This window comes from Centroberyx affinis, unplaced genomic scaffold (genome assembly GCF_046629955.1).
Source record: "Centroberyx affinis isolate AG114_WGS23_722 - 3 ecotype Tasmania unplaced genomic scaffold, CSIRO-AGI_Caff_v1 ptg006633l_1, whole genome shotgun sequence".
NCBI classification, from domain to species: domain Eukaryota; kingdom Metazoa; phylum Chordata; class Actinopteri; order Beryciformes; family Berycidae; genus Centroberyx; species Centroberyx affinis.
In genome coordinates, this window is record NW_027283362.1 from 21,984 (window position 1) to 94,072 (window position 72,089).

General features: G+C 44.4%; 1 protein-coding gene across 1 annotated transcript; it reads left to right on the forward strand.

Moving 5' to 3' along the window:
* The first annotated feature begins 9,671 nt into the window (after nt 1-9,671).
* On the forward strand, nt 9,672-53,132 carry efna3b (ephrin-A3b). The gene is made up of 5 exons (XM_071512931.1): nt 9,672-9,781; nt 45,199-45,491; nt 46,617-46,682; nt 47,765-47,842; nt 53,014-53,132. The coding sequence occupies exons 1-5, from the start codon at nt 9,672-9,674 to the stop codon at nt 53,130-53,132; spliced, it is 666 nt and encodes a 221-aa protein (XP_071369032.1).
* The last annotated feature ends 18,957 nt before the right edge of the window (nt 53,133-72,089 follow it).

Genomic DNA, 72,089 nt, shown 5'->3' on the forward strand with positions numbered 1-72,089 from the left:
AGTAGCTTGTTAGTAGGCTCCAGCTGTGAGCGTGCTGTGACCTTTGACCGGAGATCCGAGCTGCAAACAGCGGGGAGTCCTCTGCTCCGCCCGCTCCCGTCTGTGGCCCGGCGGAGAGCAGCTCATACAAAGTTCAGGACGGGGTCAAAGGTGTGGAAGCGGTAAGTAAATACTAAATATTCAGACGAGGTGTCCTGAAGAACAGAGAGAAGATTGCTGAATAACACTTATAATATTTATGCATCATCTTGCTTTCAATCACGATGCTTGCTGACCGCTATTAGCCTGCAACTGCTATTAGTTAAACAGAGAATGGTACACTCACTTCAGTCCACCACAAGGAAACACTGCTACATGTTGCATGCTCTCTCTCTCATATGGCATGAAAAGGGTATTTAATTCATTTGAGTACAGTACTTCAGTTAGTTGCATTGTGTCTCAGATATTATTATTTTTTGTTATGCTATGTGTGCATGGCTGTATATGTGAATGCATGCAGCATCAGGCAGGACCACCCCCTGCTCCAGCTAAATTTATCCCCCCCCATTATTCCATCCATCCCTGTGGTCTGATGAGGGAAAGCGGAGGGATGCAGATGACAGCGGTGTGAGGTAGATCTGCTCCTCTATTAGAGTAGAGAATGAGGGATGAGCTGGTGGAGGACAGTGAAACGATAAGAGGACAAGAGAAGTGCTGAGAGACTGTGTGTAAAAACGAGAGAAGAGGAGAGAGACATAGGGAGAAGGCACTGAAAGATAAGAAGAGGTAAGTGGTTTACAGTGCTATGATTACTGTATGTAGGAGGACGGGAACAGGAGCAGAGAGGCTAGAGGAGGCATTGACTGGCTTGGAGAGACAATAAAAATAGTGCTGACATGGCACAGTTAATGTGTGTGTGTTTGTCAGCACGTAACAGGGAAGTGGGAGACGGAGTGTGGAAATGAAATCCTTCCTGGAGCAGTGATAAAAAAAGAAGGGATGATGTGAAAAGGAAGGATAGCAATCAGAGCGAAGGCGGGGGAGAGGACAGGTTGCTTCGATTACGATTACGAATGTTAAATCGCACCTATTTAGTTAACTGCTGATCAGATCGATAGGGAAAATTGAGGAGAGGGGAAAACGGGAGGGAGGAAACGGGTGGAGTGAAAAGTGGCAGAGGAGGATTGGAGGAGGTGGGGGCCGTGGGGAGGATTGTGAGAGGAAATATGGTTGCCATGCAAAAGCAAGAGCAATGGAGAATAGAGGTAAAGAAGGAGGGAGTAAAGAGGGATGGAGGGTTGAGATGATGGATGTGCTGCTCTCGTTTCGTGCCCCCTAACGAAGACTCTAATTAGTGTTTGTGTAATTCCACACTGTCTCCTCCGCCTGCTCGTCTTAATTAACTACATTCATCTTCCCCTCCCTCCATCCATCCCTTTCTCTCTCCCTCCCTCCCTCTGCCCTCCTAAAATAACATACTGACTGTCTGAACCCCACCTGGACCAGACCTGCTTTTACTTACTCACTATCTCTCTCTCCCTCCCTTCCTTTCTGCCACCCTCTCTTGTTCCCCCCCTTTCTCTCCATCCTTTACTTTTATTATATGCATTCCTCTGCCATCTGATGTCTCTCTTTCTCTATTTTCTCTCCACCTTCCTCTCTCTCACTTTAAAAAAAAAACTATCTAGTCCTCTTTTTTTGCTCTGTCTCTCTTGCAGCTGACTGTGTTAGTGCTTGGCCGGCATAAAAGCCTGCCCACCCTGTGAGTCTCCAGAGCCATGTATTGTGACGGCCCATTTAGTCACTCTGGTCATTAATTTCATCAATAGGCTCAGAAGTAGCCCCGACACCATCCGAAATACATGGCTCCTCCAAGTGAGTCATACATTAAAGCCAAGTGACATTTCCCCCGCCAAAACAACGAGCCAATAAATTCAGCAGTAACTCCAAAACAAATTGAGGACGACAAAAGACAAACAAAACAAGGAAACAAGGGAACAGAAACCACACAAATGACTGCACAGAAACTGGCTGTACTTCAGTTATACAAGGTCCAATTGGGTTTAGGGGACAGTTACACAAGTGTTTGAATGGCAGTCAGCAGAGAGAGAGGGGGTGGGGGTGGGGGGGGCTTTGAGAAGTGCATTTACAGATGGAGATGACAGGGCTGTAGATGACTGGTCTGTATTGTGTTATTGTAGTGAGCTGCGGGTGGATCGGAGTACCTGCCATCATTTAGCCCCACAGTCTGAAATAGCTTTCCTGCTTTCAGCCTTTCAGCAGTCAGTCAGTGTGACAAAGGACTGCTGGGAGTCAGAGCCTGTGTTTCACAGCAGCCCATCTATATACACACATGAACACTCATGACGCACACACGCGCACTAGTGCATACACACGCGCTTGTACTAAATATTCTGCACACACAGGCAAACACATGGGTACCTGTGCACGCAAACACAATCAGACAAGCTGTTCAGGAGGACCCTCACCCCCCACCGATGTGCAAATCAGGTGTCATTAAAAAAATAAAATAAACGGATATCATTATAAGTTATTTATTTCTTGTGTTTGTACATGTGTATGTGTGTTTACATGTTTGTGTATAGGGATGCTCTGGACACAGCAGTAAGCTCCAGTTTGCTGAGAGCTGAGAGATGGTTTTTCATCCTCTTTGGTATGGACACCAAAGAGCCACTTACACCCATAATGCACCATCACAGCCCAGAATGCATTTCACCCTTTAATGTTGCTGGCTACCTGTGCTAGGCCAGATAGCCATCTCACTGTCCAAATGGAGAAAAGATACATGCACACACACACGCGTACACACACACACACACACACATACACACACACACTACATTGATAGCAATTACAAGCCAATCGGTTGCACCTCCTGCTGTGGGTCAGAGGGTAATCTGCTCACCGGGGTTTCACCTGACAGCACTTCCTCACAGCAGCCAAGCAGAGGAGAGAGAGGGAGGCCGGGGGCAGTAGGGGAATAGAGATAGAGGCAGGGAAGAGGAGGCCAGGAGCAAGAGGGCGATAGAGATAGCAGTAGAGACAGAAATGAGGGGATTGAGATAGAATGACAAAGAGGACGCTACAGGCAAGAGAGAGGGAGGGAGAGATGAGAAAAGAGAGAAAAGAGAGAAAGAAAGAAGAGAGTGAGCAAAGAAGGTAGAGGAGTAGAGGACACTGACAGTCTACCAATCACTTTGCTCCAAATGGGCAAAAATCACCCCACTATCCACTCAGCCTCCAGCGCCCAAGCTTGAAGACAGGCCCGCTAGATATGATGTCATCACCAAGAGCTCAAGGTGCAGGCCCTCTGGGTGGAAGGTGCCTTCAGGCATTGATCTAAGATCAGCTTAGCCACCCAAATACCTAACCTTTAACAATAAAAGGAAAATGCAAATCTGACCTTAGATGACAGTCTAAGTTAAACCTCTTCCCGCTCTCCTAATCTCGGCGCCCACTGGGCTCGGCGTCACCTGTGCCGCTGCTGTTGCTGATGAAATGTAGATGTTACAAAGAACGGGTGGCAGCTGGCTTTTTCAACCTGCACCTGTTCCTTTTCCTGCGTGTATGTGTGTGTGCGCATGTGTGTGTTCGTCTGTGCATGCGTGTGAGTATGCATACGGGGTGCGTGTGCGTTTGTTTGTGTGTGCGTTCGTCGGTACGTGTGTGTGTACCTGCTGTCTTCAGTATTTCTGTGCTGTCTGCAGAAGCACACTCACGGGGGATGATACAGTACTGAGACTTGTGATATATGAGGCGTCAGGAACATTTGTCTAAATAGCCCCAAAGCCCAACCACTCTTACACACAAGCTTGCAGGCATGCACATAGACACACACTCGCCTGCACACAAAAAGGCGCAGACACACACATACACACATTGCTATAACCAGCAATTTAAGTGGCAGAAACTTTTTTACTTTATCGCCAGGCCTGTGTATGTACGTATATGTGTAGCACATATGGTGTGATCTATCACAGACAGCTTCTCTGTCCTAAGAAGGCAGACTCACTGCTGAGATGACTCTTTGTTTTTCTGTAACAAATGTTATTACCAGTGATGTAGTGTCAAATTAAAAGGGTGAACAATGACCTGCAGTCAGTGATCTCCATTAGGCGAACAACCACCATTATAAACAAATATACCCACTATTCATTTAGGCTTTATTTTCTTGAAAAGACCCAATTTTCATGTAACTCTGATATTCTGCATTTATATATGATACATAAAGATCTGTATTATTTTTAAAAAGATTAGTAAACTCAATTGGACCATTTAAAAGGTGGATCAAGTGTGTTCAGGTGGGTTTATTCCTGGTTATTACTGCGGCCCTCCTTTCCTCCTCTCTTTCGTTCTTCATCTAGTACTGTAAACCCGCCTCCCCCTTCCCAGATGCTCTCTATCTGATTTATGTCAAGATCTTTGGTAAAAAAAAAAAAAAGTGCAGAGTAAGTGAATACAGGTCTTTGTGTGTGTCTAAGAAATAGAGAGAGAGAGAGAGAGAGAGAGAGAAGAGGAGAGAGAAGAGATATGCTGTTGTGCTTCGTTCTCTGTGTGGGATGTGTGATGCCAGTCAGATATTCTCTATCAATCCTGTTGTGAAAAAGATAGACCTCTCCAGCTCAGCTGGAGATTAACACTCCCTGCAGGGCGACACAGTCTGAATTAATTGAAGAATACCGTTACTTATCCCAAAAAATAACATAAAACTGAATCTCATAAAGATTACATGCTCTACAACACCATGCTAGAATACGACTGAGGTAGAGAATGTTAACTCATCGTCTCAAGTGGGTTTCTGTGTGTGCGGCTGCGTGTGTGTGTGTGTGTGTGCGGCTACGTGTGTGTGTGTGTGTGTGTGTGTGTGTGTGTGTGTGTGTGTGCGTGAGAATGTCTGGTGTAAGTAATGTCTTTTGAATCTGACTAAACTTTTCCATACTTTTTCAATTAACTCTGCTAAATGAATTGTTCATGTTCTGGCTTTGGTCTTTCCTCAGAAATCTATCGACAGAGATTCCCTGCAAAAAATAAAATTAAAAAAAAACTTCTCTGAAAGAGGAAGCTCAGCAGATTCCAGCTTCCTGGATCAGAGCCGGTCTGCCTCTCATTGAAATATGGGATCATCCTCCGGAGCTACTGACATTGACTTCTGATGTGGAGTTAAATAAATAAAATCATTTCTCCATGGTAATTTTCGTCAAACCTGCCGAATGCAGCCTAAATATTTGACGTGGAAGGAGAGAAGATCAGTGAGAAGAGAGATCAAAGTGGAGGGGGAGGGTGAAGGGGTGGAGGGGGGCAAGTAGTGATGAAACGTATTCTGCAGTGTGATATTTTCAACACCACCAAATTCCCCTCCATCTCCTCCACACATGGGAGTAATCTAAACTCAAAGCAACGTCAGTGTGTGCGTGTGTGTGTGTGTGTGTGTTTGTCTCCAGCCACCAGCAACTATTCTTCATATTCCTGTCACCTACTCTTCTTCTCTCTCATCTTCCTCTGTCTCCAAAACAATACACACTCACACACACACAGACACACACACAGACACACACACACACACTCGCACACACACATAAAACGATTGTATTTGTCTTTATCAGTCCCTCCATTTTCCTCGCCCCTCCTTGTGTTCAGTCTCCTTCGTTCAATATTTCATGCTGTTGAGAGCGTATCTATTCTGAGCTCTCTCTCTCTCTCTCTCTCCGCCCTCTCCTCCCTCTCTCCCACCATCCCTCCCGTCTTCTTAAAAAAATCCCTTCTCTCTACACATCACTCTTTCTGTCCTCTCCCTCTCTCTGTACCTCTATAAATCTCTCTCTCCCCCTCACTCTCTATATCTCATTGCACTCCTAATGTTCTGTGCCCCATCTAACTCTTTCTCCCAACCCTCCTTCTCTCTCTGTGGCTTGCTCTTATTCTCTCCCTCTCTTCCACCCTTTCCTTTCCTCCTCCTTCACCTTCCCCTCCCGTCTCCTCCGCCCCCTTTTGCTGGCTCAGTTTGCGTGACTGTTCAAAAGTATCAGCTCCTCTTCTCCTTCCCTTAACCCCTCTCTCCCTCTCTCTCCTCTCTCCCCCATGGATTCCTCTCCAACCAAAACACAGAGAAAGCCCTGTTCTCTCTTTTTGCACCTCTTTCGTTTTTGCATCCCACCCCCTCCTTCTCCCATCCGATCTTAGTGGCACCTCTCCTCCTCCTCCTCCTCCTCCTCCTCCCCCCTCCGTCACTCTGTCGTATTCAGCTCGATCTCTCCCTCCCTCTCTCTCTCTCTCTCTTTCTCCCCCGTCTCCTCCTTGCTCTTAGTCTGTACCAGTGTTGTTTTAGGCGCAGCAGTGAAAGGTAAACAGAGAGATTGAAAATTCGTGTCAGTCAGTCGGGTGAGAGAGGGACAGGGAGGGAGGGAGAGCAACAGAGGCGATGAGGGAGAGAGAGGAGGCGGGGGGAGTGTCAGTACAATTTACTAACACAACAGTGAACAGCGAAGCAGGCCAAGACACAGAGCGAGCGGGAGGCGGAGTGAGAAAGAGACTCCCAGTTCAAGAATGCCATTGAAATGCAGTGTACATATACAAGCCTAGGCAGACATATAAAGTATACTGTATACACACATGACGTCCATGCGTATGTATATGTGTACAAGCCAGTTTATGGTGAATTCATATGTGTATTGTTGACTTCCCGGGGCCGAGAGACGGATGTGAGCCATAGGGGCCTAATATCCAATTATCAGCGCTATGAGAAAACTCCGATTAGATTTCGGGGGTTGGAGGAAGGAGCAGTTGACAGATGTGATGTTGGCCGGCTCTGGGTTGGAAATGTCATAAGAGCCTTGGTGTCACCGCGTGCAGTCAGCCCCGAGGTCGTTTCTCATAATAACCCCAATACAAAAGTAATCCAATAGCACTGCAGCCCCCGCCTGGAAAATCCAACCTGGATGATTAAAATTGACAGGGGCGTTTGCTGAAACAGAACTTGTCAGCGTCTGTTTAAAAGAAACCAAATGGAAAAGGGGGGAAATGGCATCTGTGTTATTCAAAAATACCAAATCCCTACTTCTGGATGTTGGATTTTCAAGCTTGTGTCTGTGCAACTGATTTACAATCTCCTTTCAAATGTAGCCATATATCTACAATCCAACCCATACAGTAAATTGTCCACGCTCTATATCCTGGGATATAAGAGCAGAAAGAGGGAGTACAGATGTATCTCGCGTACACATGCAATATGTATGCATGTATATTTCATTTTATCAGGTGCTTCGCTGTGCAGGCTGCTGGGTTCATGGTGCCCTCTCACCGCTGTGATACTACACAGTGCAGCGTAGTGATAAACACAGAGAGACAAAGTAGGGAGACTGAGGAGAAATGATAGACAGAGGCACGTGGAGGAGAGGAGAGGAGGAGTGCTCATTAAAAAAGTTGCATGCCTGCTGTAACGGGGAGATGGAGAGAGAGGCAGAGGCAGAGGGAGAGAAGACAGGTAGACCACCAGAGACAAAGCTAACAAAAGACAGAGGCAAAATGGGAGAGCCAGGGAGCGGGAATCACAGAGTGGAAATAGGAGGTGGGGAGAGAAGGGGGTGGAGGAAAGAAAAAAAAAAGAGAATAAAAGTTTGTGTTGGAAATGGGAGAGTAAGGCGAGAAGGAGAAGAGAGAGGGAGAGGATTAAATGGACAGCTCATGAGAGAGGAGGAAGAAAGAGAAAAGACAGAGGGATTCCCCGATGACATCTCATCTCTCTCTCTTTCTTGCTCTCCTTCTCCCTATTTCCCTCCTTTTTTCTCCCAATAAATCATTTTGACTTCTCCTTAACCAACTCATTCCCAGCAGGCGAGAAGAAAACTGTAACAATCTTTCTCCCATCCACTATCGCTCTCTCTCTCTTTCTCCTCCTCCCTGTCTCTTTCCCCGTCTAGCCTCTCTCTCCTCTCTCTCTCTCTCTCACACACACACACACCCATACACTCACTCACACACACACACACACACACACACACTCACGTATACATGCACAGTTTGTGGCAGGGGAGGTGACAGAGGGGGGCAAATTACAGAGCATTTTACCATCTCTCTGCAGGACAGAGCAGCAACATTAATTTCTGACTCACAAGGATATTAGCCATGTCACATTTGTATGAAAAGAACTATAAATCACAAGCTATAATACATTTTAGAGGGATAACTTGTGGATATCACAGCAAGTCCCTATGGGGATGTTGTAGGAATAGAGAGAAATAAAAGTCACTTTGAACTCACTATTGAGTGTCACCGTCACACTGTAAGTCCCTATGGGGGTATTATATTTTATATGTATGGTGGATAAAGATGAGGGGAGAAGACATCGCGTGGCATGTATACGTGCGCGCATGTGTGTTCGTGTGTATGCGCTGCAGCTAAGAGAATTGTAGATGATGATAATGCTGCTGTATTAGACTGACTTACAGTGTCTGGGTCCACAATCCGGGAGATCGAGCAAGGAGGGGTGGAGGGGTGTGTGTGTGTGTGTGTGTGTGTGTGTATGTATGTATGTGCGTGTGTGTTTCTGTATGTAGTAAAAATGCAAAAGTGGGGGGACTGAATGTTGAAAAATAGGCTGCAGATGGTGGCTGCAGACGGATCTGGCAGGGGTTTCAAAGCGTGCTGCTTTACGGCGGCGTGGAGGTCGAATAGTTGACAAAAACTTGAAGTCGCAGTGATGCCTGATGTGCTGCGACTTGGGCACAATATTGGAGGAATGCGCTTTTGTCGCTCGCAGGGGGTGGAGTTAGAAAGTGAACGAGTGCTGCCTACCAAACAGAGAGAGGAGAAAGAGAGAGAGGGAGTGAGGGAGAGAGAGAGGGGAGAGAGAGACGGATGGGCAGGCTGTTCACCGTAACGATGGTTGTCGGATAGAGTCTTGAAGACCTAATGAAATTGGCTGGGTGAATTGTTTGCAACGATTACAGAGCTCAGTAGCCCATATCCTTCGCTACTTACGGATTCTGTGAAGAAGAAAAAAAACAGCAGCAGCTGAAGCAGTAGCAGCAGCACGCATATAATTTACAAATATTAAAAAGCGGGTTTTTTTTCAACGTTGAAGAAACAACGGGACTTCTTTTCTATTTAGTGTTTTTCCACCGTTTTCCTTCTCTTTCAGTAAGCCGTAGAGCAGGCGGCTTTTTCCCCCCACCAACACTCAACTCTTTCCCGAGCCAGCGGAGAGGAGCGTTTCATGCCCGGAGAAAGACCGTCCTCGCGCTTGGACCCGGTACCGGCCTCCCCCACTCCTCTGGCGGGCTCCGGAGCAGCTATCCCCGGCGTGAGAGGACCAGGCGCCGACCAGGACCCGCTCGCAAGGACTTGTGCCAGCAAGGCATCCACAAACCCCCCTGTTTGAAGCCCAGGATTTGTGTGGGGGGGGGACGCAGTATCTGGGTATGGGGGAGGGGGGACCTCAGTCACTTCACATCACAATAGACTTTGAGTTTTACAACACTTCCCCAGTGCATTATTAACCAAAGCAACTATATTCTTTGAACCTATCCGTTTGTATGAATGCATGAAGCTTTTTTCCCCCCTTTTTTCGTTTGTTAGGAAATTGCTGGGATGTTTGAGTCGCGTTGTTTCGTGGGGTGAAGGGACCGAGAGAGTGGCCAGAGAGACCGAGGGACGCAGGCCGAGAGAGGGAGAGCATGGCTCTGGTAGCGCTGTCTCTCTGGGTGCTAACAAGTCTCACCTGGGCGAACCTCCTCCAGGTGTCCGCCAACAGGCATGCCGTTCACTGGAACAGCTCCAACATACAGTAAGACCTTTCTCCTCCTCTGTGTGTGTGTGCGCGTGTGTGTGTGTGTGTGTGTGCCCTTTCCTTTGATCTCTCCATTCCACACCTGTTAAAGGGAAGGTAAATGTCCTGATTTGCACTCTCTCCTCCAGTATGGTCCTCACGTGTTTCAGGCTGTCAGGTCCATGTCCTTGAATATTCAGTTTGCTAGTGGTTTTTGCCATTTTGAGCTTTTGCTTGTGTGGCTCTCTCATGCTTCCTCGGGATTATAGCACTCACCTTTCTCGCCTATATCTTTGTCTCTCTAAGGTAGCACTCGTGATTTAGATGGCACGGATACTATTTGAACACGATGCTCCTGCCTGCGGTAAGGCCACCTCTGTAGGATAATCCTTATGTTAGGACATGGGGAGCGAGCATCAGACCGCTCTGTCAGACCAAGAGGGACTCCTACCACGATAACAAGGCTCCAAATCACCTTCGATTTGCACGATAGGCCCAAGACATTTCATTTCTGTTCCTCTCTCCAACACCAATTTGCGTTCGTTACAAATGGTCCCATCGCTCTCCTCCGATCTCTCTCTCTCCTCTCTCTTTCCACCCTCCACCATGCTCTCCTCCTCTCCTCCTCTCTCCGTCATGTGGTTCTCTCAGTCTTTCAGGGCCTCTCTGTCTTCTTCCTCTATCTGGTTCAATTAGGAGCACTTCTTCATCCTGACCCCATTGTGTTCCAGCAGTGTCACTATTCAATCTCTGCTTCTCGCTCCCTCTCCAACTTGCTCTCTCTTTCTATCCCTCTCTAACCCCCTTTCTTGTTTACACTCAGTCCGTTGGCTTTTTTGTTATCCTCCTAATCCCTCACTCCTCGCCCCTATCTCAATTCAAGTGAAAAGGCTTTTTTTTTTTTGAAAGCTGCCTTTTTAATACTGTCCTAGTGAGTCCACGGCTCTGCTGCTGGATCCTTAAGAATGTAGCGTCAGTCTGCAGCAACACTGTAGGCTTATCTTGCTTACTATTCACAGTAAAATCTTGTGAATTTTTCTTTTTATCAGTCATGTTTCAGTAAGTCCCAGTCTATACATCTACATACATGTATGTTCACACACACACACACACACACACACACACACACACAGGCACTTACACTTACCCAAAACAGGTAGACGAGGGTTTGTTAATCTGCAACCAAGGGCCAGATTTTTACATCAATCATTGGCTGACTTTGAAGTTTTCATTTTAGTGAGTGTCTCAGCCAGTTGTGATCTATTTTGCTCTTCCCGATAAGGTCACAGAAAAATGCAATGATCGACCTAGATTTTAGGACACAGACGTGCACACACACACACACACACTCACACCTAAGAGTGCACGTCACACACTGACACACACCTGCCTACTCATTCTCCATCTGGCAATGAATCCCAACTACGTGAAAACTTTGGCTCTCTGCGTTTCGGCTATCAAGCAGCCATTTCCGTCAGGACGTCTCAGTATTCAGTATTTACCTCCTCAGCAGTATTTACTAGGCTCTTAAGATGAGCAATCAGATACCCACTGACATGACTCACATTTTATGCCCACGCTTATTAAAGCCATAAACAATGCTGGAACTCAGAAAACACTCTATTGTTTTCGCAGGAGGGGAATGAAATATATTGGCCTCTGACAGTAACTGTAGGCCCGCAGTTTTAGTTTACAAGCTGAAATAAAACTATGAGAGGCAAGTGAATTTATGCCTCACAACAGAATTACAATACATGAAGTACTGCGTAAAGTAAGAGAAGAAAACATAAATTTATTGTTTGCGGTACGATGCTGTAAACAATATTAGTTTTCCTGAATTTGAGAAAGCAATATTTCCGCACATTTGAGAGAAACTAATATCGTGTGCACAGTTGCTAATCCATCTCAGTATTTTAGCTGATATATACGCATATTTTTTATGCGTTTCTCATTCAGGAGTGTGCTCATTTTAAGTCTGCGTTTTTGCTCTGTAATAGTTTGATAATAAATGCAAATGAAATTCCACCTTCGGGTTTCATATCAGAGACAGAAGTAGATTTAGGTAAAGTATGGAGAAATACATAAAGGCAAGAAGAAAGGGGAAGAAGTGAACTCAGGACCTGGGGACAATCAGCCCGACATAACATGTTAGACAAATGTTCGACATTGGTAACATTTGCAACAATACTCAATTACATGTTGGCTCTTTATGTTACATATTCAGGTGAAGTGTGTTGTAATTGTTACAGTGAAGTAAAAAAAAAAGCTGCAGTCAGTCATTCAGAGAAAGCAGAGGGAGGTCTAAAGCAGTCTGGATCAGTCTAACCTTTAACCTGGCTGTCCAAGATCTGAGCACTGCAGAGCCCCGCAGTCTCCCATAACATCTCTCTCTCTCTTTCTCTCTCTCTCTCTCTCTCTCTCTCTCTCTCTCTCCACACATTTACTGCCAATACTGTTTTATCCCAGCGGCAGAATATTCTTAGCCCCCGCAGTATAAGTCTTTGTGTGTGTGTCTTTTATAAAAGACTGTGGTTAATTAAAGAACACTGCATCTCAGTGGACCTGCCTCATCCCTGATCTCCCCATCTCTCTCTCTCCCTTTGTCTCTCTCTCTCTCTCTCCCCCTCTCAACACACACATGCACAGTGACAGTAGGACAACTTTGGCCTCTCAGCCTAGTTAGCGAAATAAGAGACAAAGGGGCCATGGTCAGTGGCACACAAAAGAAAGATAAACTTTGGGATTATCCATTTGTCTAATCTACTCTTTCATCTACCTCTCTTAGCCAGTTTTTAAACACCATAGATCACATTCCCAGCATTTGTTGCCCCCTGCTTTAATCTCTGTACTGAAATCTACAACATGCGAAATTTGTACGGTTGTCTTGTGTGACTCTAGCCGGTGGCAATCGGCCTCTCTGGAGTTTCTCTAACTCCTAGTGCTCTGTGGTGGTTTAGAAGGCCAATAATAAGCTGTAGTGTAGCTGTCAGTTTGAGTGGTAAACACATTGTAAAGCCCCAGGACCCTGCAGTTTCTCAACCAGCTTCTGACCCCCGGCCACTCATCAACCATAGGAGACAGGCCGAGACTGTTACCAAGGATTAACTACTCCACACACACATGCATGCACACCCACACGGGCATGCATACCTACATCTGTTTGCACACATGCATGCACACTCACATGCGTATATGTAAGTGTGCACGTACACACGTACACAAACACACACTCATTGCACATTTTCTTTTAACTTAAGCAAGATGGAGCATTTCCTGCCTCTGTGTCTTGCACAAAGGCTATTGCCACTGCATATCAGTCACTTGTCACAGATTTCCCTGGGCAAGAATGTGTGTATAATGGTGTGTGTATGTGTGTGCACGCGCGTGTGCGTGTGCGTGTGCTTGCGACAAGTGTATGTGTGTGTGTTCGTCCTGTTACAGATGTCTCTGTTCATTGACGGGTGACCGAAACAAAAACAAATGCACCAGTCCGTTAAATCACACATTATCTTCCACCACCTGGCAATTAACCACCGCTGTGAGTGTGTGTGTGTGTGTGTGTGTGTACGTATGTTTGTGTGTTTATGCACGTGTGTGTGTGTGTGTGTGTGTGTGTGTGTAATCTAATAACACAGCAGGTCCCCGCTTTGCATATTAGAAATCTGGCGATATCTCTTAATTTATCAGTTGTATAATTTAGGAAATGTGTAGGGTGTGAATGAATTCACACATAGGTATCTCTAGGCGGTGTGTGCATGTGTGTGTGTGTGCGTGTGTGTTTTTGCGTGTGTGTGTGTGTATGTGTGTGACACTGTCACCCCAAGACATACAGCTGGAATAAAGCCAGCTATCGCAAGCAGAATTTCTCCTCATATGAATGCATGTGTGTGTGGTAATCGATGCAGAGTAAGAAATTGTTTTATATTCAGCCAGCTTGTCAGAGTGCACACAGACACATCACACAGGGCGGGCGAGAGAGAATGCAAGAATATGAGGAGAGAGAGAGAGAGAGACACACACACACTATGGGTCTGGTAGAGGAGAGAGGAAGTCAGGAAGAATGAAGATTTTGTGTTGAATAATGATCGAGTGCGGTGGGGGGGGTCATCATAATAATGATAATAATGCTCGGCCGGTGCCCTGATCCACACACTGAATTATCACATTAGACACAATAACACCAGCCCAATTTATGTGTTTGTGTGTGTGTGAGGGAGAGAGGGGAAGAGAGAAGGAGACAAGAGGATTAAGCAGGCCAATCAGCCTTCCCCTTGACAGCAACACAAACCTATCTGTCTCCCAGCCCTACTTAGGACAACAACATTTACATTTATGAATATCTGCACAAAGGAGAGTATTACTCACTCACTATCACAAGGCGCTCGGCCCGGCTGTGTGTGTGTGTGTGCGCGCGTGTGCAGTGTGTGTGTGTGTGTGTGTACAAGTCATCCATCATATAGCTTTGCGCTGCCGCTGTGTGTGTCAACCAGTGCTGTGATGTCTGTTTGCACATGTGCGCGCGTACACACACACACACAAACACACTCACCGCCTCACACAAAGGTTCAGCAATCATCATAACAGCTATATAGACGCAGTGATCAGACCATTCATTAGTAACGAATAATAAGGCCACATAGTGTATGGGTGAATGGATTGTGGTTTTGCGATGCAGTGTGTGTGTGTGTGTGTGTGTGTGTGTGAGTGTATGTGTGGTGTGAATTGTGCAGACACTCGCACACAGAGACATCATTAATAAAAAGCAATAGGGAACACCTGTGTGATGGATGACTTTGGTTTGCATAATAAGATTCAGTGGTCTTCTCTCTCTCTCTTGCTCTCTCTTTGTGTTTGTGTGTCTGTGTGTGTGTGTGTGTGTGTGTGTACAGGAGTGAATATATTTTTCTGATTGGACAGGTATTGTCTGGTAGGAGAGCCGAGGAATAAGGGACATGAACAAGAAGGAAGGAGAAGAAATGAATCATTTTCTCGTCCTCCCTCTTTTTTCTCTTTGGGGATGAGCTAGATTTCAGGAGTGTGCTCTCCCCTCTTCACTCTTCTCTCTTCTTCTCCTCTCTCATCCTCCCATAGCCTGATGGGAAGGCACTCTAGGGGTGGGGGTATTTTTGGAGCTATGTATTTTAATGTAAATGTTGTTAGACTGAGTTAAATTACCTCGGACAAAACTCTCTAAACCTGCCTCCTTGTAGATCCTATAAATGGACACACACACACACACACACTCACACTGATCTTTGAAAAAGACAAGCCTGAAGTATCCAACCCGCCCCCTTTTTCTACACCTCTTGATTGGCTCTTTCATTTCCTCAAACGTTGTCTCGCTTACATGATTGGCTAATCGGAAGCATTACTGTGAAAATGGAGCGTTGATGTTCGGTGTTCATGTTAGTTTGGTCTTAAATCAGACGCTAACTGGCCGCTGTAGTGGTTTGGATTCAAAGGACCTTTCTAGAAGAAACAGGTTCTTAGGGATGTAATTCTGCCAAGACCCAGCTTATGACAGTTTGGAGATGTGATTACTGGTTCAAGGCCAATGTGAGAGACGGACCGAGTCGGGCAATTCTCACCATGCATGACAAACACACTCTCAAAAATAAGGTTTTTATTTTAGGTCTTCTGCCATTAACGCCTTGTTATTGTCTGATTTATGTGACTACTGATTCCACACCGGTGGCTCCGCGGTTCGCGCTGTCGCCTCACAACAAGAAGGTCTCGGGTTCGGCTCCTGGTCCTTTCTGTGTAGAGTTTGCGTGGGTTTCCTCCGGGCGCTCCAGTTTCCTCCCACATCCCAAAGACAGGCAAGTCGGGCAGATTGGAGACTCTAAATTGCCCATAGGTGTGACTGTGATTGTCTGTCTACCTGTCTTCACTCTCTGATGGACTGCCAACCTGTTCGGGGTATTTCCCTGCCTTCCGCCCAATGCATGCTGGGATAGGCTCCAGCCCCCCATCACCCTGAATAGGACTAAGCAGGCATGAATGATTCCACAGTCACAAATGCACATCCAGTGCCCGTCCTCGTTAACAGCAGCTGAAGAATAGAGACCCAAGTTACATTGAACATGTGTATGTGACTTTTGTCTACTGATCTCAGAAGGACACACTCTCATCGATATCCACTTCTCTACGTCTGAGTCGCTGTGTTCGGTATTTTGCATAATCTGGGTTGTAATCCTGGCACAATGTCAGTATGAGCAGTGTAAAGAGATGGAGAGGAAATGGAGAGGAATTAAATTAAATTAAATTCTGCCACAGGAGACACTAAACTGATATTTTCAGGCCAAGTGTGGTAGCAATGTTGGATCTTTATGATAAGTTCTCACAAATCACTTTGAAATGGCAAGAGGAAGTGTGTCATGCGCCGTCATGTGCTGATTTAAAGTAAAATGGTGCAGTCTGTCTGAGGGGGATGAAACTGTTTTTCTTGACAGCCGAAATTATTGACCCCACCGCACACCTCGTTATCTCTAGATTTTAGGCAAAATGTGGGGCAAAACAATAATTTATCTTTCCCACCCATGTGTTAAATTTGAACAAATTGTCCACTGAGAACAAATCCCACAGCGATGGGCTGGAGGCAGAACACAAAACAGGCCTGCACTCACACACACACACACACATACACACACACGATGTTGTTGGTTGTTGTTGATATTAACACCATTTTCTGAGCCTGTGCCTCGGCTCCAGCAGCGTAATCAGGTGCTAATAACAAGGCTGTGATGTTTACAAGCTGTTGCAAAGCGCTTTATATGTGTGTAGGTGTGTGTGTGTGTGTGTGTGTGTGTGTGTGTGTGTATTCTGTACGTGATGGGGAGATGAGGACTATTTCCCGCCAGCGCACTCGGGGCTTTGGGTTGGAGGCTGCGGAGGTGGGTGGGTGGGTGGGGGTGGGGGGGGGGGGGTAGTAATAATGTAGACTGTGAGGTCTTACACACACGCTCACACACGCACGCACGCCAGATGCACATATGGTGTGTTTGTGACGTGGGTAATGATAGCAGCGTAGCGGCAGTCTGAGGCCATATGCTGAGCATGATCACAACAGAGAAGAGTGGTCTAGTGTTAATAAACTCTACCGACGTGACAATTAGGAATCCTACACATGAAGACAATACAGTTGCACTTGAAAAGGCAGCTGTTTTCATAAAGCCCACACACCGGCATTCAACTGTCGCTGGCCGGGACAGAGGAGCAGCAGGGTGGAGAGTTGCTGCATCGACAAGAAAAGTGTCCATTGTCGCCGCTCACTGAGCAGAAATGATGCTTATTGTTGAGTTTTGATTATGAATATTGTTACGGGTTGACCGAGAACACATAAACAACTTAGAGGCTTTAGTCACATTTGTGTAGACGGCAGGAATGGCTTTTCTGCAACGGTTTTTCATAAGAAACAGTTGTGGAGAAATATGAGAAGGTCTTGATAGTGAGGATTTGTTTTAGCAGCAGGAGGGAAAAAGGCAAGGCAAAGCCCTTGCTTCTACAAACTGCAGAGGACACAGAATTATGCTTATTCCATCCGTAGAGAGAAAGCGAGAGAGAGAACGAGAGAGAGAGTCTTTAATTGAGGTTTTATCCATTTAAGCTGTCACTAAGAGGCCAACTCTGAAACCTTTTAACCACTCTCCTCTCGGTAATGACACAAATCAGAGAGGAAATGTGTTTGTGTCTAAGCGTCAGTGCGAATGTGTGTGTGTGTGTGCGTGCGTGTGTGTGTTAGTGTTCGTGAAGCAGGAGGGTAATTATGCGGAAATTGGGAAATGGCTAAGTGAATTATGACCTTGTTTCAGCAGAAAGCTTTAATCAGTCCCAGCCAGGCCAGGGTAGGGAGACAGAAATTCTCGCTACACAAGCACTCTGTTTTTGATGGCAACAGCAACCAGTCAGTAAAACTGACAGGTGACCAGTCTGTTGTGTCAGTGAAAACCAGCCAGTCAACCAATCGTTACTACCAATCATATCCATAAAACATTGACATCTGTGGCAACTTGGCAACCCAGTATGAGGCATCTCATTCTTTTTTTGTTATTTTGTTATTCTAGTAGCAGTCCTGTTTCAAGTGTAAAGCATTTTGTGTATGTGTGTTTGTGTGTGTGTGTGTGTGTGTGTGTGTGTGTGTGTGTGTGTGAGCGAGAGAAAGAGAGAGAGAAAGAGAGAGAGAGATTCTGTTGCTCCCTCAGATTTCCTCCTGTTCATCTTCCTGTTTAGGTGCTTGTGTGTCTGTGTGCGTGTGTGTGCGTGTGTGTCCATCTCTTTGTTCAGGTGTGTGTGTGTCTAGGGTCAGTAGCGCTCTTGTGTGTGTCAGTGTGTCTCAGCGAGCCTCTGTTGGTTCTGGTCTGGCTGTCTATTTCTGTCGGCGGTGGATCGATCCCGTCCTACAGACACTCCACTCCTCCCCTGGATTTCTCTGGCTGTTTCTCCTCTCACCCTGAATCTGCTCTGCGCTCCTCTTCCTCCCTCTTCCTCCCTCTTCCTCCATATCTCCTGTTGGCTCGGCTCCTCGGCATCACCACTTTGTATCATCACTTCCTCTCCTCCTCCTCCTCCTCCTCCTCATTGTCCTCTGCATCCTCATGCTGAAGTCTCTCTTCAAATGAGACAATGAGCACTCCTCCCCCAATCTCCGTACCTTTGTGTGTGTGTTTTTGTGTGTGTGTGTGTGTGTGTGTGTGTGTGTGTATTATAATGCCTTGTGTGACTATTGGTGCTTTACGAGGGATTCCTGTGCTTGGCTTCACATCTTGGCCAGTTTGTGTGTGGGTGTGCTGAATACCAATATATGCTGCAGCTCTTCACTGGTTTTAAGGGATGTGCGTGAGTGTGTGCGTATGTGTGTGTGTGTGTGTGTCAGGTGTACGTGTGTGTGAGCTCATATCTATGTGCATGCGTGATTGCATGTATACCCGCATGTTTTTAACCTTTGGTGTGCATATGTTTTTTTTATGCGCGCATGCATTTGCATGAGGTGCAGCTGTGTCTCTGTGTGTGTGTGTGTGTGTGTGTGTGTGTGTGTGTGTGTTTGTACATGGAGCAGAGTCAATGGATGTCAATGGAGAGAGAGAATGGGGATGGAGCCGGCCTGTGTGGGTGAGAGCTGGTGATGCTGGCTTTAGTACTAACACCCACGCTGTCTGTAGGCTCTGCTCTCTGCTCCTACGCTTTGAGGCACAGGAATATGCTAGCGCCGCCGTAGCATGAGGGAATATGAATGAGTATTTACTATCTCTCTCACTCTACTATATCTCTCACACTACCTCTCCCTCTCTCCTGCCTCGACTATCACATTTTTAATGAAAGCATAAAGTCCAGGATGTCTGCTGGAGGTGGATACATATACTGTCTTCATTTTGGTTGTATCCTCGTATGATAGGGAGAGAGAGAGAGAAAGAAAGAAAGAGAAGGGGTGGGTGGGTGTGGAGGATGTGGGGGTTGCAGGGTTGTTGTAATGAATGTACTGCAGTTAAAAAGAATTCTGTGTCACTTCCCGGGAGAGAGAGAAATAAAGGTGGTGGAGGGGGAGAGGGAGATGTGGGAGGAGAGGCTGCGAAATAGGATGTGTTGTGTTGATGGAGCAGAGTTCTTCGCAGCGAGGCAAACTCTCCTCCCATCACGGTGTGTGTGTGTGTGTGTGTGGCTGTGTGTGTGGCTGTGTGTGTGTGTGTGTGTGTGTGAGAAAGGGAGCATGTGAGTGCCCCACAGCCTACAAGCATACCACCCACACACATTACCCACATGTATTAGACCCATACATATGCATACTCCTCACTCTCCTCCTCCACCTCTTTCCATCTCTTTCCCCCCCCCTCTCTTTCACACTCGCATACATGCAAGTCCATGTGCACGCAGACACACACCCACACACTCTTTCATGAACACACACGCACACACACACACACGCAGAAAACTCGTTTCACAGGGACAATTTCTGTCATTACCTCCCACAGATTCCTCAAGGGAGTACATTGTTATTTTCCTCCAGCCCTGATCAAATAAAGTGGAGCAAAGAGGGAACACACACTCCTCCACACACAAACATATAGAAAAACACACACCACACACTTATATGTTCACCAAACCATGATTAAATAAAACACAGAATGATGACATCCATCTGCCCACTCACTGTGTGTGTTGTAAAGACACACACAGTGTTTTTTCCCTTGAGGTAAATGGTAAATGTGAGCGTATGTGTTGCATCATGTGTCGCAACTTTCTACAGTATCAGTTCAGATAATCAAAGGCTCCGTGACACCCTCCTCTTAGAGTAGATGGGATTGCAGAGATTGGAGTGGATAGAGCAAGAGCCCAGTTTTACTCTGCGTTGGGCCTATCTGTTGTCGCCGGAGAGAAAAAGACAGAGAGAGAACACAACAAGAAAGACCAGACAGAGAAAAAAAATCATTGATGGAGGGCGCAGGGGAAGGAGGGAGGGGACTGAAGAATAGAAAAAGGAGGGCTCTGCAGAACAGTGCTGCCAAAACCGGGGTCAATTGTGATGAAAATGGCCGTTCACATGACTACAATAGTGGGTGAGTGACAGCACTAAAGCAGTGTGGACGGGCTTATCCTGATCACTCAGGGCCTTGACTGGGGAAATCACAATACCCTGGAGATCTGTCCTTTCTGGGCTTGGAGGATCACAGAGCGCCCACGGTCCCAAGCTTTGGCCCTGAAATGTCCCTGCCATTACCATATCAATACCGCCTCGGCTATTCCACCGAGGAGCAGGGCAGCTAGCGATAGCGCCTCCCGGTTAGCATCGCCCTGTGTCTTCACACAGCTATTCAGCAGGGAGTCAATGCTAACTCAATGCTAAGTGTGAATGGGAAGAAGTGTAAGCTCACTCCTGTAGCGTGAACCCATGTGTGGCGGTGCATTCAGACTGTTTGTGTGTGTGTATGTGTGTCTGTATGAGTGTCTCTCTCTCGCTCTCTCTTTCTCTCTCTCTTCCTCTCTCCATCTCACTGTCCCACTCTCTTTTTTCACATTTAATTGGCTTGCTCTTATGTATATTCCCCCACAACCCAGAGTCATTATACAAGCCCCTTCAAATAGAAAACTATTACAACAGAGGGCTTGGTGTGTGTAAGTGAAGAGGCAGAGCATGGCGTGAGCCAGGTTACACAATCTTCTTGTGTTTTGAGGATATTATAGCGAATATCAGATGACAGATGAAGTAGATGGCCTTTGATATCATTACAGTGCAATTACAGATATTAGTCCGTAAGACTGCAGGCCACAATGCAATGTTAAACTAATTATTACACAATGGGGAGGAAATGGATGATCGGGAAAGAACGGCTTGTTTTTAAATGATTCAGAAGAGACAGAAAGAGCCAGGAAAGTGAAAATCGATGGCGGAAAGTAAGGGATGAGAAACTGAAAGGGCGACGAAGAGCGGAGGACGAGGAAGACAGGTGAGATATTGGCTGTAGACTTCTTGCTTTGTCATTGGAAATCAGAGCCGTAGGGCGGGACACTGTTTGATTTGCTGTTCTTGTTTTCATCTGTCAGTCAGCGCGCACACACACACACACACACAGACAGGTTCCAGTCTGTCATTGTGTATCGGCAGAGAGCTGAGAGGTTATCATGCGTCGTCAGGTGCCAGACCGACTCTTGGTAGCAGGTTTGTCGTTTGTAATTAGAGAGAAAAGGAGAGCTGGCTTGTTTTTCCTCTCCTATTCTCTGGCTGAAGGCTGTCTCTGGGTATCGACGGACAAGTGACGAGACACACAAACAAACACACACACACACAGATACATACACTGACACACAGTTGATGGGCCAAGTTTGATTCCATTAAGTGGAGTTTGTCAGTTAGGCAGTGAAGTGTAGGGGTGAATGCTGATGGCCAGACAGCGAGTCCCAGAGAGCTACACAGGATCTGAAGCAGACTGTTCAGAGAAGACCTGACACTCACAACACTGAGGGCGACTGAGCAGTGGCAGGCCTAACTATGACTATTTTATGTCAGTCACACACACACACACACACACAGCCTATCTGGTGTTGTATGGCTGTGTGGTCACGGTCCATTCGGCTCTGAGTTCTGGTCACGGTTAAAAAGGCTTCCTTCTGGAGAGGGGGAAGAGTAGAGTCTTAAGAAGGAGAGGGGAGGAGGGGGGAGGAGGGAGGAATAAGAGGAGCGGGAGATAATAGGAGAGGGCTAACAGTGGGGGTGGAGGGCTGGGGTGGATGGAAAGAGGGAGTGAAAAGGGGAAGATAGAGGGTGAAGGTGGGTTTTAGGAGTATGAAAGGCTGCGTGCCTCCATTCCTGTGCCATTGATGTATTCTAATGCTAAGTGTGTAATGCTGGGCCTTGACTGGTCTGTGGGAGAGACAAGCCTTTGATAGGCACAACCAAGCCCTGGGACGGATCCCTCACATGCCATTCATATGCATATCTGTGTGTGTGTGTGTGTGTGTGTGTGTGTGTGTGTGTACACTGTTTTTTTGCCATTTAAGTAACTGTTTTTTAGCCATTTGCGTCAGCACTAGATTGGTCTGATTTCCATATCAATGTAACCATGTTTTAGGCTGTGTTGAGCATCGCACATCCTAATCCTAAATTACTCCCTTGGACCACGCTGGTGGATGTTTTTATGGTCTGGCATCCAGTGTGTGTGTGTGTGTGTGTGTGTGTGTGTGTGTGTGTGTGTGTATGTGTGTATTTCTCATAGAGCGAGCGTATGAACATAGTGCGGGCAGTTGTTTGTGTGTGGCCACAGTGGAATGGACCATATCTGATCATGTAATTGGCCATCTGCAAAAGAGGGCAAAGTGCAGAATCTCAAAGCCTACTACATCTCACCAGCCTGTCCAGCATGTGTGTGTGTGCTGTGTGTTGCATGTGTGCCATATGTGCTGCATGTGTGTGTGTGTGTGTGTGTGTGTGTGTGTGTGTGTGTGTGTGTATGTGTGTATGTATGGGGAGATGGGGCGTTGTTGTGTGGATTGCTTTGTTTGCTGTGTGTTCCGGTCCCCAACCGATTATAGCATGAAATTCCCCACATTGTATAGCAACGGGGAGTCTCACATGTGTATACAGACACAGACACACACACACACACACACACACACACCAAAGCTAGAAGTCAGAGAGGCCTACTAATGACCGTTTAGCGGCAGAGACAAAAGGCGAAGCTTTGGCCGTAGAACTGTGGCAGTGTCAAGGCTTTGTGACGGATGCTGGTTGTAAAATGCCTTGCTCACAGGTTTATTGTTATAAAGAAAAAAACGATCCGATTCGGCAAGATTGATGCCTCCTCTCCCTTTCTCTTTCTCTTGCTCACACACACACACACACACACACACACACACACACACACACACACACACACACACACTGGGTTCTAATCCCTCTCTGAGCCACGGAGAGTCTCTCTCAGCAGTGACCCTCCTCTCCACTAGAGCTCTTGGGTTTGTTTCTCTCCCTCCCCTCCCTACTTAGATTTGTTCTTGTACTTCAACCTCTTCTCTCCTCCTCCTCTCCTGCTTGTTCAGCTTACTTCACCTCTTCTCACCCCATACTTCACGGACTCTCGTGGTATTTATCTGCGTGCGCACGCGTGTGTATGTGTGTTTTTGAGAGAGATGAGGAGGTGTGTGTGTCAAAGTGTGCTCCCCTTTATACCTTCATTGCCTCTCTCTCTGTTCAAGAATATGATGGATGTTTCAAAACAGAGCGAAGCCTGAATATCAGCACCAGCCATTGATGTTACTTTCACCTCTGTGTGTGTGTGTGTGTGTAGGTGTGTGCGTGTGTGTGTGTGCCTGTCTGTGCTTAAAGGCACTGGAGGTTATTTGATCTCATTGTGTTGTTGGAGAGGAGGCTGCTCTCTTGCTTTATGACCGGCGCTGTAGGGAGATATTCAGCTTCACCTGCCTCTCCTCAACAATCCATCATCCCTCTCTCAGCAGACAAACGCACTCCACTCATCTTATTACTCCCTCTCTCACTCTCAGAAACATTTAAGACTTTCTCTCGCTCGCTCGCTCTTACGCACACCGTAATGTATGCACATATTCGCAGACTCTCTCCACAGCTTGTCTCATAAGCCGAGAGAGACGAGCAAATGTCTATCTGTGTTTGTGTGTTTGTGTGCGTATAAATGAGTGACAGAGAGAGAGAGAGAGAAAGAAAGGGAAGGAGGGAGAGAAAGAGTGTGCGTGTGTGTGTATGGTATAATTCCAATAGTATTTCAGCAAGTGATTATAAGTCCTTGCAGTGTGAAAGCAATGCGGCTCCTTCGTTAAGATGTTAAGTGTGTGGTAAACTGAACTGGGACGAGGACTCGGCTAATGACTGTTTCTGCACACTTCATCAGATTATATATATATATAATATTGCCTCATATCACTCTCTGGCACCATTGGCGCTTAATAGCGTGTGTACCTTTGATTATGTGTGTGTGTATGTGTGTGTGTGTGTGTCTGATCGCGACGTATATTGCTTTTGTAGGGCCATTACTGTTTAATAGGCATACTGGAATGCGCTGCGCGTTAATGCTCCGGCAACACAAAGTAATGACACAATAAAACAATTAAATATGGTGGAGGAGAATTACTTTTCGAACAAGCTACACGTAGAGGCAATTTGGACTGAGACGGAATAAACAGAAACCACGGTTCAGGCTTATCAACAGAGGAGGGTGAGCCGCCTCTCGCTCGGCTTCGCTCTCTCTGTCACTATGACTGTAGATCTGCTGATTCATAGACTGAGAAATCAAAGAGAAATTCTCCTTGAAATCAAAGAGAGATGGTTTCTCAGTCTTTATGTGAATGTTTACCCGGGTGTGTTGTGTGTATGTGTGAATATGGGTGTGTGTAGGTGCGTGTGTGTGTGAGATAGCACAGTAGAGTGCTCAGCCGCATAGACATCTTAAGGTGAGATACCAGTTATCAGCAAGACAACAGTAAATTCTTGAATTCTTTTTAGAAATGATGCTGTCCCCCTCACGGTCAATCCGTAACAAACAAGTTACCCTGTTTTACCAGTCAGTGTAATTTTGAAAATGCTGGAATGTAGTGGTGAGATGCATCATTTCCCCATTTCATTAAAATCTGATCACTGGTGTCTTAAGACATCGCATGTAGTAAACAAAGAAATTAATAGTGTAGCTCCCCTTTGGGCTAATCAGTGTAATTTTGAACATGCCGCAATGAAGTGGTGAGATGCATCTTGTCCCCAAGTTTCCGATCCGCAGTGCCTGAGATATTGGGCAGGACGGACAAAAACGGAAGGAGACAGACTGGAGGGAGAGACGTCCAACCATTTTCACTGTAGGCAAAAACCATATGTGTATGACTGTTTAAGTGTTGATTTGTTTGTGTGTCACAGTGTAGGAGTCAGTGTGACTACTATTCCACTGACTCACTGATCAGAGTGAGAAATCACAGGGAGATTCTGAGGTGACTTCTCAATGTTTATGTAGGTGTTTGTGTGGATGGTCTAAGATTTTCTCTCCTCTCTCTCTCTCTCTCTCTCTCTCTCTCTCTCTATCTGCGTGTCTTTTTGTCCTCTCTCTCACATGTGTGTCTTTATGTAATCTTTTGTAGGGATCTGTTGAGAATTAGAGATCGAAAACCCATTTACAGAGGTTACCTACATAAAGTCAGCCTATTTGTCTGCTCTGAAATCGAAACCTTATCCTCTACTGCTCTCCCTTACTCTCTCTCTCTTCTCTCTCTCTTCTCTCTCCCTCTCAAACTCTCTCTCCCTCAACCTCTCCCTCGGGGGGGTCACAACTCCACAATGGAGGACCGATAAGAGGAGAGATAAGATGATTGGGAAGAAATGAGGGAATTTGTTAAAGATAGAGGGGTGGACAGGGAGGTCGTTGGTGAGAAGTAAAGAGGGGACAGAGTGTTGTGCCAAAGCCACATTTGGCGAGGGAGGAAGAGAAAGAGGGAGAGAAAGAGAGGAATGAAAGGGTGGGGGGTGAGACAGTGTGCTATTAAATGATGCGTGGCGACCGAGGGGGGGGAATTTATGGTGAGAAATGGCGTGTGAGTGTGAGAAAAGAGAGGAGAACGCGGAATGATGGAAAACAGGATTAGATAGACAACGCCGCAGGGAAGTGGTCTGGGCCTGTAGCGAGGAGAACTCTGTGTGTGTGTGTGTGTGTGTGTGTGTGTGTGTGTGTGTGTGTGTGTGTGACAGAAAGAGCAAGTGTAAGTAAGTGAGAGAGAGTGTGTGTGTGTGAGAGAGAGAGAGAGAGAGGGGAAGGGGGAATGGAGAAGAGGCAGAAATGAGTCAAGGTGGAGAATCAGAAGGGATAAGCAGGAGCAGGGCGATGGAGAAAAGAGATGTGCGTTGGAGAGAGGGAAAGGAAGGCGATGAAGGCAGGAAAGGAAGAGGAGAGACAGAAAGACAGTGTAACTGTAACAGAGTCTGACACAAAGCTCCGACCTAAGCTAATAGCCTGTCTATTAATATCTGCTGCTAATGACTGCCACTCCCTGTCACAGAATGGCAGAGAACTTAATCCTTATTCATCAGTTTTTAACTTATACTTCCTGAATAATGCTCCCGATAAATGCATTAAATATGGAGGAGAATATAGCGTCCTGCTGTATTATAATGGCGCCGGTACCCTAGAGGTTAGAGAAGCAGGCGTGTGACTGGAAGGTCAGCGGTTCGAATCCCCAGACTAGAATGTGAATGAGTAACGCTCTCCCCTCCCTACTGTCGGCGTGCCCTTGAACAAGGCACATAAAGGACCATTCCAGTGCCTCTTTTTTTACATTTTCCATCCCTTTAATGTTAAGTCTAACAGTTTTTACATCCAGGCGCCACGGTTAAAGATATTTTTAAAATCAGGTTTGCCATATCTCCGAGGCTCATTTGCTCCCATTCAATTCCAAACGGCATAGAAAACGACTCCCGAGACGTCTAATTTGGTCGGTAAAGGTGATCCATCACTGTGAATGAGAAGCCAACAATCGCTTTTTGCAAAGTTGCAGCAGGGCGCTAATATCAGACTAGAGACTTTTACACTTTAAAAGAAGTTCCACTCACCGTTTAAAATTAATGCGCCCATGTGGGAACACTGAGGGCCGAGACGAGACAGGAGGGGGCATCTTACTGCTGTTTTCTGCTTGTAAACATAGCAAACTAAAGCTAAAGTTCCCAGTTCACTACATGTCTGATTTACGCTTTTTCCTCTCCAAAATAAAATAAAACCTTCAACCAACAGCTCATGCTTTGTGTGATTACGTTAGGACCTGCCTTCTGTTAATCACAGCCCATTCAAGGCAACAGACAAACCAAAGCCAGCTATAGTCTGCAAAATGAAACAGTAATTAAAGCTTGATTTTACACAATTACAGCTTAAATTTGCTGTCCTCTTTTTTTAGGAGTATCTTGTACTATTTAGACAGTGTTTGTTTCAGAAAATATACTTTGAAAAACAAGTAAGATGAAGTTAGAATAGCAAATGTCTCATAATGTGACATAAGCACCAGAAAATATTGTACAGTGTGTAAAAACAGTAAGGGAATACAGGAAATCAGCATAAACTCCAGTCACGCTGGAATCGGCCTTCCACCCCCAGCTGCTCAGTGAAGCTGCTCAGTGAAGCTGTTCACCAGGAGAAGACTGTGGTTATACTGGGCAGCTCCCAGGTGGGAATGTGTGTGTCTGTGTGAACGTGGAGCGGTGAGTCGCTGGAAAAGAGCAGGTAGGCTCAGTCGACTTTCCCTGGAAAAATAAAGGATAAAAAAAAATGTCTTATAATTTCAAAATCAGGATCCCTATATTCACCAAGTATAATAAATACACAGAAATTTGTCTCAAAGACATTGGTGCATAGAAATATTCATGACTAACATAGTGACAAAGTGTAAAATCGCATGCATGGGACAGGGACAACAGGACCTAGGCGTGCAGTAGACAGTAGACTATACCAATCACTCTACACTCACTAACTACTTCCTCTGTCTCTCTTCTCTCATAGTGTATCCACCCTCTCCATCCTTACCCACAATTCCCTGCTTTATGTTTTTCAGTCTCTCCTTCCTCCACCCCCCTCCCTTCATCTCTCAGTCCAGACTTCTGCCTGCCTGTCTCCCTCCATTTCTTCAACATTTCTCTCCCTGAAACATCTCCCCATTGATCTGACCCTTGACAAACACACACACACACACACACACACACACACACACACACACACAAACATACATACAAAAACAAGGGTCTGCAAAAACCAAGCACGCATACACACTACTGTTTTTCTGCCTCTCTGTTTGCCCCACTTTGTTCTCTGCACAGTGGTTATGTAAAGACAGCACTAGTGTGTTTTCACTGCACGCGCATGCACACACACACACCCACCCACACACACACAACACAATACCATACACAGAGAGTTACACTGTCACGCTGGCTCAAATAGTGCGTTTAGCTTTCTGTAACGGACGGCTAAGGAAGCACGGAGCAGTGAGACGTGGAAACGACATCACGGCATAATTGGACTGAGAAGACATGACGACGTGACATCACTGCTCCCTCTCTGCCATAACGAAGATGTGTGAGACTGGAGAGAGGGGGAGGGAGGGAGAGAGGGGGAGGGAGAGAGGGGGGGTGGACAGAGAGAGAAAGTGAGGGAATGAAGAAGTAGGGAAGAAAGTTGAGAGAGAGAGAGAGAGGGAGAAGCAAGGCAAGAGACAAGGGGATAATATAGGGAAGGCAGAGGCATAAAGGCTGACAATGCGTATTCATACTCAGTGGGAGGTCTAAAGTGTTGTGTGTTCCTTACACCTCTGAAGTTTCTCTCTCTCTCATTTAGCTCCGCCGCCTCACACTCTTTCATAACACACCACTGATGGGGGTGTGTGTGTGTCTGTGTGTGTGTGTGTGCTAGACAACTGTCAGGACTGTCTGCTGCTGTATTCCCTGGCATGCAGAAGAGCCTTAAACATCATCAGGGTGGTATAACACGCATATCCGCCTGCCACATATAAACAAACAGCAATCTGTTCCTTGTTAGCTAGCATGATGACTCATTGTAACAGAGCAGTGCCTGAGACAAAGGGTCAGTCTGACACTCTCTCACACACACACACACACACACACACACCCCACATTAGCCAAGCTTGAAGGTTTGTGCTGCTAGAAACATCAGTGCAGCCCTCCCCCTCTCCTTCATTTTCTCGCTGCCCTTGCTGCCCTCTCTCTCTCTCTCTCTTTCTCTCTCTCTCTCTCTTTGGCCACCCTCCTTTCCTCCCTCCCTCCATCTCTCGCTCTTTGTTGTTTCACACGTCGCTCACTCTTCCTCCTTTTTGCCAATTTCACCACCGTCTTTTCTCTCCTTCCCTCCGCAGTGCACTGAAAATGAGCCTTGGGTCTACATTTGCTGTTGGCACCCAGGCACACATACAAGCATACAACAGCACAGCCGCACATGTACACATAAGACACACAACATAAACAAGGATTTAATTTGTGTGTTTATGCAAAGCCAGCATTCACTATTCAAACCAGCAGACCACAACCAATTACAACCAATCCAATTACCTTCTACATGCAACACTTGATATCGAGAAAGGTCTGCTAAGACCTTAGTGAACGGTGTGATTCAAACAGTCACACAAAGACGGGTGTGTGTGTGTGTGTGTGTGTGTGTGTGTGTGTGTGTGTGTGGCTGACCTGTAGGTTATTCCCTGGTTGGCTCATCGTCATGTCTGATTGGCTGCCTGCCGGTTTCATCACATTGCACCAGAGACAGAAACAGACCTCGTGCCCTCTCACCCACAGGTCTCTCTCTCTCTCTCTCGCTCTCGCTCTCGCTCTCGCTCTTGCTCTCTCTCGCTCTCTCTCTCTCTCTCTCTCTCTCTCTCTCTCCCCCTCTCTCTCTGTCCAAGTGAGCCAAGCTCAGAGCCCAGTGTTGGCTGACTTTGGTATTGTCTGGCAGGCCTAGCTGTAGGGAAGCACTTTGATTGAAGAGAACAGAACAAAAAGCTCACACTGCCATCTTTGAAGCAGCTGTCCTGTGCATGCACAGAGACAGTCACACACACACATACACACAGATAAGACAGAAACACACACACACCTGACACCTTCACACAGATACAGAAACAAACGCACACACACACACATACTCACACAAGCCTGCCTGCAGGAGCAGCTGTGACACCTGCAAATGTGTATGTAACCTGTCTGCTGCTCACCCATATTAGCAAACAAATGTCCCTTCCTCTCTCTCTCTCTCTCTCTCTCTCTCTCTCTCTCTCTCTCTCTCCCTCTCTCACACACACACACACACACACGCCATCTGCTTATACTTTACTGTGTATCCTTTCCTAGTTAACAGCGAATGCTGTGGGTACTAAAGCTTTACCTTAATTTACTCCAGTTTTAGATGACTTTCAAAGTAACAACCTTCACTCTAATCTGTCCAGCTTTTGCAAACACTATACACGCACGCACACATGCACGCACACATGCACGCCTGAACACACATATCCCCCTTAACAGTAAACCATCACAATTGTCTCTTTTGTGTCTGCCTGTCTTCTCACTGACGCTCATCAAACTTGCTATTGTTAGGAAAAAGAAAGCGGAAATGGTGGACGTCAGAGCGGGAAAGGAAGGAAGACTTGATGGAGGTGGCTTGATGAGGGAGAGAGAGGGGAGAGAGAGGAAGAAACACAGAGACAGCAACGAGAGGAGAGAGTTTACAGCTAAATGTGTGTGTGTGTGTGTGTGTGCGTCCGAGTGTTTGGAGTGAGTTTGCCCTGCCTGCGAGAGACAAAGTTAAGGGCTCAGAAGGCGAGCGAGTGCTAGCTGGCTGCCGGTGATGTTAGCACAGTGGTAATGATAAACATTACGGCGAGCTAATGGACGGAGCCGTTGGTCGCCGCGGCCTCTGATGTTGCTCTATCTCCTCGCTTAACACCCAACACCAGATTGCTCACAACCCCCACGGCCCTGTACAGGAGGCTGTGTCTAGCAAATCACCACCGCACGGACCAACAATAAAGCCCGGGTTTGAATTTCAATCAGGCCGCGAGCGGGAGGAGGGATGGAGGGACGGTGCCAGGCAGGCAGAAGGAGGGCGCTGATGAGAGGAGGAGAGATAGAGGGAAGGAGGGAAGGAGGGGAGAGATGAAGGGGTCAGCCCAAGGAGATAAGGGAGGGTAGGGAATGAGAAATGGAGTATGAAAGTGAAAACAGATGGAGATATTTTACATAGAAGCAGATAGATGGATGACAGGGGGTACGACGAGGGGACAGGGCGGAGAGATAATTACTAAGATAGAGCGGGAAGTAAACGACAGGAGAGAAAGAGGGAAAGGGATTACAAGTTCACACCACAGTGGATAGATTGGCAGTGCCAGACAGAGAGAGAGGGAGAGGGAGGGCAGGGAGGTGTGAGAGACAACAAGAAAGGCTGATGCCAAAAAGAGACAGAGAAAGAAGGAGTGAAAAAGAAAGTGTGTTTGAAGGGGAGTAAGGACGGCGAGTGAGGGAGAAAGTCCTTGCCAGAGGGAACGAAAACATCTAAAAGCAAACACTGTTGATTCATTTCTCTCTCATGTATTTTTGTGATGTCAGCTGTGCCTGTTTCTGCTCTCTTTACACTAATGTCTGCATACATGCGCAGGCACACACACACACACACACCCACACACGCGTAAACTCATACACACATGCAGCATCAATCCTCAGCCAGATGCGACATACACACACACATACACACCACCAGCATGAATGCACCGCAAGGGCCTCCCAAGACATAACAGCATCTTTTCATATCCCAGAGATTGGCTGAATCAAAGTGTTATTAACAAGGCAGGGAGTCGGTCTGTCAAAAGAGCTCAACAGCAGCTAGGGTGAGCAGGTGGCACATCTGTTTTGAAATAAGATATTTTTACCTCTCAAACCAGAATGCAGCAGCATACCGGTGCTACAGTTCCCATTGCTGTCAGTGAATTTTGCCAGGAGTATTGCTGCATTCACACAAACTGGATGTTCATTGTCTTCCATAGGAGAAAGATAGTAAACTCCATGAGCGCTGGCAGAAAGTGCAGCCTGCAGGTGGAGCTTGGCAACACAAGTTACCAGTTCTCCCACCTTTTGCCTTCTACTGTGTCGGTGAAAAGTCAAAAACAAAGTGGATGCACGCGCATACGTTTGTCCGCCTGCTCTTCTCATCTCATCTTCTATTGCAGATAAAATAGGGAATAAGCAAGAGCTGTCTGCCGACCAGTATGGGTTTTCTTCGGCCACAGTGTAACGCAATACAGATTGACAATGGCTGCACCTGCGCCGACAAGAGTTTTAGGAGACGTGGGATGGAGGGATGGAGGAAGCAAGGGGGTGAAGGAATAAAGCGATTAGATAAAGAAGAAGCTTGTCTTGTAGCTGTCCTGTTTGTGTGTATTCCTGTCTCTGTCTGCATGGATGATAGAATATGACGCTGACTTAGTGTCAGACTCCTTGCTGACACACAGATAGGGAGAGATAAGAGGGACGAGAGGAGGGGGGGGTGTAAAGGGAGAGAGAGCGAGAGAAGAAGAGAAAAAGATGAAAGGAGACAGATAGATATAGATAGAGTGGTGTGAGCCCAGTGGTCGTCTGTGTTCCAAATTGTCATTTCTGTAAAACCTCTGACACTCCGACACTGAGTATGAATGAGAGGCCTCTCTCCCTCTCTCCCTGACTCATTCTGTCTTTATCTGTCATTTATTCTGTCTTTCTCACTTGTCTCCACCCTCTCCTTCAGCATCTCTCACCTTCACTTTCTCTTTCTTTGTCCATCCCTTCATCCCTCCCTTCTTTGTGCTCCTGCTCTGTAAGCAGTTTCCACTGCTCCTCTCTTTATCTGCTCATTTGTTGTCGCCCTCTGCAAAACAAACTGCCCATTAGTTGGGCTTTTTCTGATTCACTGTCTCTCTGTCTGTGTCTCTCTGTCTCTTCTCTCTCTTTCTCTCTCTCTCTCTCTCTCTCTCTCTCTCCCCCTGTCTCTCTCCCTCTATGTGTCTCATATTAAATTTTAATTCCCTGCAGTGGAGGGCCAGAGACAGCCTGACAGTGACAGAGGCCGACAGAGGGGGGTAAAGAAAATATAGACAGAGAGTGACAGCTAAGAGGGGAGGCACGTGTGTGTGTGTATGTGTGTGTGTGTGTGTGTGTGTGTGTGTGTGTGTATATAATGTTTTCCATTGTTATTGCGTGACAGCTGTGTGTGATGTATTTAGATTAGGACTGGAAATTTGAAGTGAGCATATGTACACAAATGTCAATCTCTTCCCCTCACTAAATGTGTGTGTGTCTGTCTGTGTGTGTGTGTGTGTGTGTGGGAGCGCGCATGCGTTTGCCTGTTATTGTGTGTGCACTGTCAGCAGAAAGTTGGCACTGAAACTGATAAACCATTACGTGCAACGTGGGAGTGTGTGTTTATGTGCCATTTGGTGTGTACGTGTGTGTGCGAGCGAGCCTGTGTGTATTAGGTTTAATGATCTTTTTTGATGGCCTGGTGTAGCGGATATTGAGATGGATGGTCCATATGCTCTTTATGGTCCATGCATATTTCATATTCCAGCAGCAAGGCGGAGCAGAGCAGACATTGCTTATATGGCCAGGATGTTGCACTGGGACGTGGGCTGACTTTATGAGAGCTAATATACAGATCCCACCGCTTTGTCCCCTTTGAATAAACTCCCAAGTACGAATAAATACAATACATATAAAGTACACATTTCATGATACTTTCAGAAAGACACCTATATATCCATAAGCCATAAAGGTGCACGATGAACATCAAATGTCAAATGGGCCCATGTGGGTACCTGCTGTACCAGATACTGCTGCTGCTACTAGAACACGTTTTCATGAACGACAAATGCTGTGTCACACAAATCAAATACAGTGGTTGAGTTACAGTAACAATCCACGAGAGTTTCAAACAAAGAAATGTTCATTTTGCTACTTTCTATCATCAATGATCTACCACAATAATAATTAAATCTACACTACCAGTCAAAAGTTTGGACACACCTGATTGAATGTAGGTTTTTCATCAACTCAAAGCCATGATTGCCATTGATCTACAAGCTTATGCTTAAATTCTTCATTTTTTTTTAGACAAATATAAATGTCTAAATGTCTAAATAGTGAAATTGATGTCTATGTATGAATTTCTTTCCAAAGCCTTTGCCTTTCCATCATGGCAAAAGGCGGCTGCTTTAAAGAATCTAAAGTAAAAAAAGTTTTATACTATTTTTTTTGTATTTGTTTAACATTTTTTTGGTCACTGCATAATTCAATTTGTGTTATTTCATAGTTGTGAAAAATAGTAAAAAATAAAGAAAATTGTGTGTGTCCAAACTTTTGACTGGTAGTGTTTGCCCAGTTCATTTGCTGTTCTTTCTTGGGAAACGTCCTCAGGCGCACACACAGAAAGTGATGCGTTTTATGTTTCCGGCAGCAGCAACGGCAGTTTGTCTGGAATAAATAGAAGAAGAATCCAGTCATTAGTGTGAGTAGCATGGCCGATCAGAAAAAGAAAAGAGCGGTACCTGCAGAAGTTAATCAACAGAAAATGCAAGGGAAAAGACGCCACAGTACCGGCAACACAGTGTGACTGTGAAGTGATCTCTGCAGAAAGTGCAGTGCAGAAACACCACAGCATTGAGCGCTTAGCACCAAAGATGCTGCCAAAATATACAAGGATTTTGAGGATTGCCACTTTAATTAAAGCAGTAAGTCATAGCGAGGCTGTAGGGTGAATACACACAGACACACACACATACACACTCATATACACAAAGCCAAAGAATTACTTTAAATTCATAATAGATCAGAAGTGGCTTGTCACTTTTCTCTTGCTCATTTCACACATGCTTATTCACAGAATTGCATAGGATGTGGACAACGTGTTCTTGCGTTTGTGAGCGGATGGTGACTTGTAAGCGTGTGTGAAACAAACAGAAACGAGTGACGCATCATTTCTGTCATCTGAGGATCTTAATGGACAGGCACTTCTCCTTTCCCACTGGATACTCATGGGATGACCAAAGTATATTTTCTCAGTATTTATGATAGCTTTATTACATACACACTCAGATGCACTTACACATGCCCACGCACACACACACACACACATACCTATACACAAGTTTCACATGAACGCACATTTTGCTGACTGTCATATGATGATTGACAGGTTGCCACCACATGGAGAGGCATATTGACTTCACCAGAGGGAGAGGGGGAGAGAGAGAGAGAGAGAGGGAGAGGGAGAGAGAGAGAGGGATGGAGGGGGAGGGCGGGAACGACAGATTGACAGGCCAGGAGAGGAAGAGAGAAAGCAGAGGGAGGGAGAGGTGTCGGAGGAGGAGGAGGAGGAGGAGTGAGGGGACGTCAAAAAGATTGAACCTGAAATGAAAAATTGAACGAGAGACGGATGGAAGGACACTGATAAGGATGGAGAGACAGAGGAGGAGAGGAGGGCAGAGCGAGTGATAGTGGGAGTGAGAGAGGGGAGGGAAACAGGAGAGGGATGTTCCACTGATAGACTGTCGAGTCTGACAGAGACTGCTCATGTTCACTGGAGAGAGAGTCAGCCACATCATGAAATACTGACACCAAGCCCGACGCGCACACGCACACACACACACACAGACAGATGCATAAACACACGCTTGTAAAATCTACAGGACTTGGGGCTTAACGGGGCTTAACAGTATACTAAGGAGTTTTCTCAAGGTACACCTCGATTTATTTACATTTTAATTGTCACCCAAATAGACAGCATGTGTTCTGTTGTTGTCTAAACTACAAGCTGAATACATTTCTTTGCAAATTCCATTTTGCGTGATTGCCTTATTCCATTTTCATGTTGCTGTATTGTTTACAGACACTTTCACAGGCTTTGCCAAGTTGTGAATTTCTCCACATTTGAATGACAGGTAATTTACTTGTTAGAGTCTGAGGGAGATATTGTGCGGCAAGCCGAAGTCAGAGCCCAGTGTTAGCTGACTGTGGTATCATTTGCCAGGCCTAGTTAGGAGGAATGACTCTGATTAAAGAGAGCAGAGCAAAGCTTACACTTGCATCTCTGAAACAGCTGTTAAATGTGCACACACACATACACCCACACACACACACACACACAGCGCTATTGACTAAGACGCAGCGCACAAATCTAAAGTTTCTCTTTCCACTGTGAGTATATTGTCACGAGTCACTTGTAAGCCTATTGTTTGCACACAATTAAAATGCGGCACTGATAGATTTTTGTCTCATTCATCATCCACCAAACTCCCTTTGTTTCTGTTGTCACTTTGGCCTGCACACTGAGGAAGGCCTTAGTGCTGAAACTTCGCTGCTGTGCTTGTGTTTCATATATTCTGCTTTGATAAAAGAATTACAAATATAAAACTCTGGAAATGAAGTAAGCATCACCGTTGTTTTTTGGAGTGCGGACCATTTTTTTCTTTCATTGTTATACTCCATTGGTTCCAAGCACCAAAATAATTTTTGGCAAGTGAGGTGTTGTTTTTACTCAGAGCTCTTATCACTTAGTTTACCACTGTATTTCTACCTGTGTGCCTCAGTTTCAGCCCCTGTGACTAAGTATATATGAATACCTTTAATTAATTCTCCAAGTCACTGTGTGGTAATGGAACATCCATAATGCTGTTTCAAGCCTTTGAGCTCAGCGTGAGCTTCTAGTCTGACAAGGCAGAATGCCCAAATGCATTTAAACACTTAAAGAGACTGTATGCTAGTGCCTGTAGTCTACTATCACATTATCTCACTGTTTTGGTATTTGTGTGTGTGTGTATGTGTGTGTGTGTGTGTGTGTGTTATCTTGTCTGTCCAGCTGTCTGAGAGTGACAGAGCTTGCGGTTGCCCCAAAACCCATGTGCTGAGTCACTTCTTGGCCTTATCGCAGGGTTTTTTGTCTCTTTCTGTATAGATGAAAAGCATCTGAAGCACAGAGAGATATTAACTGATATGAAATGTAACTGGTTACAACTCTACTAGTTACTTACTTAGTAGATAGTAGTACTAGTTTTGTGGCACTGCTTTTTAATAATTTTAAACAGTACGTATACTTGTATAAATATTTCAGTACTTATTCCATCTTTGGATGTACCCTCTAGTTCACAGATCAAGGCACACGTACACACGTACATGACCAATCTCAATTTTCCCCGCAGCCCCTAGTAACAACCCCCACTCTCCCCGACTGCTTTTAGCCCTAATTCGTTGTTCATTCCCTCATTTTGCAGCCAAACTGAGATGCGCAAAAATGTTCTGAGACAGAATTTGCCACAGTAATAGCTGATGATTTGTGATAATGTGGAATAGTAATAAGTGGTACTCAATTAGCCATTACAGAGGCAGCGGAGAGATGGTGGAGTGAGGGAGGGATTGATGGGTTTTCGCACAAAGCAATGAACCCCTTTAGCCCCCTTTTTTGCTACAATAGCTCCATAGCTGGGGCTTCTTCTGTCGTCATGGAGACTAATGTTGAAAGCCAGCTGTGGTTTTGTCTAGGAAGCCCATTAGGCTGGAGCTCAGTTGGCTCTCCTTTCTGTCTCTCTTTCTCTCTGGCTTCGCCTCCTTGGACTTACAATGGTGGAAATATCCTATCCGTGGATCACCCGTGATATTGGACACGGGTCAAATAACAGTTGCAAATAATTCTTAGCCTTTGTTTTACCCTGTTTGGAGTGCCAGATGGGGGAGGTTTACTGTTGGCCATCACTGAAAAGAATAGGAACTAGGAAATACTTTCCTTTAGTTGCGTGAACTTTCTGGCGATCATTGTCCTACGTGGCAGACCCCACCCATCTCGCAGTTCAAGCAGGTTAAAACAAGTGCAGATAAAGAATTATTTGCAAATACTATTTGACCTAGGTCTGGTTGATGGATGGCGCTACTTCTTATTCCACCTTGTCCTTCTGTCTGGCAAGCACTGTTTCTTGCACTGGCTCCCTTATTAAATGTGGCTCAGGAGAGGGATCTGAGTAATGTTGTTGTTGTTGTTGAGAATGGTTTATCCCAGAGCTGGAGCTCTTTCCCCGCAGCCCTGATATTTGAGCCTCCAGACCCTGACCCAAACACATCAGTCAGCGGGGCATGGTGCCATGTGACTGGGCCAGGAAGTGGGCTGAGGCAGAGAGAATGATTGTTATGCAGCAGATTGATCAGGTTTCACAGGACACCGCCAAACCATCAATCCGTAGGACTGTACACACATGCGAATGTGTGTGTGTGGGCAGGGTCAGGGCCAGTGGTGTGTGTTTGGGGCAGTGAGTGCAAGAATCAATAGCTGGGTCAGAGGGTAATGTCTCACTGAGTGCTGAGTCTATACACAGCCATCAGACAGGATCACTATCAATCATGGAAGAGCTTAGGGAACATACACTCTCTCTCTTTCTCTCTCTCTTTCTTTCTCTCTATCTGTGCCTCTGCCTGCCCAGTGTCTGATGGGATCACTATTGCTCATGTAAGGGCTTTGGGAACAGAGGGAGAGTGGGAGATGTAGGGAAACGGGGGGATAGAGAGGCCCAGGAAAGGATTGATGGGAGTGAAGTGATAGAATAAGAGGGAGAGATTGGCGGGTATTGGCAGATACCAGGAGGACAGTGGGGGAGGGTGATGCTGGGAGATAGAAGAAGCCTTACAGTGAGAAAGTCCTTCGAGCATAAAATAGGCTGGTATGCAGACAGGAGGGTGGTGGTGGTGTGGGGGGGTTGGGTAAAATATGAACGATAAATGAAAGAAAAAGTCAGTAAACACACAAATTGAGGTGAAGACCACAAGTCCCCGTCTTATTCGCCGGTTAAACAACATTTTGTTTTGTTTGTGTGATCGAAGTAATCTGTTTTTCCTCCTTTCCATCCTTGTCATTCATCCCACCATCCATCCGCGCCTCTGATCTCCTCTCCTCTCACTTTTCTTTGTCTTCTTATTCTGCATGTGTTTCGGCCTCCGTGCCATCTGTTGTTCATGCAGTTGGTCATTTTAATTTCCTCTCCCTGCATCTCGCTCATATCGCTCTCCTCTGCGTCCCCTCACCACATCCATCCATCTCTGTCCCCTGTGTTTGGACAGGCCATTTAAACACAACAAAAGCACGTATGATTGATCACTAAAACATGCATGTGCACGAGAACACGTTTTTTTACATAACGCTTTGGCCGTGTATCTGTGTCTGCGAATGTGTCCCTGTGTGAAAGCGAGATAGCTCAGTTCAAAGGGCTAATAATGTGTGCCATTAGGTCTGTGCTGCTGAAACACTCTCTCTCACACCACATAGTCAATATCTACATGCAGAGAGAGAGAGAGAGAGAGAGAGAGAGAGAGAGAGATAGAGAGAGAGAGAGAGAGGGGATGATGGCTGGAGGGAGGGGGAGAGGAGAGGAAGAGGGGAAGATGGAGAGGGGGGGTAGAAAAACGAAGGTAAAGAGGGAGAAGCTTTAAGAAAATGGAGGAAAGAGAAAGAGAGTGAAGGTGTTAGAGAAAGAGAGAGATTCAGATAATGCTGTCCGTGTTAGCGGATCATGTCAGTGCTCAGCATATGGCTGTGTGTGTGTGTGAGGCCGCTTGGCAAGAAACCCTGTTAGCTGTAATACTTTGATCAATTACCAATGATGAGCTATCGCTCTGCAGGGCAGGAGTGAGTCTGTGTGTGTGTGTGTGTGTGTGTGTGTGTGTGTGTGTGTGTGTGTATGTATGTGTGTGTGGCGGCCTTGAGAAAAGGCAGCATATTCCAGTCTGTTGGACACACTCTAGACAGGTATTGATTTCAATGGGGAGAATTTAGAGCCTACTCAACCACTACACCCTATCAGACACACACCCACACACGCCCACACAAACGCGCGCACACACACGCACACACACACACACACACTCTTTCAATGGTCCAGGGAGATATGACGGAGGGATGAAGAGAAAAATAAAGTATAGAAGAGAGAGTAGAGACAGAGGAGGAGAACAACGAAAGATTGAATTCTTATTCACCACAAGTCACCTATTAATATCCTCACTGTCAACCAATATTGAATTAGATAACAAGTAAACATATACACACACACACACACAGTTCTTTTTTTAACACTTTTGCCTGCTTGTGTTCTCTCAGGCAACGGCCAAACCCAGAAAGAAATAGAGAAAAAGGGAACACAGAGGAGAGAAGAGAGAGAGAGAGAAAGAAAGACAGAGCAGAGGGAGTGGGAAGGAAATACAGTAGGAAGGACTCTTCTCTGTGTTTGATGAGGGCCTCATTGATGCTACAGATCTCTGGGAGTCTCCTTTCAGCAGGGGAGCCATTCAATTATACCTACCGCTCTGCTGGCTGATTGGAGTCCTCCTGCAACAATGTTAGCATCTCTGTACCAAACTGAGATAGGATTAAGAATTCTGGCCTCGGGGGGCAGAGTGGCTTATAACTCCTGATTGGCAATTATTTGTAACACTGCTGGACAAGTTTGAATCCATCCCAACCCTCCTGCCCTTCAGTAGTGTCTCCTTTATGATTTTGTAACCTTTATTTATCCAGGCATGCTTGCTTTTTTTTTCCAGAAATATCCTGCTGTACACTTACACAGTTCTCCACACACTCACACCCTTGGAGTCCAGTACAGCAGACACGGTTTCTACTGTCAGTCGTTGAGCACCCAGTTGGTAGTTAAAGGAATACACCGTGTATTTGGAGATTCGCTTGTTGGTCGACTTACCCGCTATGGGATGAAAACATAGACACCAAAAACATCCATAGGTGCCCCTGTAGATTATTTCCTTCGCTGCTCCATGCTAACACTTTAGCATACTCCATGTTGAGTAAAAGCAGGCAGCTAGCATTATCTCTCCAGTGAGAAATTGTAGCTGCTCTATAGCTAAATGCTAAGTAATCATGAAGGATTTGCGGCTAAATCTGGCAGTTGTGTGTCAGAGGTTGGTAAAATTACATGAGAAATATGATGAAAAAATTACGTATTGTTTTGAACTACCACAGACTACTTTCCAAAGTTTACAAAGCAAGTGAAGGTTGTGGGTGATGGGAGACTGTACAGCTAAAACTCACTGTGCAGGTGATGAATAAAGATGGGTGATGAATAAAAACTGAAATTGTTTCAAAATTAAACCTAACTATATATATCGTAAAAATAAACCTCAGCTTTAGTTAAGGTTTTAATAAAAAATAAAAATCTGACACCACCAACTACTATTTATTACTAAAAGGTCAGTCCTCATACAGTGGCTAATGCTAGTTCTCCACCAACACTACCATAGTGTATGCTAACACGTTAGCATGGAACGATCTATCCGGGACACATGGATGATTTTGGTGTCTATGTTCTCATCACATATCGGATGAGCAGACCAACGGGCTAGTCTCCTGAAAACCTGGTGCATCCGGTGTGTTCCTTTAAGTGCCATGGCAGCACACCACAGTGCTAGTTGCTGAAGGAGAAGGAGAGCTACACTTAAATCTTTAGGCTCCCCCCCCCTCCCTCACATCTTCCCCTTCTCTCGAAAATCTACCAGCTTTCAAGCACAGAACACTAGAGCAAGCCGGTCCGCCTAGCTCTTGTTACAAAAAGGAATGATTACACTTACTGTCAAAGTGTTTTATCGATGTATGGTGCTTTAACAGGCCAGGCAGATAATAGGCAGGCAGGGGGTACTTCTGTGGCATTATGTTGCCTACGACTGATTTATAGGGAACATACTCTCTCTCTCTCCCCTTCTCCCTCCCTCTCTCCCTCTCTCTCCCTCTCTCTCTGATGTGATTTTACAGTAGTGACATTGATCCAGGCCCACTTTGATCTTGCTCTTAGCTGTTGCTCCTTCTCGCTCCCTCCCGCTATCGCCCTCCACTCCCTGGTGGCCAGACTCTGCAGCTTTTAACCCCGACTACCCCTCGTCTCATCCTATAAATCCCTCCATCTTCCCCTCCATCCTTCCATCTATCCATCCATTCCTCTGGTGGATCTATATATATGCTCTTTGACTCTCTGAGCCCGTGCTCTGCTCCTCAAGAGTGGTGGCACTGATGAGAATGTGTGTGTATGTGCGCACACACATGCACATTCATGGTTTATGTCCTGCTTTCCTCTACTCTCTCTCTCTCTCTCTCCCTGCTATCAGCTTATAACTAGCTATGCATCACTTATGAAAGAGGAAATTAGTAGTGATCCAACACAAGAGGAAAGGGAAGCATCTGGAGACAGCAGAAGCAAGCAACGCATCAAGTCATTTCATAAGTTACTCCACCCTTTAGTGGCTGGCTTTGTCTATCTTCCTCTCTGTCTCTCTCTCTCTCATCCTGTCTCATCAGGTTTTAAAAATAGCCCCCCCCCCTTCTTTGTCTCTCTCTCTGTATGTGTATTGTATGGCACATATGGACCTTCCACCTTCCTTAAAGGCTAATTCTGGGTAATATCAACCTGGGCCTTATTGTCCGTGTTTTTGCCATCATGCAGATCGTTTCTGATTCAAATTCCCTCAATCACTTCGCTGTACAGCTACGTACCTCTCAGTTAGCAGGGAGTGACGCTCTCCAATACAATCAAATACAATCAAACGCTGAAACACAAAAAAACCTCAAAACACGTCCTTCTCAACACAATAACACTGCCTACATCCGATTTTCTGATTATCCGTGGCCTGAAACATACAGACAGAGTATATTGGTATTAGATACATTATTTTAACTAGCGTCAACTAGTTGGCAAGTGGAAAGTTCAAATACTGTGATGCCGCATTCATGTCATATTGAATTTACTATAAATGCAAATAACTAATTGCTACTGGGGTTTTTTGAAGTAATTGCCAAAATTTTGATCAGAATCGATCAAATGATGATGGCAGAAATTGGGAAAATAAGGCCCAGGTTGAAAATAAATGAAAATATCCTTGAATTTTGAAACTTGAATTTTAAATATTTTGTGTTTGTGTGTGTGTGTGTTTGTGTCTCAGAGACATGCCCATTGAAGATGCTGATTAAGGTGACATGCTTTGTTGTCACACATATGTGTGTTCACAAACACAGACGAGCGCACGCACACACACACACACACACACACACACACATACACAGTGGGAATCCTAGAGCCAGCTTTTATCTAAGAGAAGTGAAGTGATTTGCTTTCAAATTACTCAGACACTACAAGCTGCCCTCCCCCTCATTTTTCTCTCTTTCTTTTCTCCCATTATCCCTTCATCTCTGAGAACTTGCTTTTCTTTGGTAGCGTGAAACTCTCCAACTGCCTTTTTTTTCTGTCTGCTCCGTCTCTTATTCTCACTCTCAGTGCTCTTTTACTCAATTTGCATTCACGCCTCCCTGGTGGAACCAGCCTCATCCCTCACTCATGTTCTTCCTCTCTCGCTCTCAATCTCTCTCTCTCTCTTTTGCATTTACTATAAATATAGTTCCCTTGAAGCATTTTCCGCTTTTTTCTACAACTAAAACCACAAGACGAAAATCTCCTCTGGAGGCTAGCAAATGATGTAATGAGAGAGAGAGAGAGAGATGGAGAGGAGGGGAGCAAAGGATGAATGTTGAACAATGAATCTTCCTTCCATGTTAGTCTGAAAGAGAGGGAGGAGAGAGCGAGAGAGAGAGAGGGAGGAATGGAGAGGAGGGAGAGAGAGACAAATTCAGGAAGGATGTAGGGAGAGCAGGAAGAAGTGATGGAGAGAGGGAGACGTTGGGAGCAGCGTTTCGATCTTCATTTAATAATTGAATAATAATCTCCCTGGAGACGTGACCTAGAACTGGGAAAAAGAGAGACAGACAGAGAGAAAGAGAGAGAGAGACAGACAGCATCAGGCAGAGGATGACACTCTGCTGCCCCCTTGTGATTTTATTATGGCACCACCGTATCTTTTGAGTGTGTGTGTGTGTGTGTGTGTGTGTGTGTGTGTGTGTGTGACTGTGCATGTGTGGGTGTGTGTGTTCATCGGTGTGTGTATGATTTACAACTGCAACCTGTCTCTGTCGCACAGATATGGGCCCGTGTCTGTGATGGGGAGAAAAAGAGGGCTTTTGGATGTCAGGAAAGAATCTATTTCACTTTGTCACAGAATCTACACACACACACACACAGACACATACACACACAGACCCAGACCTTATCTTCCTGTCAAGCTGAGTCTTTTTTAGGGCTGACGCTGATATATGAGCTTGGGGGGGGGAACGTGGCCGGGACGTTGACGGCTGACGTGAGCGCGACGTTGCGCTCAGGTTGATGTACGAGCGCTGGGGTTAGGGGACAATGCTGCGCTGACACCAGGAGAAGGAGCTGTGGCCCTGGGGCCTTGAGTCCATACTGAAGAGCCAGCTCCGCATTCTCTGCATACAGCAGCCCCGGAGCCACAAATATACCTAGAACACACCCACGCACACCCACCCACACACACACACACACACACACGCACCTGCTCCCTGTTATAAATAAGTTAATAACTCTCAAACATAGATCTATATGACCTCAGACGAACAATTGAGCACAAATGCATGTATCCGAATGCGGTGCGCTGAAACGATGTGTTGTCTTTGTAGCAAAGCTTGTGCCCTTGAGTGTTATGTGTGTACGCTTTGTTTAGTCCACAGGGTGTAAAGCTTTTGTTCGCATCTAAAAATGCTGTAAGCATTATGACGGAGTCAGTTAGCGGTTAGCATGGTGGAACTCCATACCAACAGTCCTAGTTTAAATACTGATACTACAGTGTGTTAAGTGTGTATGTGCGTGTGTTCATGTGCACCTCTGTGTGTGCATGTTTTAATATTATCACTTAAACTTTTGTTACAATTTGTTTAAACATAAGCCATCAGGGTGAAAAATATTGTAAACGTGTATGATACTAAAAGTCCCATATTATTCAGTTGTCATGATTTTGTTTTCAAATATACTATGACTCAGGATTTGAATAATGTTCTTCATGATGTTTTGCAAATAAATGTGGTTTAGTAAAAAGGGTATTTATTGGATAAACAAAATACTGGACCCTGAATGGCCGACAGCACCAGCTCCTCTAATTAAAATGAAGCAGCCCGGCAGTGAAGGCTTTCCAGGCGGCTTGTTGGTTCAAATGCTGCAAACCTGCCTGACTGGAACGATTTAGTAATGGTTTAGTGAGTCAAACCAGTTAGTCTGAAACTGCCCGTAAAACAGGATAGATTTAAATTTAACCACTCAGTCAAAATCAATTTTACCAATGCCTACAGTAAATATATTTGATTATATATATATATATATATATATAAGTAAATATATATGTAAATAAATAAAGAAAAAAAATATTTTCTACAATATGGCCCCTTTAAAAATGTTTATAAATATTATAAAAAATATTACCAATGTGCATATAATTTGTATTAATTATATAACTATGTAATTCTTCCCTCTAACAGTCTCCTTTGTCTCTGTGTATCCAGTCTGCGTAGGGAGGGCTACACAGTGCAGGTGAATGTCAATGACTACCTGGACATCTACTGCCCTCATTACAACGACAGCCAGCGCATGGTGGGCACCGGCGAGCAGTACATCCTCTACATGGTCAGTTACCGTGGTTACCGGACCTGCGACCCCCAGCTGGGCTTCAAGAGGTGGGAGTGTAACCGGCCCCACGCCCCCCACGCACCCATCAAGTTCTCCGAGAAGTTCCAGCGTTACAGCGCCTTCTCGCTGGGATACGAGTTCCATGTTGGACAGGAGTACTACTACATCTGTGAGTGAAACGAGACCGATAACCGATATCACAGCTGCTAGTGTGTGTCCTCTGATTAAAAAATACATTACAGTAAAACCTTGCTATTCCATAATCCACCTGGAATGGAGGTCAGTCAGACTAGAGTAGTAGCCTAACGAGGGCTCTCTGTGGGCTGAAATGTGTTGGTTGTTTTTTATTGTAAGATGGCTTTGATAAATACTCAATTCTGATTGGCCAATGAACGCATTCTGAGGTCTGTTATTTCTGAATAACAGGCCGCTGTTTCACATCTAGTCGTGTCACTCCACAGTCAAGAGGTGTGGTCCATTTTGTTGATTTCTAATCAAATTAACACCTTGTGCCAAAAATACATTACTGCTGGACTTTTTTTTTTTGACGAAAGCTTGTAAATAAGCTTGATATAAAATCATTTGAATCAATATTTTGTTTCAAATGATTAATGGATATCATAAGTAGCTGTGTTATAATAAAGGCTTTTTAATTTTCTTTTTCACATTATTTAACACCTCAGAGGTCTCTAGGAGCTTTTCTTCTCTACGGCTCCAAGATCAGAAAGCTACTCACTACAAAGACAGCCTCCTCGTTTGTTTAGTTCTCTGCAGGCTGGTGTTTGCAAAACCTGAAATGCCTCCCAAATAACATGCATGCATTTGAAGTCGGTTATGCCATTAAAATGTAGGAAATTTGAACTACTTGGGAAAGACTGGCAATTGAATGTCTTTTTTATTTTTTACCCTCAGCAGATTTAGATTTTAATTCTATAATTAAATTAAAGTGTTTTAATTATTGTTTTTTTTTTTTATTGTAGCTATTATATTATATTATATTATATTATATTATATAAGTAGTATATAAGTAATAAGTGAAATTAAAAGTCCATTAAATATTAGAGTCACTGAGATATTTTCACATCTGACAGACTGGCTGAAAGGACATAGTGAACAAAATATTTTGAATAAATCAAGTTGTACTGTGTTATTAGTGCCATAATTACTGTTGTCATGGAAGCAGTCAGTCCTGCATGGACCGATAAAGCTTTGTCGTCAGTTTTAAATATAATATAAAAGCAAATTGATAAACAGTGGCATATGTTAATAAATGGTGTGTTTTACGTGTTTACAGCCACGCCCACCCATCACCATGGTCGCAGCTGTCTGAGACTACGAGTGTATGTCTGCTGCTCCACAGGTAAGTCTTGCACTTGTGTGTGTGTGTGTGTGTGTGTGTGTGGTGTGACCTGTAATGCGATGCTTGGACCTGTTAGTAGAGTGTACCTGGACCCATCTGGCCACTCTACCCATCTGGCCAGCATCAGGGTCCCCACGAACACACACACACACACACACACACACACACACACACATACAAATGCACACACAATCTAAATACAGTCTAAAACAGGCAGAGCTATTAATACTCCTGCTGAGTTTCCCCTGCAGCATTTTCACTCGCAGTACAGAACCCCCCTCGCTCCTCTTTTTCTCTTTCTCTCTCTATATTCTATCTCTCTGTCTCTTGCTCCTTCTGTTTCTCTCTCTCCCTATCCCCCTCTCTCTCTCTGTCTCTCTCTTTCTTTCTCTCCCTCCTCCTCTCTCCCTCTCCCTCTCCCTCTCTGTTCCTTCGCCCCTCCTCCCTCGCTCCCTGTCAGAATTCATTTACTGCTGTGTGCGGTCAGTGGGTGGCTATGTATATGTAGTGTTAACCTCTCTCACTTGCTCTCCTGCCATCCTTCAATCTCGCTGCCCTCTCTCACTCTCCCCCCTCTCTCTCTCTCTCTCTCTCTCTCACACACACACACACACACACACTTTGATCCCTGGCCTGTCCGGTCCTTTTAACTTCCACAGCCCTGTAGTATTAACCTCTCCTCCCTCTCCCTCTCTCTCTCACCCCCCTCCCCCTCCATGTCTCTCCATCCCTTTTCACACACTGCCTCTCTTCAGTTTGATCTGCTTGCCCTCGCCTCCTTCTCTCTCTCTCTCTCAATCTCTCTCTCTCTCTCTCTCAGTCTCTCCCACGGCTGCTGGTGATGTTATAGCTTGTCAGTCTGTTGGCTCCAGGGGATTTTTTTAACCCCTGCACCCTCGGCTTCTATCTCTCTCTCTTACTCTCACTCTCTCATTTCTCTCTCCGTGTCAGGTTGGATGTAATTAAAATCCTTTTGGCTTGGAGCAATGCTTTAACCCCTGCTCACTTGTTCTCTCTCTCTCTGTCTCTCTGTCTCTCTGTCTCTCTGTCTCTCTCTCTCTCTCTCTCTCTCTCTCTCTCAGCCTCAGACGTGGATGATGAGCCAGAGACTACAGAACCAGACTACACACTTAGACCAGGCCTCAAAATTGACGATATTGGTGAGTCACACGCAGACACAGACACACACATAGACACAGACACACACGCACATACAGGTGAGTAAGTGCCAAACACATCTATCTGGGCCATCTGGATAAAGACCCTACATACAGTAAAATACACACAGACTATCGCTCATTTTTGTGATTCAAGAGGATCGCAATTGCTGGAAATCATGATTCACATGATTCATGCTGGCATAAATTCAGTTAAATATAGCCAGTAGTGGATTGATCATTTATCTCTGATAGGGGACTGACCGGTTCATCTGCCTTGCAAAGTGATATTTGCAGGTTTCAAAAAAGACCTCCAGAAACCTCCACCACATCCAACTTCACAGCACCAGCTGGCTTGGCAAGCTGCTGATCCCGCTAAACAACAACATGCATATTCATTTCACACTAGCTCTTTTCTCCCTGACAAGCGAGGAACACAAACACATGGAGTTTTCATGCTTATTTACCAAACCCATGTCAGACATCGCGGCAACGCATGTCTGCCATTCAGAACAGGCCTTATACAGATTTCTTATAGCTGCAACATCTTGGCAAATGCTCCCTGTTTGCCCTTTTAGCGATATGTTGATTACTTCTCTGGCCAAATCACATGTGAATCACACTAAACCAGTTGGCGTTGAAACTGTATGAAATTTAGCTGGGATTTTAAGGGAGCGGTTAAGCGGTAGATCAATAAAGTGACAACATTGAAGGTAATTTCTCAGGTGGGGCAGCAGCTTCTCAGTGTTATGGTAACAACAACACAGCACTACAGTAACAGTACAGCTGTTTGGCCTAGGTGCCACCCATTACACATCTAGACATGTGAGATCAATCATGATCCTGTCTGGCTTTCACACCGTTCTCCAAGGTAGCCTGTAAAATATGGTGCTGTGTTGTTAATCTGTGTGTGTGTGTGTGTGTGTGTGTGTGTGTGTGTGTGTGTGTGTGTGTGTGTGTGTGTGTGTGTGTGTGTGCGCGCACGCATGCATGTGCGTGTGCATAATAAATCAGTGTGTTCTCATAACTGTCTTGGGGAAACTCATCACTCCGGCGAATGGCTGCAGGTCAAATGAGTTTGTTGTGATACCTTTCCCTCACTTCTTTTTCTCTCTGCGTCATCCTTTCATCTCACTCCATCTCCTTTCTCCATGCCTTCCTCATTCCTCCCTTCCATTCCTATCCTCCATTTTTCCTCCTAGAACGTGAGTAGGAATGCAATGGAGTTCAGTTTATTCACCTTTTGACGTGTGAAATTGAGTTTTTCCATCTTTTTTACCTTTTTTAAGATTATATAAATCTTTATGATATATTTATGATACATTCATGGTATGCATTAGTACTTTCAGACTCAAAATAGAAAAATAAAATAAAAAAGAAATTAATTTTATTCCAAAAATATATTTTGTTTGTTTATGGTTGTCCCCCATATGGTAATCACCAATTGTAGTTATTTTACATCACTGAACAGTACATATACATCATTTCTCCACCACTTGAGCTCCATCCCTTCCTACAGAATGAGAATTGTAAACACATAATATCATGTAATTCCCAAAGACCCATTCCAATTACACTAGTTGTCAGACAACATATACACAGACACTGACAACATACACACTTATCTACATGTTTACACAGACGAATAGGAAAACAAAGAATAATATTTCCACAGTGTAATAGGTGTATTGGATGTACTTGAACAGTTAAAGTAAAGAGGACTACATTTATATACTGTTAATATTGGGTGAAAGGCTGACGCAGTAGTAGAGCGCAAATTATCCCAAATCTTATGGGTCCCTTTCACCTGTACCACTGTGTTGCCAATTAAATTAATAGGACAACCCAAACTGGTGCAAGAGAAAGTGCAGAAACCAAGAGGGAGCTGTGAAATGAACTGAAAACAAAGAGGTAGTGCTGTTTCCTCCCCCCCCCTACCCCCTCCTCCTCCGTCCTCCTGTCTGCCTATTAGACTCATCACATCATAGTTTTAATTACTGTTATAAAAAGTTCACATACACGCATGCACACACACACACACACACACACACACACACACACAGGCAAACTGCTCAGTTAAAATCTGGGTGATTACTGTCTCAAAATGTTTAACTGTGCTGAATGTTGCAGGCTCATATTGTTAACCTCCCTCTCTCTCCTCCTTCATTGCTCGCAGTTTATTTCCTTGGCGCTGCCCTGTTCAATCAGTGTCTACAGCCCAACAGTGGTTCCCTCCTGAATACTGCCTCATGTATTAGATTTCATTTAGATCTCATTTACATCACAGATGGAATGGTGCGAGCGGCTCCCCATGCAGCCATGTGATTACTGATGTCTTTCAATGGGAGGATACTAATTTACCCACCCTGTTGGCTCAGGTTACTGCATCTGACTATCAGGTTCAGCCATTAGTGGAGAAATCAGAAGCTCTATCTGTAATGTTGTTGCACTGTAGCAATTGCCGCTCCTTTAAGTGACAGTGCATTTTGCTGCTAAATCACCTGGATGTCAGCTCTGTTTTTGTAACATTTGTAGATGTGATTGCGTTGTGAGTTTTAATCCAGGTGCTCCAATAGGTGAGGCTTGTTTTCACTCAGAATCAAGCTCCTCAAACGGAAACCATTAGGGATGATGGCTATTAACACACAAACATACATGGATGCACACATATCACACACACACACACACACACATTACATACACAGACACGCACACACATACACATCAGAGAGTAAGATATCTCCTTGTTCTTGTAAACATGACATTCAAATTCATAAATGCCTCTAGGTGTCTGAGGTGCCTAATTATCACGCAGATGCTGGCTGTTTTCCTCTCCAAAACACACAAGCACACACACACACACACACACACACACAGGCAGTGCCATGCACGACCTGGTGTTTGGCTTGTGAGTATGTCAAAAGGTCACAATGTACGTCACATGCCCTCTGCAGACAGCACGCAAAAAATGTGTTTGCACAAATTATGTGTGCTTCTCTTTGACAGAGTGAATGAAAGAGAGAGAGACTGTGTGTGTGTGTGTGTGTGTGTGTGTGTGTGTGTGTGTGTGTAATGAGGCGATTAGCAGAGCCACACGTTGGAACCAGTTGTGTGAGATTCTCCCCAGCCTGCTGTTTGTGTCCTCAAAACCACATTCCCCTGTCAGCCCGCCCCGCAGAAACCGTGCTCTGGCCCCGCCGCTGTACGGCCGGTCACAGCGCGGTCAAAGCATTTAACCTGAGCTCCACTCCTGCGTAGATCTCATTAGATCGGCCGGCGGAGCATAGCAGAGCGGGCCATCTCTGCAACCAGGTGTCAGCCAGTCATTACTCTGCCGTCTGACCCGCAGAACAGCTGGAACTATTCTGGAGCCAGACACGGCGGCGAGTGGAAACACTGAGAATAGCCCCGATTTGAGGCCGTCGGACCCAAGATACAATGGGCCCTAATCAGCGTCGGCCGACTTCTGAACAGACAGAACATTGTGCTTCTGTCTGGTGTACGTCTCCAGTCTCATTAATCAAGTGACTGCAGAGGGTGTGTCTGGCCGCACGTGTGTCTCATAAGTGTAGGCGTGAACCGCACTGTCTGGTCGCTCTTGTTTTTGTACGGAGTGTCGACTAGACATCATCGCTCGGTGTGTAGCCTGCAACAAAAGACCACAAGCTATTTATAGAACCTCACCAGGTGTATGTGCATGGCAAGGGGGAATGGTACAGAATATATAGTGTGTCTGTGTGTGTGAGAGAATGTGTGTGTGTTTCTGAGGAATGTGTCACTGTATTAGGACAATAGGAGCTCTCTGATAACAAAGCTCCAGTCTTCCGTGGAAGTGCTGCTGTGTTGTCTTTGTAGCAGACTAATCATGTTTCAGTGGGAGTGTGACTATGTGCGCTGTAAGCTGCCTTTTGTGCACTGAGTTTGTTTTATAAAAAAATCTCAGTGAAACTTTACTTGAAGTGCATTGTGATGCATTGCAAGCAGATTATATGATCATTAGAAGCATAGATGAACTTTTATTACAATGTAACCATCAGACAAATGTCAGAAAATGACATTCAATTCATTCAGAAGTTGCCTCATAAAGTATTCAACTGCCCAAATTTGTGATAATTATTATGTGTTTATAATGCCCTGGTGATTCCTTATAATGCCTTATGAGCACCACTTAAAGGAATTCTGGTAATTTTCAACCTGGGGCTGTATTTTCTTAGTTTTTGCCATCATGACGATTGATTGTGTTTTAAATTTCTTCACTTAATTCACTGCACAGCTTTACATACCTCCAGTTCACCAAAACACACCCACAGGGCCAATGCAAACTCCAACAGTTGAATCCAAAAAACGATTAAAAGCAATTTTCAACACAATAACACCCATACTGTAATGGGACCTGCCTACATCTGATTTCCGGTTATCCATTCCCTGAAACATGCATATATTTCTGTGTTAGATATTTTATTTTAACTAGTAGCTTGAAAGTAGACTGTTAAAGTCCTCTGATGCTGTGTTCATGTCTGTCAACACAAGCAGTAAACACAGCAGGGAATCCAACCAATGTCAGCAGTCCAAGGTATTAAAAATCTAAATTAGTTATCTGTACTTATGAAAAGCAAGAAATATCTGCTGCAGTTTGTTTATGGTTGATTTTAAATTCATAAATATAAATTGTTTTAGATGTGGTTGTTCCAACAAGGAACAAAAACGTGAAGAATGCTTCAAGCTGAAGCAACAAAATGCTGTTCTTTCCCCCTCTGATTTGCCTTGAACATGGCTGAAGACTAGCAGCCAGCAGAGTAAACAAGGAAGTGTGTGAGCAACTCTAAAAAAGGATCAAATGGACTATTATAACTGAAAATTTGTGATAATGTAGTGTAACTGCAGTGTGAGTGTTACTGTATTGAAAAGGTTTTTTCGCTTTTTGGGTGGAGGTACATAAAGCTCTACAGTGAAGTGAGGGATGAACTTTTGAACACAATCAATCGTCATGATGGCAAAAACTAGGAAAGTGGCCCAGGTTGAAAGTGATAGATATTATCCTTTAAAGTTTTAAAGTGTTGCCTGGTTCTCTGCTAGTATTGATGAATGAACTGATGTTAAGATTTCCTCCTCTCTCCTTCCTCCTTCTTTCTTTCTCTCTTTCTATCTCTCTGTCTCTCTTTGTGTTTTTCCAGATGACTTTAACCCTTTTGTTCCCAAGCTAGAGAAGAGTGTCAGCGGAAGCAGCCCATCCAGGGACCGCCTTCTCCTGACCGTGATGATGCTCCTCCTGGTCGCTCTCTTCATCTCCTAGCAACGGCCATCCCAACAGCATCACCATGCCAACTAGCCTTGGGAGGGTGTACAGTATCAGGGGGTGGGAGGGGGAGCAGGATAATAGGAGAGGAGAAGATAGGAGAGGGGCAGAGGAGAAGAGAGGAAAGGAGAAAGGAGACAATGGAAGAGGAGAGGAGAACCGTGTCAAGATACTACAAAAAGAGCAGGAGGCAAGAGGAGGAAGACTTTGAAATGAGAGTTTTAAAGCATTTCTGTATGGGTGCGTGTGTGTGTGTGAGCGCGCTTATGTGTGTGTGTGTGTGTGTGTGTATGTGCGTGCAGGTGTGTGTTTGACAGAGTGGAGTATTGAAAGAGTTGAAGTAGAGTGACATAGACTGAACTGTATATTGCATTAAAGTCAGCCTTTGCACGGCAGAAGGTGTGGTAGACTGTGTGTGCGTCTCAACAGGCCATAGGTTAGGCTTGTTGAAACACGCACACCACACAAAGCATTTATACAACTGGAGAGGCGGGGCTGAAATCCTAATAAAAAGAAGAAACAGATCAAAATCCCACCCAGTTGAAATCATTTGAAGGTTTTTCCCTGGATGTGATTGGCTGAAACACTTTCCCAGGGTTAGTTGCCATAGTTTCTTGCAACGAGACTTCATCTGAACTCAAATGAACTGAATCAAACAGATTTCAGCTGAACTGAACTGAAATTGCCTTTTTTTTTTTGTTGACGTCGGAGCTGGGAACTTCGGTCCCCAGAGGAAAAGGAACCAGCGTGGTTCTGAGAGTGAAGGACTCGTCTGAAGCGTCTCGATGTGCGTGAGCTGTGCTGGTCTTGAGTAGGAGACTAGTGAAAGTAGCTGATAGTTTGTAAACACAAACCCTGGGACTCCAGACTGCAGTGTTTTAGTTGTCATTTACACTCTGCTGTGTCATCCTGTGTTCACCATCAGTCTCCAACGTGTCTCTAATGAGGGCGACTGGACTTGACGGGGTCAGGGGGGGAAATACGGAGCATTTACATGATGAATCTGTCACTTAAATAAACCATCAGTCGACCTGTCGGGGCAAAGGGAGGGGGGAGGGATTTAGATGTGCCATTGATACAGACACTGCAAGGGTCAGTTGACATCATTAGTTGCCGTGTTAATTTTCTGTCCTGTTTGTCAAGTACTCGGTTAGTCCTCTGTCATCTCCGAGGTTAACGAAGCACACAACCGCCGCGGACCAGCTATGGATACGCTCAGCAATACTGCCCTCCTCTCAGCTGCCTGGAAAGACCCGCTGCAGGCTGTTAGGAGGAGAGGAAGAGGAGGAGGGAGGAGGGAGGAAGGACAGTCACTCACAGAAACATCTAAGGACAGGTCCGGTCCCAGACAACGAGAAGCTCTCTGCTGGTCTGTGTTGGTGTAGCGCCCGCTGAGTGTGAAAACGCCAGAGGCTTGCTGCACCAGTCTCTCATTCTCTGTAAACCCATTTGTTGGATGCCACATGTAAAGGGTTTCCTCTGTGTGTGTGTGTGTGTGTGTGTGTGTGTGTGTGTGTGTGTGTGTGTGTGTGTGTGTGTGTGTGTGTGTGTGTGTGTGTGTGTGTGTGTGTGTGTGTGTGTGTGTGTGTGTGTGTGTGTGTGTGTGTGTGTGTGTGTGTGTGTATGTACTTTCAGTATGTGTATCTGAATGAGTATGCATATGTGTGTGTGTGCGTGTGTGTTGGAGAGCGAGAGAGAATATTTTACATGGTACTAACAGCCTGAAAATACATCAACATACTGTATACATCTTATAAGTATGAAAATGCAAAATAAAAATAAAAAAATCAAAACACAACTAAAGCTACAAGTAATACATACAAACCAAGTGCTTTGGTGGGGAGGTATGGCAATTCAAAAGTCAAACAACTGTACCAGTCGGTTGCTTCACAATAGCGTTTCCATAGCGACTAGCACCTTATTCACCATGGTTACCCTGCCAACGATGGACTCTAGTAGGGCATGGCTTACCATAGTAGCTGATAAAGAGGATGATGATCATGATGAAGAAGGAGCAGATGGTGGCGGTGATGAAGGACTCCTCGCAACACGCCGACATGTGTCATGGACGTTCAGGTCCTCATGTGTATGTGGTTACGGACACAGAATGGAATTCCAATGTCTTGAAATCTGCCGAGGTGAAATGTGTTGTAAGCATTTTTACAAACTTGAAGCTCAGTTTCCTTGTGGTTGTTTTTTTTTTCTTTTTTTCTTATTATTTTGTTGTTTTTGCTGTTGTGTATATTTGGTTATCCTGAGGTGGTGCGGGGGGGTTGAAGTTGGAAGTGGGTGGGTTGAGCCATATGTAAACTTGGGCTGCCCTCTGTTAGAGTATTAGTCAACTGATCAATCAACTAAAACATGTTTTTTAGTTGAATAGTTGATTATTTTTCATGATGTGTAAGTTATCTTCTGGAATTTTTTAAGTATCATATCAGTATTTACACATATTATGTATTGGTCATTGAAAATCACAAAGTAATTTTATATGATTGCAGAATGTGAGATCTTTTTCGCAGATATGTCAATTAAATTGACTATTGACAAAATCTTACATTTATTAGTCAGCTAATATGTTTTTTTTGGCAAAGTTTGGCAAACTTGGTTGAATAGATGGAAATGGAATAGCTATTGTGTTGGCATCAAGACGAGAGAGAGTTAATGTGGAAAGGAACAAGGATCCTGTAGTATTGAAGCATTAAGTTACAGTGATGAACTACAGTGCATTGCAGTACAATACAGTGTGTGAACAAACCCAGGTGTATATATGGCTCTAGGGTGGGAGGGTGAGGCAGGAAGGGTTGGGTTCCTGTGTGGAGTGGGAGGGTAGAAGAGCTGTGTACGGGGGCAAATCACTCTTCAAGAAGTTGCACTTAAGAACTTAGACACGTGTGTGTGTGTGTGTCTCTGTGTTTGTGGTTCCATCAAGAGTGCGTGTGTCTGTGTGTGTGTGTGTGTGTGTGTGTGAGAGAGAGAGAAAGAGTAAATGAGAGCTCATTTCTGTGCATCACTTCATGGCTGTGTGCAGGAGCTTTTGCATGAGATGCTGTCTGTCATTGTGTTTACTGGTGTCAGTGTGTGTGTGAGTGAGTGAATGAAGGATTGAGTGACTGAGTGAGTGGGTGGGTGGGTGAGCAAGTGAGCGAGCAACAGCCTTTGTGTTTCTGCTCTTTCCATGTGTGTATGAGAGAGAGAGAGTGAGACCGATTGTTGTCTGGCAAAACAACAAAAGCATTTAATAGTGTTGGAAACAACAATTACAATCATGTTTACCTTCGACTGGAATGACTTTAAATGAACTTGAAAATAAACTGTAAACTGAACAAACCATAACAGAGGTTATAACAATGATCATGATAACAAAATAATAAGCTTACAAATCTTACTTTTAACAAGATGTGTGTTCGGGTCTTTATTTGCCTCCCCTCCATTCCTTCCCACCCCGCCTGCTCTCTCTCGCTCTTTGAGGATCTAAACAAGGGAATAAGCATGTAGCTAATCCAGGACAACAGATGGAGGGGTTGCGGCGGAGGTTTTACCTGCTATATTCAGTTCTCTGTAGATAATGTTGTTTGGGAGCTCACAGATGTGATTTTCCATATCAAAGTTGGTGTGGCGACGCTTTCCCTCAGCAGTAATACCTTTACACGGTCCGATTAAGGGAGATAAGCGCTTCAATCACCGGCCTAACATTTGAATGACAATGGGACAAGGCTGCCGGTGTTGATGTCTGGACTGGCTGATGGAAGGATAAAGCCTCTGCTGATGTCAGAGCGCAGCCAGGCTCGCTGTTTGCGGTCTTATGCAACAGGTTTGTGTCGTACAGGTGGGGTTGCACTCCACTGATAGGACAGCAGAGGGATGATAGAAGATGGACAGATAGAGGTAGGTATGCAGACAGATGGAAGATGGACTAAAAGAGGTAGATAGCGGATGGCAAGATTTAGCTTGGCAGATGGAGGATGGCAGAAGATGGATCAATAGAAGTAAAGTAGGTTGGTGGACAGGGGATGGAAATATTGAGGTATGTATTTAGAGGATGTACGAAAGAAGGACAGAGAGGTAGGCATATAGATAGAAGATGGACAGAGGTTGGTAGAAAGACATAGAGGGGAAGATGGATATATGTAAGTCATAAGGTACGGTCACATTCACCTACATGTACATGATATAGGCAGATGCCATCGATCTGGAAACAAGCCCATGCCAGTTGAGATGGCCAGAAAACCATTTAACAAAACACTCAGGCAGTATGTTGCCATCTAAAACATTAACAATATACAACCACAGTGCTTCCTCAGTGACAACTGGGAAGAGTAGTCTAGTTTGTTTCTCAATCTTAGTTTATCTTGACAAACATAGGTGTCCATCTCATTTCACTGATTTGATGTTTCCAGCTAAAGCTTCATCATTTCTGCTCCTGTTCCCCACTGTATGACTGTATGACTGCTGGGAAGCAGGTACTTCATCAGCCCAGGGGAAGAGGATCATATCCCGACTGCCTTACTTCCAGGCATTGATTTAGACTGTAAGAACCAACTGATATCTGGAAATCAAGGATGAATACTAACAGTACTATACCACTACTTCTAGGAATGATAATAATAAGAGAAATCCAGGAAGTTTGTGGTGCCATCCAGTTCTGGCAACATTAAGTCTTCCTGCAATGAGTCATCTTGACTCACTTTATGATAACATAATGGTCTTATTTTGCTGACTCAAGAGGTTTTTTCCAAAGTGTAGAAACAGGAAAAAACAAACAACAAAAAAAAAACATCTGACATAAGTAGGCTTAAACCGCAGCAAATACTTTTAGACGGGTCTTTGATTCCTCCCTCACTAATCTCAAGCCACTATCGGGGTGCTATAGGGGTAATACTGGATTAAAACTCATTAAAACTAACACATAACAGGGATTCAGTGTCTGAATAGTGAATACGGTGTAATTGTACTCAGCCAGTAGCCCTTCATGCAAACGTTCACACTCTCAGCATCCCCATTTCTCCGAGCCAGTGCAATGCCATCATAGTCTAACACAAACAGATATGACCAAAGCTCAAAGCATAAAAAGCAGCCAGGGTGAAAGGGCCGGAGTTTACAGTCATAAAAGGTTGTGTAACATGGGAATTCACCGTCAGAATTCCCATGAAAAACCGTCAAAGCTCAAAGCATTGGCATATTACCTGGGTGTGTGTCCATGATGCAGTAGCCGATGCTGACCACTAGGTGCCGTAGTTCAGTCACAGCTGTGATGAATGAAGGCTGCTTGCTTAAACCTCTGATTTGTAATCCTTTGAATAGATAAATCCATCAATGCAACAATGGGCGTTGTGTAACTGGAGTCAGTGGGATTAAACTTTCAGATTTACTTTACTGGGTTCTGATATAATCGTCTGTTTGCAGCATGCTGATGCGGCTGAGGTCATCCTGAGGGGCCGCTGTCGCTGCCCAAAGGTGGGCATTCGGCTCTGGAGGCCGAGGACATTTACTTTCACATTCCCATCAATGAAAAATTATGCAACAACTATTCATCCAAGGCTTCGGCAAATGAGTATTCAAATTCAACACCGGTCTGCCAGTAACAGACTGGATGGCAGCGGTTTCAGCTGCACGTTCATTCATCAAGATGAGTCAGATTGAGGGGAGGAATTTTCTGCCTTCTCTGATTGTTGTTTGTTTTACCGAGAAGCCAATGTTATGCATGGGCAGCCTTGTGATTATTGAGCTGTTTACAATAGGCAGGTTTAAAGGAATACAATTACCAATAGCCAACACACACACACACACTCACACACACACACAACAAGAGAGAACAAATAATACATGGAAACAGACCTTTGCTCTTTAAAAAACACCAGTTTTGATCTCCATACACACAGCATGACACGCTGCTTCCCATGCTCACTCATTCACATGTCTGATAACCGGAGCAGCGACGAGGCAAGGGAAGCCTTCCTACTCTGCCTTATGGCCCCCCACACAAATAACCTGCTCAGTTCAACGTGTTGGCCCATGTGTGTGTCTCTGTGTGTGTGTGTGTGTGTGTGTGTGTGTGTGTGTTAATTCAGTGGCTAAAACGTGCGTGTTTGTCAATCCCAGGCATTACACTGAACATAAGGGTGATTCTGTGTCAAACATGTACACACACGTGTTGTTGGGCTCATGTTGGGGGGGCATGTATGAGCATGTGCGTGTATGCGTGTGTGTGCACGCATACATATTGTTTGTTCATGAGTGATGATTTAGCAGGTAATGCTAATTAACGAGGCTGTGTGTGGCAGGATCCCTTCAGAGCCAATGCTAGCTGAGTCACTGGTGTCACGTTGTGGCTCCTGGTGACATTACATTAAAGCACCACCTAAACGTCCCCCACCACATGTCAGTTGGGCTGAACCATCATCCGATTCCATATATCTGTGTTGTAGGTGAGATAGGCTATAATTAGTTGTGTCCACTTAGTATGACGATGAACAGAATGCAGTATACGACAGCAACAGCAACTCCTCCTGCAGGCTTGGCAAACCTGGGCGTCGCCATAACTGCACATACCCTCATGCTTAAGATCCCACCAGATTTGACAGATGCAGTTTCCATTATTGATCACTGATGCTGATAATTCCATTACGCAAACCTCGTGGTGAAAGCCTGACGGTTATAGTAATAATCTGTGACATTTTCATTTCATTTCATATCTGCTCTGCTATTCTCTCTAGCAATTGAACCTATTCATAGTATTCCCATGATGTCACATGCATTTCCTACCAATCCTACCATTTCCTCATTGGCTATGTTTGTCATTTGATTGTAATCACCTGTTAATTTATTACAATCACCTGTTATTTTCCTACCAAGATGACCATGTGGTGATGTAACAGAATACTATGAATGCCCAGTTTGTGAGAGCTTTTATATTTGCTATATTTCTTGTTCTAAACACCTATAATTGGATATCTCTTTCCTGGGAAAAATCCTCTGGTGCACAAGAAGTCATGTGTTTAACATTTGCAGAAGCACCAACAGTGGGTTGTTTGGTGTAAAACAGAGGAATGCAGTAGTTAGCATGGCAAGTGAAGGCCACCATGGCTGCAGAGACAAAGATAAGACTTGTACCTACAGTAAAAAGAAACGGATTAATCACTAAGAGGAAGGCAAGCGTGTTAAAAAAAAGAAAGGGACTCTCTCTGAGCCAAAAGTAGAGCGAACATTGGCATTACCTTCCCAAGATGAAAAGCAGTCAAAGATGAGAAGAGACTGAGGAGAGATGCAGATGAGGCTCTTGGATTGCGGGCACTCTTGTCTTTTACACCTCTAGTTTTCGCTATTGTTTATTTGCCGCAGTCTTCTTTAAGTGTCTTTATTATTATGTTGGGCCAGTGCTTAAACTGTGTTGCAGCTTGTTAGCTCTATTGCTAAGTACTAATGTAGGTCTAGTGCTAACTTTACTGTAAGCAGCTTTTGACGATATAATCGGTTGAATATTTTCTTGTAGCTATTGACGATATGCAGTAATAATGTAACTAAACAGTTATCACTTCATGAAGCATGATTGATATATTTAAATAGTTTAGATGTTACCATCTCTGTAGACACGGACTCTCTTGCCCCATATTCACACTTCTAGCAATGTGATCAACAAGTAAACAGAAGTCTATTCATTTCCAATAGAGCTGAGCGACCAGGGAAACTCAGCTGATGTGTGGACAGTCAACAAGCTTGTCTTCTGAGAAAAGTTGGCCATGGCTGAACTCTTTGCGGTCATCGACTGTCAACAAATAATCTAATTTTTATGCTTTGTTTCCCCTCAGATGTGGTTTTGTTTCATGAATGATCACTGGGAAATGCAGTGCAAAATACTACAACAATGACCTCTTGTCACCAAAGACGAGAATCTTGTGCATTATCACTTTAAGTTCTGTGTAGACATTTCTATTGAACTTATATGATTTCTTATGAAGACAAATTCATGTTTATCTCAAATAACCAGCATGTAAGAATAGTGGGGATATGAATAATTCTGTCTCTGACACTGACCCCAGTCACACGAACGCACACACACACACACACACACACACACACACACACACAGAGTGAGAGTGAGAGAGAGAGAGAGAGAGAGAGAGAGAGAAATGAGAATCAAAAGTGTTTGCTTAATAGAGCACATATCCCTACAGACTTAATCTAACATATCTAAATTTTTGATTAGATATTATGGATGTGAAGAGATGTGTTGAATGTTGAATAATCTCTCTCTCTCTCTCTCTCTCTCTCTCTCTCTCTATCTCTCTCTCCCTCTCTCTCCCTCTACCTCCCCATCTCCTTCTCTCTCTGTCTGTCTGTCTGTCTGTCTGTCTCTCTCTCTCTCTCTCTCCCCCTCCCCCTTATATGTGCAATTCCTTCTTCCCAAATCCTATCTCCCATCACAACTTCTACTCTATCTGCTTTCCCCTCTCTTAATTTTCTCATCCTCCTAGCAAACGGCTGCTCTGATGCTGTCCATCGCTCCCAGATTTATGCTTTTGGTGTTAGTCACGCCCTCGCTCTCCCCTCCTCCACTCATCACATGTTCCCCCATCTCTAAGTTTAGCACTAATCCTCTATTTCTGAGACAGCATCTGTACAGCACTAACAGATGGGGGTTATATTTACACACACACACCAACTTACATCCATACAACACATATATTCTTTAATATCCTTCACAAATTTAAACTCAACACACAGGTTCACATTGGAGGTAAAACACACATTGACTAAAACTTGTTGCTGTAGGCCGGACACACTGCTGAGTATAGAGAGCATAAAGAACAAAACTATAAAGTAAATCTTTAAACTGAGAGTGTAACTCAATCCTCCAGCTAGTTAGGTCTCTTAGGTGAAGGCATTAGAAAAACATACAATGAAAAAAACATACAGTGTATATATACAGTATGTGTGTGTGTGTATGTGTGTGTGTGTCAATACAAGGACGCTACACTGTATATAGCGATGCCTGTGCGTGTGAGTGCACATTTTATATGTTTATACAAATGTGTGTATGTGTGTTTATGGGTGTGCATGTAGAAATGTAAGAGTAGAAGTGTTTGTGTGTGTGTGTGTGTGTGTGTGTGTGTGTGTGTGTGCGTGTGTGTCATGTTTTGCCTCAGAACCGGTGCATGTCTTGAGGTCAGAGGCAGTGTCAGATGGACTTGATCTAATTGATCAATGAGTTGCAGTTGTGTGGCTTAACCGTAACTGTAACCAAGCCTGTCCTCTTGTCTTAACCTCTAATCGGTCACATGGCGCCTACCTGTCGCCTACCTGCGTGTCAACCTAAGCTTTCCGGAGCGTCAGCCTCTCATCTTGATCCTGAAGGTTTTCTGCTTCTGACGAGAGCCTGTTTTGCCCACTCAGTGACACATGCAGGGTGGAGCACAGCCCACGCAAAACGGCTCTATCTGTGGCATGCTGTCTGTGTCTGCAGAAATCTTGTATTTCTTTTTGCATTTTTCTTCCTGAGATTGATAGCTGACACTGTTTCCCAATCGTAGAAAATATCTATTGTCTTTACAACCACCCAAACTACTGACAATTCATTGCCAAATGTTACAAATACATGGGCGTCAGTGGAAACATCAGCTGTATTCTTCTGTATTCCTGAAACTTGGAGTTTTGAAGTTGTGAGGTTTCTGCACGACAATAATGATATGTGAATAACCCACACATGACACCGAGACAGTTGGGCTCTTGTGACATATGTGGTGTGTGGGCCATATGTGACGAGCGTGTCTGATTCAACTCTGTCGTCACATAGATGTGAGGCACACACAACATACAGTATATAAGCATGCATATGCACCCACCCACACACACACATACCAACACACACACCCACGCTGCAGCCTGTATAGGGCCGGACAAGTTTTGTTCTCCCTCCATGTCAGGTCATTAGACTATAATGGATTTAATCATACACGCTCACATACAATACATGCATACATACAGACACCTATAACACCTTGATATGATCTTGTTCTATAATTCATTCATTCATTCAATACTTTAAGACAATTTTCTTGCTTCAGGTGACAGGTCAGGTCAGGATGATGCAAGTAAAACGCTTCAGTCATACAGTATATATACTGTATACTGTATATGCATGCATGCATACATGCATATATACTGTATATATAGCTAAATCTTTTGATTTGCATTGTAAAAGCAGTGCTTCTATGTATTTATGTATGTATGTATGTAACTGGCTATAATATGCATGCTAACAGTTTAGCGGTTAACTAGCAAGTGAAGTAGCCAAACATTACTGTATTCCCCATAGAAGAGTTACTAACTAGAAGCCAGAGAGCTGAGATGTCATCAGTATGCTCTATATGCCTTCCATATGTCTAAATAATCATCACTATGAATGTGCTGTGGGACTGTATAGAGACTTAACTTGTTCAGAAGAAAATTACATTTCCAGGTAGATTTTTACTTTTTAAAATTTAAATTCACTTCAATAGTTGCTTGGTGACTTTACACACGGTTCTAGTCCTAATGTCACAAATGAAGAGTTGAATCAGTATAGGCTACATGAATATGCTATTTAGCTCTAGTCGAGGTGTTTTGTGTTATAAACCAGTGTGAATCCACATGTGCCTCTGACTGTAGAAGGTCTGTTTTGTCTGCACTGCTCGTTCACGTCACCTTAATTAATCTGGAAATGAGGGGTGAAACAAAATGCTTAATCCTCTACTTTACCCCATGTTTTGGCTCAATCTGGCTTTTAAAATCCTTGGGGTGCACATAAGTGCAAGCTTGAGGGAAGTGGTGGATAATGGGCCAAGAGGCATATGGTGTGTTGTCTAGTTGTTTTGTCCCTAGATTTCCTCTTGATCTCTCGCTTCTCTCATTTTGACTGCATTTCTATCCTGCTTTTCTATTCTTTTTTCTCTGAGGGTTCCACATCCAGTCCTATCCAAAGTAAGTCCCTCAAATGTCCTAATACTTTGAGTACACACACTCACACGCACGCACGCACACACACACACACACACACACACACACTCTCTCTCTCTCTCTCTCTCTCTCTCTCTCTCTCTCACACACACACACACACACATTGACCAACACTCACAATTGTCTTCTTCAACACAATCGAGGCTGCTTGGGCCAAAAGCAGGAATTAAGAGTAAAAAAACAACAGCCTGTCCTTACTGGACACTGTGCATGTGTGCTGTGTGTGTGTATATATACAGTATGTGTGTGCGTGAGTGTGTAACTAAATAAAAAATGACATAAACTAAGCTTTTGTGGGTTTTTTCCAAGACACATTGAGATCAAAAATGCTGTCTAATTCCCATTGTAATATGCTTTTACTAAATTAAATCCAGCTCTATCCTACATTCCAATGCACCAATACACAAATAATAAACTTAATATAGCAAAACAGATATTTGTTTTTGGTGCCTTATCGTGCTGCTGGGATCATGAATTAATGCACTTTTCATTTTCTTTAATTCATCTGGAAAGTAATAAGCAAATAAATATAGTGGGCCACCACTTTAGAATATTGAGATTATTATCAATGTCTACAGCAAGGAGTCGAAAGAAGCTCTGCTGCTTTTGAGGCGTTCTCTCCTGTCCACACAGTGTTTATACTCCTTTACTCCTCTTCCTCTGTCACTCATTCTTACTTCTAATCCAGCAATTTTAAAATTCACGGAGAAGGTTGCATGTCAGTTCAACTTTGAGGAAACAATAGAATGAGAAAACAATAATGTCATTTTGGCATTTTATCCTTATCCTCTGTTTCTGTTTTAGTATGCTCTGATTCAATGCTCTGTTTGTTTTCTTTAGACTTTGTGTCCTCAAATCCCCTATTTTACCTCATCTTTCCTCGCTATCCCTTTGCCTCAACTGCACTAATACTGGGAAACCAAAAACAAAGCCCTCTGGGCGGCACAAGATGACCCCAGCCCAACCAACTGCACTCCCCCTCTCTCAATCACACACACTAATACACACATAAACGCAGACGCTGTCTCTCAGACTCCTTCGCACAGGCTGTGAGTGGCACAGCAATGATGCAGGTTGCTGTTGATTTCAGCCAAAAACAGGAAATGATGGGGAAAGAAATAACACAGCTCTGTCCTCACATGATATCACACACTGTCTGTGTGTAGAGGCACACATGGTCGAGCGTGTGTATGTGTGTGTGTGTGTGTGTGTGTGTGTGTGTGTGTGTGTGCACGTGCACAAATTCATGTTTGTTTGCAAATGGAAGCATAGAGAGAAGGAAGGAAGCGGTCCTTACACGTGTAGCGTATCATCCATTCCCCCTGAAACTCACATAACCTGTCTCGTTCAGTCAGGACACACACTAAACCTCCACTCATCTTCTTATCTCATATAATTACAAATCAACATTGGCTTAATGTCACAGCAGCTCCATGTTGAGATTTTCAAAACTGTTCTTCTTGTGTCCCAAACCGGCCTTTCTTTTTATGTGAGTAAGTTACCCCATCAACCCTGTCAACCCTCAAGTTCCAAATTTATAATCTCTTTAGGATTTAGGATTTATCTTGAGCTGTATCACACATAATCTGTGTCCTTTGTGCATTCTGGAATAAAGTTGTGTTATCGGGGTCAAGACTTCTGCATGTGAGGACAATGCCAGATGTTAAAAACCCTAGCGACAAAAATGGAGATTTGATGTTTTTCTAAGACTGAATGATATCTAAAGTCCAGTTCCATGACTGTTAAATACATGTACTTCTTTGACCTTCTAAATAGCTCAGTTGACGCATTTATATAATTCATTTTATAATCTTGTAATTTCACTGAAGCCTATAGCCTGTTATGTTCCAGTGATTTAATAACCGTACCTGTTGGCTTGTTCTGACCCTTGACTGTCCTGCCCCGCTCTGACCTGACCCCCTGCCCTTCACATCAGTCAGATGCCACAAATACGCCGAGGGCTTTAGAAGATGACAATCAGAAGTGGAGTACTACGATTACCATTATGTAAAGCTGAGTATTATCATCATTATGACAAATCCTTAATAACCGTTGCTACTGTATATTTAACCCACATAGTTTACTGGGTGCATTCAGGTCAAAAGATTTCATAATATAGATCCAGCCAGTCCGTAGCTTATCAGTGCTGTCTAATGAAAGCATGTACTGTATATAGTACAACTGACCCAGAAGTCAAATGTATATGAGGACATTTATTTTATGCAAGGATTCATTAGTAATGAACTGCATAACACACTCATGCTTTTTCCAGTGCAAACACATATTCTTCTCCCTCACAATCTGCCATGTGTAACCTCTGCTGTGACCTTCTGTGGCCTGATGAGTCTCTGCTCCCTGTGCTGAGCCTGCTGTACATTTTAGTTGCTCATTAAGTAAGCTGTATGAGATGTTCTCAAAATGCATCACCGTAATGTGAATTTGGCCGACCATAGGTGTTCCCTATTGTTTATGTGCGCTGCTTGCTGTTATTTAACGATCTTCCCACCCTGCTGTTTCTGAAAGGAAACATGGCAAACAACTTACAAATTGGACTAAATACTATAAGCACCGTTCAATGTACTGTGTAATTGTGACGGTTGCATTTTCTGCTAGCAGTAGAATGTTTTACTACAACTTCATAAACAGCATGGAAATCCTATACATAACATCTGAGTAAGTTAATCAAGGCTTGCAGGCATGTTTTACCACTTAGGTGTAAGATTGTTTTAGTAAAGCTTGAAAGTGCCTTTTTTTGTCTTGTTCCTCTGACTCTCCACTTCTCTGTCAACAATTGTGATTTTCATCATGATCTGTAACCTTGGACCTGTAACTGCATTACAGTGGAGATATTTGAGTATCAATATTTTGTCAGAAATTTTAACTGGCCTTGTCATTCTGTGTAACATACAAGTAAAGATGTACAGACTTATTTAATTGGCAGTAGTTGTATTATTATGCACACCTAAACGTAGCCAATGACTAGTCTGTTTCCACTTGGTAGAAGCCAGTCTGGAATAAATGTAGACTAACTGTGCACCATTTTAAAGGCATTGAGAGGATGATTTGATTGACCATGACTGACAAAAATCTGTTGGCCACACCAAAGTGGGTTCAGGGTGCTACCAAAGTAGCACCCTGAACCTGCGTCTGCACCTCTGTCTTGATTCACAAAAATAGGACCCTGAACCTTTAGGCTAAGTTTTATCTGGCACACATGCTAATCATATGAAAACAGATTATTTAGGGCTGGGCGTAAAGGACAGGTTAATTGTTCACAACGTAATGACGAGACTTAATGCACTAGGGGAGATCGTTCCCTCTCCCCTGAAGTCCTTACTAATGAAGAACATATTATTTTGTGTAGGACATGTGAACTCCCCCTATGCCTGACTTCATGCACATGCCACACACACCGACACACCGACACATGCACACGCACGCACACACACACACACACACACACACACACACACACACACTGACACACATACAGTAGAGTGAATCCAAACACTTCATTAACACACATCCTGCAGGCTGTCCTTGATTCATTTTGGCATCAACAGCACATTAACACACATGTCTATCGGGGGGTTATACCATTCTAGTTTACAGGCTATAAATACACTCATGCCCTCCACAGCTAGAGTTATACATGAAAAGTCCAAAAATACAGCTTGTATCAGAGAAGAGATTACACAGGAACAGAGATAGATAGATAGACAGACAAATAAATAATGAAGTGATGGCCAAGGGAGAGAGAGAGAAAGGAGATAAAAGGTAGGGATTACACATATCAACAGCAGTAAGTCAGTGGAGCAGGGCAAAAGGGGACGAGGATGATGGATGATAGAGGAATGGAGGGATAGAGAGAGGAGAAATAATAATCTGGGAACATCTGGACATGCCTGTACAGAGGTGGTGTCTCACATAGACATACACACACACACACACACACACATACACACACACACACACACACACACACTCTCTCTCTCTCTCTCTCTCTCTCTCTCTCTCTCTCTTTCTCTCTCTCTATCCATACAGAGCCGTGAAATAGTTTTGTGTAGAGTGGATCTTTGGTTTCAATTGGCCTTCATCATGTGTCTCACCATCCAAGTAACACCAAAAGCACATAAAGGCTTGACTGACATTGATAGGTTGTTTTGCTCTTTGTTTTGTTGTAAGTGAGAGCTCAAGAGGTTTGCTGACAGAGTGCTGGTTGCTTCATGTCTTGTCTTTTCAGATGGTGAAAGCAACCACTTTCATGAGTGGAACTGAACTGCAAAGAGACAATAAGGAAAGAGTCATTTTGTCTGGAATGCCTACAATGATGATTCAAGTTGTCAACATTAAAAGTCTTTGTGTAGGAATTTCTCTTTAAAGGAAACACTGTTATATATCATCAATCTGTGATGTTTAATGCAATCCAGGAGTTATTTTGTGATGAAAATTCCCTCAGCCTGCCTCGTTGTCTGGAGTTGTGCCTCTTACTCAAAACACAACAACTTGTGGCTGCATTGCATTCTGGTCTATTGAGGTTACTGTTAGTGAAAAATGTGTTATCTCTTCCAATGCAATGATGCAATACCTCTTGCAATGGTGAGTCTAGAAAGAAGCCCTTGCTCTTTGATTCTGAGGGACTGACAACAAAACCTGACAGTTTACAGTTGATGTTTTAGCAGAATTTCCCCCCCCCCATTAAACTCCATTGTAGCTGCATTGGAAATATCTTGATGTGACATGGCATCACATCGTCTTCCAAGTTATTCATGGAAAATAAGAAAAATACACCACCAAACAACAAAATGGACCCAGGAATACAAGGTACAATGCCAATAGCATTTTTAACAGTGTTAAAAGTGTTAAAGGGTGGATTTTTCCTTTAATATCTGACTACTTTATGATGTATTGTTTTTCCTCTTTACTGTGTGACCTGCTTTGTGCTGTAATGTTTATTGGGATCTGTTTTGACGTTCTTAAGCCTGTAAACCTAAATTGCACATGAAAAGCAGCAGAGTGAAGATAATAAGAGGTCATAGAGAGTAACGCACAGGTGCAAAAGATAGATAGCATTGATGGCTGTTATCCCAGTTCAATTGACAATAATATATTGAGAGGCCATCCTACACAGGTTACCTTTACAATACACCAGTACCGTTGACTGTTCACACTGGATGCATGTTACATCATATGTGATAATAAGTGACAATCTGATGTGTTTGTGTGTGTGTGTGCATGTGTGTTAGTGCGCACTGGGAATGCATAGTCAAAAGACAGAGATCTCCAAGCTGACCAATGTGATCAACAAAGGTTGCATAATCATTAATCCCAAACTCCGTCTCTCTTTCTCTCTCTTTTTCTCCTTGAATGTCTTTCTCTTTTTTTGCTCCCATGTAACTCTCACATCTATCTTTTTTTCGGTCTCTTTTATTTCTTGCTTGGACCTGTCTTTGTCCTAACAAATGGTTGGTTAATGAGTTTGTTCAGTGACGGCCTTGAACGCCTGCTCTTCTCACATCAATACCCCCCGCCCCGCCCCCCTACACACACACACACACGCGCGCGCACACACACACACACACACACACATACACACACACACACACACACACACACATACACACACACATACACACACACTGAACTAATTGTTTCCCATTGGACACAAACAGGATGCTGTTCAGATCCATCACTGAGTAGAAACAAACATTGTGTGTTCACACACACAGAGTTAGACAGACAGAGGGAGCACTGTGGTACAAGGAAGTGGCAGGGAAGCCAAACAGTGATTGGAGGGATTGATGGGAGCATGAAATGATGGGGAGGACAGGGAACAGAAGAGAGGAGCCTTTGATCTCCCCTGACCTAGAATCGAGAGCTGGACCACACTGGTTCCTGTAGTGTCAGCCTTGCATAGACGTAGGAAGTCTCTTAATTTCTGAAAAAGACGAGCCTTCCTTATTCTAACTTGTGTTCCCTGAAACAACCAGGAAACCAAACAAGAAATGTCCGGGGTTTTACGCTAGGTGTTCAGTAATCAGTATCATTCAGTATTCAATCCAGCAATATGACAGTTTGACTGTGTAGAAGTGGTGAATAGTTTGATCTTGACTTGATGATAAAAACATTTCTAACCTCAATCATAAGCCTGAACAAAACATTACAATAAAACTGCTGCAGTAGTACCAAGCAGTTGAATGTGGCCTTGGGTGTTACAGCAAGGCGATATGATGACAGAAATGCCCAAGAGAATATGTATTTTTAAAAAAAGCTCAATTCAGCAGGTGCTAAAACTCTCAATTTGCAAAATAATGACCAATTAGGTGTATGGAATGAGAGCCATGTATTAAAGGTTATTGTCACTGCTACTCTCATCTCCTTGAGTATTTGTTCCACGCATGTCTGCAGTGGCTGACTGTTTCCTCGGCTCAGCACGCTTGTCTCCCGAAACCCAATCAAACCTCCAATAACAAAGTCTAAGCCAACAGAGACAGACAAGCTGAAATTAGCAGGTAGGAGTGTCAGCTGCAGTGATAATACCAAACCGGTATCACAGACTACAGCGCATAGCAGTTCGGTTTCATGTATCCATGCCTGGAATGAAGAGTGCTGACCGCACCATGGCATCACACGGAGGCAGATACTGTAGCATGGCAGCGTTGAGTCAGATGGAGCAGCACAGAGCAGGTAGTGAGGTAAACAGGAGTAGTGTTTCTGCATGATGTCACTAGTGTAGTATCAGTGACCGGCCTCACCAGCAGGGATGATGTCACAGCCTTGTTTAAAAGTGTGATAAGACAAAAGGCCTCTGGGATCCTGGGCTGGGCCTTTCTTTCTTTCTTTCTTTCTTTCTTTCTTTCTTTCTTTCTATCCCAGCAGGTTCAACCTCAACCTAATTTTCACAATATGATATTACACTACAGTAAAAATTCATATCAAAGGTTTGCTTTGGAAACTGTTTTGAACTGATATCAGAAAAATATTTCACAAAAATGTCACAAAACAATGCAGGTAGCAGCTATTTTGGTGCTATATTTACATGGGTTTTCAATATTTGTGTAGGCCATCACATCTATTCAATGTCAAAATGTTTGCTTTCTTTCTTTCTTTCTTTCTTTCTTTTTCACTGTTTTGCTCTCTCTCTCCTTTTCCCTGTCCCCCCCCTCTTTCTCTCTCTCTCTCTCTCTGTAAACACATGCACACCCTCACATCACTGCATGTTTTTCTGGGCCTACTGAACCACATAGTCCATGAGCTCACTTTCCCAAGCCATTCTCACACACTATCATGCATGCATACATAAACTCACACTCTTGTGTACACTAATAGATGCCCCCGTAACACACTGGTGCACAGACCAATCCCCACACACATGCATGCACACACGGAGACAATAGTGGTCTGATGAGCGGACAATAGTGTCTGTGTAAGCCATGTGAGCTTTGCTGTGCCTGTCTCTGTGGGAGTAATGGATTCCACTTCAGCCAGACAGAGACAGAGAGAGAGACGGGGCTGGATGGCAGGGGGGCAGAAAGGCTTTAGAGCAGTGTTTACACTTCATATTGTCTGTTCGGCCAAGACAGCCCAACTTTCAAAGTCCGCTCTTGAAAAACAGAGGTGAACTTTGCACATACACTCGTAAGATAAAAGTTTTATTGAGTTATGATAGCAAGTACAATGATACACTCTCTCCCGCTCTCTGGTTTTATTTCTCTTTCTCTCTAACTCGCCTTATCTTTACTGGAACAAGGTGCACTCACACACACCCTGGTAATAGTTCTCACAAAGGGACAACCATGACCTAACACACGTAGACGTGCGCATGTGACTCAGCAAGAGACCCACACACAGTGCACATGTGGATAGACACGTTGCCATGAGCATATGCCAACTGAGCATTCACAAACACAATCACTGCACCTGCTGCATTATCTGTATCTTGTTTATTAGCATCTTTTAAGT

Coding starts and splice junctions, on each gene's coding strand:
- efna3b (XM_071512931.1), top strand. CDS start 9,672: ATGGCTCTGGTAGCGCTGTCTCTCTGGGTGCTAACAAGTCTCACCTGG. Junction 45,492..46,616: donor ACAGGAGTACTACTACATCT/GTGAGTGAAACG, acceptor ACGTGTTTACAG/CCACGCCCACCCATCACCAT. Junction 46,683..47,764: donor GTATGTCTGCTGCTCCACAG/GTAAGTCTTGCA, acceptor TCTCTCTCTCAG/CCTCAGACGTGGATGATGAG.